Source organism: Chiroxiphia lanceolata, chromosome 3 (genome assembly GCF_009829145.1).
Source record: "Chiroxiphia lanceolata isolate bChiLan1 chromosome 3, bChiLan1.pri, whole genome shotgun sequence".
NCBI lineage: Eukaryota > Metazoa > Chordata > Aves > Passeriformes > Pipridae > Chiroxiphia > Chiroxiphia lanceolata.
In genome coordinates this window covers 19,077,683-19,144,183 of record NC_045639.1, presented here as the reverse complement: position 1 = coordinate 19,144,183, position 66,501 = coordinate 19,077,683, and the positions used below count along the sequence as shown (strand labels likewise).

General features: G+C 46.3%; 2 protein-coding genes and 2 long non-coding RNA genes across 4 annotated transcripts; all 4 read left to right on the top strand.

The window, feature by feature from the left end:
• The first annotated feature begins 6,040 nt into the window (after positions 1-6,040).
• LOC116784189 (mitochondrial amidoxime reducing component 2-like) lies at positions 6,041-14,420 on the top strand. The gene is made up of 7 exons (XM_032682511.1): positions 6,041-6,303; positions 6,447-6,620; positions 10,030-10,192; positions 11,844-11,984; positions 13,027-13,088; positions 13,177-13,248; positions 13,784-14,420. Exons 1-7 carry the CDS (start codon positions 6,056-6,058, stop codon positions 13,911-13,913), a joined length of 990 nt encoding a protein of 329 aa, XP_032538402.1. The 5' UTR covers positions 6,041-6,055; the 3' UTR covers positions 13,914-14,420.
• A 576-nt stretch (positions 14,421-14,996) lies between these two features.
• LOC116784190 lies at positions 14,997-21,670 on the top strand. Its single transcript, XR_004355990.1, has 3 exons — positions 14,997-19,622; positions 20,814-20,897; positions 21,605-21,670. It is a non-coding gene; the product is annotated as an uncharacterized LOC116784190 (long non-coding RNA).
• A 41-nt stretch (positions 21,671-21,711) lies between these two features.
• LOC116784188 lies at positions 21,712-39,666 on the top strand. Its single transcript, XR_004355989.1, has 2 exons — positions 21,712-21,747; positions 38,978-39,666. It is a non-coding gene; the product is annotated as an uncharacterized LOC116784188 (long non-coding RNA).
• A 16,157-nt stretch (positions 39,667-55,823) lies between these two features.
• On the top strand, positions 55,824-59,281 carry HLX (H2.0 like homeobox). The gene is made up of 4 exons (XM_032681257.1): positions 55,824-56,702; positions 57,309-57,488; positions 57,964-58,148; positions 58,937-59,281. Exons 1-4 carry the CDS (start codon positions 56,132-56,134, stop codon positions 59,279-59,281), a joined length of 1,281 nt encoding a protein of 426 aa, XP_032537148.1. The 5' UTR covers positions 55,824-56,131.
• Positions 59,282-66,501: the final 7,220 nt, after the last annotated feature.

The window sequence follows — 66,501 nt, the reverse complement described above, 5'->3', positions numbered from 1 at the left end:
AGGCTAGGAAGTGCCTGTCCATGGAGGGTCTCAAGGCATGATGTTCAAAGTGGAAGACAATCCAGTGTGAATGCAGTGTTGACTCTGCTGTGAGCAGAGGCTGGAGGAGAAACCTCCTGGGATCCTTCCAGTCTGGATGAGGCTGTGACTGGAATCCTGCCATGGTGAGCAGAAAGCTTATAAATTTACCTACTGTATGGAAATGTAAAAGACTGATATCCTCACCCTTGCTAGGAGCACTGACGCTAAGAATAAAGCTTTGCTTCTGGTGACAAGGAGCGACTGGCGAAGGTGGCAGCGCAGGCTGCCCGAGGAGCTGTTTGGCTCCTCCAAAGTTTCCACTTCACTGCGCTACGCCGGCTGTAAGGCAATTGTCCTTTACTGCCATCTCCTGGGAGAGAAACAGATTTCCAGCCTTGTCTGCCTGCCTCGTTGTTCTGCCTCATCTCCTGCAGGGATTTCCTGCCTTCCCCTAGGCTGGCCTCCCGGTTTGTCCAGATCCATCCTCAGGATGTTGGGTCCCAGAAGTGTAACGTGCGTCTCTGTATACCAGTGTTTCCTAGCCAGTGGAATCCTGAGCCTCCTGTGTGCGAGTGTTTCAAATGTGTAGCCAAAGGAACATTGTTTTTGTGTGGGTTTTTTTGGTTGGTTGGTTGGTTTTTTTCCTGTGACACCTCAAAATGTGTAACACTTTGCCCTGAAGTTCTTGCTGTGCCTTAAAAAAAAAAAAAAATCATTAAGGATGCTTCACTGGAGGTGAGGGGATGAGCCACAGCCACTTCTTGTTTCTGAATCTCATCTTCTGCTGGAAAGATGACAGCTGCCTATGACAGGATGTGTGATTTTGAACAGAGGGCAGCAGCCTGGAGTGCCACACTCCCCCCAGGAGTTGCCTTGGATTCCAGCTCCAGCAGGCCATGTATGCTTTCCTCCTCATGCTTTCTGTTTCTGCTCCCATAAAAGAATCCTTGCTCCTTCCTTTCCCTGGACACTAAACTAGCATCAGATTGTTTTTTCAGCTGTGCCTGAATTAGAAAGGAGACTTTCCTGTCCTTGGTGAATCCCATCCGTCCCTCTACACCGCAGCTGCAGAAGTATGTTAGTCCTTGTGCTGCAGAACAAATGCCCTGCTCCCCAGTAAAGCCTCTCCTTTGGTCCTTGCCTGCTCTCCCAGATGACATGCAGCTCTACCCTGACTATTCGGACCCCTAAAGCTACCTGATGGATACTTTATTCACCTGGACAATAGCATTTACAGAACACGGGGAGAACTTCAAATGTCATTAGCCTGTGCTAGTTAATACTGGGCCAAACATTTGCCTGGAACAATCACTTCTGTATTGCCCTGGTGTATTCGGGCAGACTGAAGCTTAGCATTTGACTGGAAGAAAAAGATGAATGTTCAATTCATCTTCTTATTGGCTGGACAGTGACCAAAGTAGCCTATCAACCTGTCTGGGTTTTAGGTATATATGATTCTCTGTATAGGAAAAACCTCATCATAAAAAAAGATCCTTTTATCTCACTGCTCTGTCTCCATTAAATGGCATTTATCATTAATGATTCTATTTATAACTCTATCATCGCCAATTACTCGCCTGAGGTTTTTTCCATACATGAATTTCACTGAGCTCCTTTCTAGTGCATGACTCACTGAACTCTGATTTCCTTCAAGATTTTAAGAGGAAACAGCAATGCTTTTATCCTCCCCTCCTCTTTGTAAAGGAATCTTTTGAATTTATTGGTTTTTGTAACTCTGGAAAAAGGATATAATTTGTCTGTGTGTGGGTGTAATCTGACTTTTATCATATCTTGTTGAAATCATCCTATGATCGCATACGTGGCATGTCATCCCCTCAACCCTGCCTTTTGCTGAATTATCAGAGAGTCACTGAAAAAATAACTGCCATATCCATGGCATGGCCATTTAATTCCTTCACCGAGACAAGTCCAGCCTACATTTAGCTCCATCCTAACACTCTGTCACCTAACTGAGGCCAGCATTTTGCTTTTTTTGTCACTGTGGATTTTTCCATAACATCCATCCAAACCTACCCTTCAGTGCAGCACATTATGCCTTTCCAAAGTACAGCACTCTGCACATATTGAAAACCCAGAAGATCCCCAGTCACTTGTCTTTTTTTTAATGGAAACAAGTAAAATTCTTCAGCTCTTTCCTCCTCATTCATCTTAGACATCTGATTGAGCTGCTGCTACAAGGGAGTCTAGGTTTGCCTGTGGAAGAATTATCTCAAATCACCCTTCAGGCAGATATGTCATTACTTTTTCTGTAAAATTTATTCCACCTGAAAATTTGTTCTGTGCTTCTGAGTTAACACAATGCCTTTTCAAGATAGGTCATCACTGCTCATTTTCATGACTGAGAGAGCCTGGCCCCAGTTTGCTGCAAGACTGAAACTGTGAATCCTTCATCTGATCAGACACCTTTCAAGGAAACTAAGGCAAGAACTTGGTGCAGGGAATTTCAGCCCAACTGTCCTGAAGTTTGATGAAGTTAGAAGGAATTGAAAACACAGTCATTTCCTTTTAAGTGCAGGAATACTGTGCCTGCTCTGGCTACGACAAATACAATTCCATTGCACTAGATGCTGTATTTGGATTGCAACAAAACCAGTACCTACACTTTGTCAGAGTGGCTCAATTCACATTGCTTAACAGCAGAAGGAGCTGGTGGCTCCTAGGTAAGCACAGGAATGCCTGGGATGGAGGATTAAACAAACCTGCTGGTCAAGCTATTTACTGGAGGCTGTTGCAGAGGTGCCTGGTGCATGAGTGAAGAGGGCTTTTCTCAACGCCTGCAGTCTGAGACCTGAAAAGTTCAGCCACAACCATGCTCTCTGGAGCTATTTCTGATTTTATATTCCTTGTATCACAGCAAGAAACAAGAGATTATACAGATGTTGCTGCCTTCTGTTATTTCTTTAAGCTCCTCACCATATTCTCCAAGACTTAGGGCTGAATGTAACAGCAGCTGTTTGGGGCTGGTCTGAACAAAATCTCCTCAGACTCCAGGTCAGTCAACCTAGGAAATGAAAGTTTAAGGTCCTTCTTGGATTTAGAAATAATTTTTTCTTTTAAGTAATATCCAATTGTTGGCAAAGGTGAGTTATTTCTGAATTTAGTTAACAAGTCCTTCAAACTAAAAGAATCTGGTTTTGTACACCACCGTGCTGCCTCATTGCAGTCTTCAATATCCTCACAAGGGGAAGTGGAGGGGTAGGTACAGAGCTCTTCTTCACTCTTGTGACCAGTGACAGGACTTGAGGAAACAGTATGAAGCTGGGTCAGGGGAGCTTTAGGTTATGCACCAGGAAAAGATTTTTCATCCAAAGGGGATTGGGCACTACAACAGGCTCCCCAGGGACGTGATCACAGCACCAAGCCTGACAGAGTTCAAGAAGCGTTTGGACAATGCTCTCAGGCATCAAGTGTGATTCTTGGGGTGTCCTGTGCAGGGCCAGGAGTTGGACTTGATGATCCTGATGGGTTACTTCCAACTCAGCATGTTCTATGATCCTATGGTAGCGTGTAACTACGGAGAAGCTGTAGCTTCTCACAACTATGCAGGTCCCTACTTCTCCCTACTTAATGCTGGTAAAGTATGTATACACATCAAACCTATTTTCTCTGGCACCCAGATAAAGCAAGCAAGTAGTGAATTATGACACCTAAAAGATACTACAAGGACACAGTGTAGCTCTGCTTTAGCTCATCCATCTGAATTCCGAAAAAACCGTTTATTACACGTGATTGCTACAATTTATCATACTTGGCAGAGGGATATACAGACTACAGGGTGAGGGGAATGCACGGAACTTTTTATCACATAGCTACACATTTTTCAAACTATTCAAACTCTTCAAGAACCAGATTGCAACATACTTGTTAACTGACCAATATATAGTCCATAAATGTGCACCAGTTCTGTCTCATTTCAGACTGTCCTTTTAGAGATACAAGAGGGAGCAGGAGGGGAAGGCTGTACTGGCGAATGGAGGGGGAAATCTGCAGTGTTTGACAGAACCCCACATCCTCTTGGGGGGCCCTGAGGAGCTTACAGGGACCTGTGATCTCGAGGCCAGGCAGTGCGACTGAGCAGGATAGAAAGGAAGCAACCCTCAGAAGATCCTCATGCCACAGATGCAAGACAGGTAACTTGTCTCATTAAAAAAAAAAAAAAAAAAAAAAAAAAAAAAAAAAAAAAAGAAATTCTCTCGGTAAAGTAGCATAAGAAGGGGTTTCAAGTGATGTGGAAGGTAAGCAGGTGGCAGACTGTCTCTGCACATGCCCCTCCTGCCCAGTCCAACAGCAGCAGCACAAGGCTCTGCTGATCAATAGTTAATCTCCAGAATAAACTGGGCTTGCTCCAGAAATAAATTCAAAATAAACACAAGTCTTGCTTATCCTTAATGTCGTGGTCTACCTGAGAAGGAGAAAGGTCTCAAAACCCATGACTGGCATTAGGGCATGATTTAAACTGCAAAGTGTTGAACAAGAGGGCAAAGGGATTGCCCTCCCTCCTCCCTTTTCCCAAAGCTAATGTTACTAGAGACCTTCACACCAAGATCAGTCAGTAGAATGCAAATAACAGGGAGGAACCACCCAAGATGGCTGGGAAATCGCTCAAGTAACACTGAGCATCCTGATGAGGAACGTACATGCTACTCTCTTTTGTACCACAGATGGTCAGGTGGGCTGTCAGTGTCCCAGCACTGCTGCCTGCCCAGCACCCCTCATCTGAAAGAAGCAAGCAAAGACATCTACAACAAAAGTAGATTGATTTCCCTTCTCTATGCTCAGGCAGATGTCTGATTCTTTGGCACTTTTTGTGTCATGCTTTTATGTCCACAGTCATATCCTAGTCCTTTTAATTGAGGACTCCTCTGTGAACTCCCTTCTTGCCCATAGGGAAGATTAGGGTTTCTGGGGGTCTTGCCAATAGATATAGATCTACTGTCACTCCCTTTGCTTCTGACATCCATCACTTTGTCTTCATCCACCAGCAGGTTGTCACAAATAACTTTTTGCCAGCTACAGTGATTCCATTTAGCAGGAATATTTTCTGATCCTGGCCTGTGATCAAGCCCACTTCTTGAGAAAAGACGGCTGCGAGGAGCACTCCTGGCTTAGCTGCCCACACACCCCTGTTGTCAGAGAGGCCCATGACAGCCACATCTCCAAGATTCCTGTCCGCCAAGATACTCTTGATGTAGTACGTAAATGCAGGATGGCTGAGCTGTCTGCATCTTTCAGAAATGCCCAACACGAAGCTTCCCCACTTTCCGCCTGCTGGGGCTTTAGTCTCAGCACACTGATTTCAATTTGGGAGTTTGGTCTCCAGATCCTGGCAAGCCTGAATGAGGGAGCTGGGGTAAAACAGCAGCCAAGGCTCTTGCTTTGCCTATGAGGAGAGGCATGTGGTGACAGCAGCGTTCCCCACTCCAGCCTATATTTTATGTCGTATTTGCCTTGTAGCTGGGTATCCCACAAAATCACTTCCCTGGGACCCTGCCAACAGGAGGAAAGCTCTTGGAAAGGGTCTCACGAGTTTAGTACCAAGCAGCTGGGACAGTGGTGAATATATCCCAAATATATCCCAAAGCAGCTGAACGCCTCGGGACATCCTTTCCACATCAGGTGCCCACCACATTAGGCTGCTCGTCGCACCAGTTCCTCGCCTCCATCCGTCCACCCGTTCAGCGCTTCTCCGAGTCAAACCAAACGCGCCAGTTCGACGCGCTCCGTGCTTTTCCACACAGCCCGCACTTTCCCTGTGGCACCGCTTCTAATAAAAGCCCGGATATCGGCGCTTTGCCGAGCCGGACGCTCAGCCCTTTATTTTCCGCGCTGTGACCGCCCTCCTTCCCTCAGCGAAGGTCGCGGCCCCGCTGCCCCCTCAGCGCGGGGCCGATGCCAGCCCCGTCACGCCAGGCGGGGCCGGGGGCGGTGCAGGGGGCGGTGCGGGGGCCGCTCCGGGGCCGCTCCGCCCACGGCCCTTTCGGTCGCGGCGGGGCCGCGGCGAGGCCCAGTCGCCATGAGCGGCCTGCGGGGCTCCCTGGGGGCGGCCCGGCCGGGCTGGGTGTGGGGGGCGGCGGCGCTGCTGGCGCTGGGCGCCCTGCTCGGAGCCTGGCGCTGGGCCGGGCGGCGCCGCCGCCGCCGCCTGCAGCGGGTCGGGACGGTGCTGAGGCTCTTCGTGTACCCGGTGAAGTCGTGCAAGGGGGTGTCGGTGCGGCGGGCGCAGGTGACGCCCATGGGGCTGCGCAGCGGGGACATGCGGGACAGGTACGGCGGGACGGGGCGCGGGGTTCCCTGTTTGTCCGGTGCTTTCCTCGGGACCTGGGGAGAGGCACCTGCTGCTCCGCGGCTGCTGCCGTGCCCGCCATTAACGCCGTCGGACGCGTTTCTGTCCCCCCGGCCCGCCGCAGGTTCTGGCTGGTGATCACGGAGGATGGGCACATGGTCACGGCTCGCCAGGAGCCGCGGCTCGTCCTCGTTTCTGTCGGCTGTGACGACGGGCACTCGACCTTCGAAGCCCCAGACATGGAGAAGCTGTGCTTGCCTGTGAATGTCCCCAGGAAAAACCCCGTCCACAACTGCAGGTACTGAAAAAGGTATTTTTGGCCCCCTCCCCTCTCTCTAAATACAGTCTTTCTCATATACTTTGCTTTTCAAGATTGTGTGAGGCTTTGCATTTTCTAATGCAGAAACTGGAGGGTGAAAGTTGGGTGCTTTTGCATCTTTCTGTGGGGGTGTGTCTCGCCATCTGGATAATGGAGAGAGACTTCAGACCGGGGCCTGTACTGACAAGATAAGGGGTAGTGGTGTTGAAATAAAAGAGAGTAGATTTAGATTAGATAAAAGGAAGATGTTTTTTGCAGTGAGGCTAGTGAGGCACTGGAACATGTTGTCCAGAGAAAATGTGGCTGCCCCATCCCTGGCAGTGTTCAAGCCCAGGCTGGATGTGGCTCTGAGCAACCTGGTCTAGTGGGAGTTGTCCTTGCCCATGTCAAGGAGGTTGTCCTAGGTGATCTTTAAAGGTTCTTTCTAATCCAAACTGTTCTGTGATTCTGTGAAATTCTCTCCTGTGTGTTACATAGGAGGCCAGGATTGATTTGGTTTTAATCTGCTGAACACTAGTGAAAACAAATCTTAGGAAATGATGACACAGTATCAAGGACCATGCATTATACACTAGCCAAATGAACTGTGATCTTGCATCTTCATAGAATGTTATGTTTGCTCATTTATTTTTACTTCTAGTGTTTTCGCTTATGCTTGGGTGAGCAGTTGCATCTCAGAGCCTCAGTCATGCCCTTTGGTATTTCTTGATCACAGCTAAAATCTGTATCAGCATTTTTGGATGCACGCTGGCCATTCAGAGCTGGTGAGATGTCGGAGTTTAGATTCCCTCACCCCTGTCTGTAGGCATTTAACTGAGGTGCCTCTTTTAAAAACTTGGTTGCCCAAGGCTCACCCTGTGGTCACAGGAAAGACAGGCATCCCTGGAGACCAAGGCATTCTCTGTAGTTGCTACCTCAAAGGAGTTTCAGGTGGATGGGTTACAAAGAGTGATTTAGCTGTGTGCTTAGAGTTTTGTTGTATGATTCCAAGCCTAATTGTTTTATCTGTGTATTGGAATCCATGCTGGAAAACTACCAGGGGGAGCTGGAAAATCTTTTCTCTGCTACAATGTCAATTAATATGTAAGAGTATTTAATAACTGTAAATGGTGTTAGCCCCTACAAAGATACTGGTCAGTGTTTGTCCTTTGAATAGCAGAGATGGTTAATGCACCAGCTGCTATAATTAAAACTAAAAGTGCTGACAAGGAGCTGCATTTACTTGCTTTTAGCATAAATCTGTTGCTGTGGAAACCCTTGATCAGCAAAGCTCAGTATCTCTGTTTATACAAGGCAGGTGCAAGTTACAAACGGTAGAGAAATGGAACAGTCTTTTAAAAAGGTGTGTACATTGCCTATATGTGCCAGTGAGGCATGCACTGCAAAACCATGCAGTTTTCAAGGTGTTATTTTTCTAAACTTTGTTGTACCGTTAGAAAAGTATTTAAATAGCCTAATAGATTTCAGTAATGAAAAATTATCTTGGATTTTCCAATTTTAGAGCTTGATGATTTGTTCTTCTGATTTTGTTTTTCTTTCTTTGTCTTAATAAACCTGCACTCTCTGCCTTTAAAACTGCTAGAATTTAAGAATCCAAATGATCAAAAGTTAAATGCATGTAAATGGACTTTAAGAATTACGAAGTTGTCTGGCATTGTAGGTGGTGTCATAGGATGTGAAATTAGCAACACCCATAGTTGGAACATTGCCTTGTACTTCTCAGGAAGGATCCTAAGGGTTTGTATGACTCTTGCTGTGCTTAAACAATTTGCCATTTGTCAGATCAAGGCTGACTCTTTCCGATCCATCTGTAAGAATGAGGTTTGAGAGTAATACTGTGTTCAGAAAAATTAAGATTTGGGTTTTGCTCCCAGATTCTTCCCTTCCAGCATGTGAGTGTGAGTAGCTATCTTGCTGCACAGTGTGCTCTGCTGGCCCTGCACAGACTTGTGTGTATTCCACCTCTGGGCCAGCACGATGCCTTCACATGGGTGCTGGCTCGTGCCACATGGTTTGGAGCCAAGGCAGTGCAATAGTGCCCCTAGCTGCATAGGGCTGTGCAGATGCCAGTCTTGAAATCTGCTAACTCCAGTTGCAAATTTCATGTGGATAATTAAAATCCTGTCTTTGGGAGAGTCAAATGTAAGCCTGAAGCCAGTGCATAGGCACATCTTCTGTTTGTGCAAATGTTAGAGGGTTTCTATAGCACTCTGATTAAGAAACCTTGTGCTCTTCCTTTGTGCCCAATGTCTGTAACACTTCAGTTGCATGATCCGTTCCTATGGGATCCCTAAACCACTGAGTGCTTGGGATAGATCTGCTTCGTGACTGGAAAACAGTAGTGTTGGAAGCTGTAAGAAAGATTGCTGTCTGGGGCAATGGCATTTAATCCCAGCCTGTGTTGCAGAGTAGATACAGGAATTCCAGCAAATGGAGCAGAGATATTGCTGCCGGCACCCTAATGGTTCATCTCTCCCCTCAATGAGTAGAGGAGGGCTCCTAGGGGCTAACTCTGGATGAAATGTGTGGGCATCTCTGTGCTTTAAACTGTCCAGGATATGATTGCAGACGTATAGGAAACTGCAGTGTGTTTGGGTCAAAATGGCTCCTTTGAAGAATGTAACAAAACTATTCATGACTGTTGTTGAAGTTTATTGAAAGGTTGAGTTGAGGTCTGCCTTTTCTTGCCAGGAAAGTGTTCCTTGTGTAAACTTGTTTGTATTCTGGTGCCATTGGCCTTTTGTGCGCCATGGACTTTGTTTCGATTATAAATTTTTAACTTCTCGTAAGATACTGATCTATTTTATATGTGAAGTTTTAGCTTAAGTTTTGCTCAACTCTAGCTAAATTTTAACAGCACTAAAATTTGAAAGAAAGTTTCCATCACAGTTAGGGACACTTACAATAAATAACACTTGTACATCAGTTACGGCAACTAATTGTGCCCTTTCAAACTATCGTTTATTTTCTGAAGTTAATTACCTTGTTAATTACCTTAGTTGATTTCTTGGTAGAAATCTTTTGGTGTTGCAGTCACATGGAAATGCAAGAGTAGACCTGGCAAACAGGTGGGTTTGTTACTGGTCATCGATGTGACAGTCAGCTCTGGGCACCTTAAGGCTATTTCAAGGCTTATTTCACCAGCTGGTATTGTCCAACCATGTCCATCTTACTTAGCTTTCCAAAACATGGTGGCCACAAGGAGATTGAACACTGGGATTGATCCTTGTGCCAGATTTTGAAACCAACCTCCAGCTTGTTATAATTCAGGGGATTTGTTTTCTCTATATTGCTACTACTATTAAAACATGTTGTTTGCCTTCAAATAATAAGCATCATTGAGCCTTCATCTTTCCAGCTGACTTGCTGATGTGTTGTTACTCTTCAGGGTGTTTGGACAGGATATCCAAGGCAGGGACTGTGGTGATGAAGTGGCTCAGTGGATCACCACTTTCCTGAAATCACAGCCCTATCGACTGGTGCACTTTGAGCCCTCCATGGTGCCAAGAAAGTCAAAGAATGCAATAAACCTTTTCCGAAACACTGATGAGGTAAATAAATGTTCTTTTTCTCAGAAGTACTTCCTTTTAACCACTTCCCACCCACGCACCAAAACTTACCTGTTCCACCATTGGTGATTGAACCCAGTTTAGCAAGGTGTGTAATCATGTACTTGAACCATGTGAGTATTCTCCTCTTCTGTGGTGAGGTGACTTGCTTAAATTTTACTTCTAAGCTGTTGACCATTTGCAGCTGAAGAGTCTGAAACTCATATTTGAAGAGGAACCTTTAGTGTCTCAGCGAATAGAAAAAAAGTTACATTTTTAAAGGTGTTTCCATGGTGTAATCTCTGTTGCATAGAAAGCCTCCATTCCCTATCCCTTGTTAGGTGTGAGAGTGTACTGATACAAGTTGTTACTTCATATTTTGTTTAAAGGAATGATGCTTAACCCAGGGCCTTATAACTGTGGGCCTAGGAGTTAAAATCCAAAGAAGGTTACAGAAGTTTCATCTCTTTCTGTGGGAAGAGGCTTGAAGGTGTGATATTAGAGAAATTTAATGCAGGTATGGGAAGGAGGTGTTGTGCTCGGATATCCTCATTTCATTTGAGTCACTGATGCCCTTCTTTTTGTTTGAATAACTCTCTCAAGTGAAGGTGATTTGAACTGTCCTTGGTGAACGTAAGGTTTTTAAACAAATTAAAACTCTGAGTACCTTGTCTTACTGATGTTATTATTTGTATGGCATCAGTGTCTTGCTTGTTGTTGCACAAAGAGAAGAAGGTATATTCAATTACAGACTTATAGATATGCTTTTGTTATGTAAGGGCCCTGAGATCAATACAGAAAACTAGGTTTCAGCAAAAGGGATGTGAGATTAGGAGGGGTGACATGCAGGAATCCTAGCATGAAAAAAGGGCAGAATTTTTTGTATAATTATTTTAGCAGTCGTCATGTGATGGTTGAAAGGCATGTACAAGGATAGGAGGAAGAATAATATAAAAGAAAGACAGGAGTGCTATACACTAAAATTCTTGCCAAAAATTATCTTCTTTTTTTTTTTTTTTTTCTTGTGTAAGTCCACTTTTAGGATTTTTGTGGGTTTTTCTGAATACTCTTCTTTGGCCTTGTTTGCTAATATGGCAGCCCTTCCACTGTCAAGCAAATTTAGACTGACAAATGGACAGTTGTAATTGAGTATTGCTGTTCTGGGTGTGGAACTCCCTCTTGGTGTTGTGATAAGGCAGATTCATTAGTTAGAAAAATCCAGTTAGTTCATTATAGACAACTGGATCAGTTCAGCAGGTCTATAAATGTCTTGGGTATCTTTCATAACTTACCATAACATGTTTTACTGAAATGCTTGATTCTGTCTGTAACACCTGGAATAAGCATCTGGGACATGCATATGGTATTACTTTGTAAGGAGTTGTGGTAGCTTATATAATTTTGGTTTAATTCTGTAGGGAGAAGTTTAATTTTACAATTTGAGCAAATGAAACTCGCCACGGTTACTGAAATAGGAAAGAGCATGTTGTTTCCCTTGTTAACCTAATTCCAGGAAAATGAAAACCTCAATGGAGCAGCCTAACAGGCTAATATGTGGCCACTGGTTCCAACACACCTGTCCTTTTGCTATTCCATAACTTTTCTCCTGTGCTTTTGCAGCAACCTTAGGATTTGTTTGTGTTTGTTTGTGTAGGTTGCCTATCCTGACTGCAGCCCAGTCTTGCTCCTCTCTGAAGCTTCAATGGATGATTTAAATACAAGGCTGGAAAAGAAAGCTAAGATACAGAACTTCAGGCCAAATATTCTTGTGGCAGATTGCAGTGCTTTTGAGGAGGTAAAATTACTGTCTTAAATGTCTTTTGAAGACTTGGTTATGTTTCTTTGTAGCTCAGTTTCCTTGTGTGGTGGTGCTTTGAAGGTGAAGAAAGCTGCTATTCTGTGATTTTTACAACTGAATTCCAGAGAGATAAAACTTCTGCTCACATCAGTGCACATGAAACACTGAGGGAGGAGGCAGGTCTGTGAACTATTATTTAGCTTAGCAAAGGATAAAATAAATGTGTTTAAATGACAGGCTTGCCACTGAAAGTTTGTCTTTAGGTGTAAAGTAGGCAAAACTGTGCATTCTGTAATCAATCAATTAATGATACAAATGAACAATTTGTAAATTGTCAGTGTCATATTTTTTAAATAGCTTTTGGCACAAGAGTAGAAGTAACCCTTGCAATACTGCAGTCCATCACTGCATCTCTGACAATGTTCTGGTAGTTCAAAAAAACACTATTTAGGAAGGTATCAGGTGATGAAATGAACTGGTAATGGTGGCGTTTGTGTGTTTTTATGTCATGTTGCCATTTTAAAAAAAAATTTCCTCTGGATAGATCTGATAATTTCTCGAATCTAAAAAGGTCCTGAAGTGGGAATAGATCTCTGTCTCCCAAGAGGGATTGCATTAGGAAGCTTGTGTAGATGAGAAGCGAAAAGTTACTTCCACTGAAAATTTCCTTTCTGTAAAAATGGTGACTTGCCAGAGGCCACAGATGAGATTATCACCCACACAGTAAGAATAAAATTGGTTTAGGTTCAGTGCTTTAGAGAAGGGCACATTGCAGAACAAGATTCATTATTTGTGTATCGTTCTTTTCAGATGTAATTATTAGTTGGTCCTGAATTGGGATAAATACCCTGAAATGGGATAAATGCAGTGACCATAAAATTTTCATTAAAATAGTGCTGTAATATAACTGCGTATTTTGAAGGTACAAGTAAAGGTGAGCATCTCAAATGATGCAGCTTTATGAATGATTGTGCTGCTCCTGGAAAAGTGACTGCATGTGAGCATGTCTAACCTGTGCCCAATGTTTACGTTCCCTCAGGACACCTGGGAGGATATTCTTATTGGTGATGTGGAGATGAAAGGGACCGTGTGTTGTGGCAGGTAAATCTTTGAGAACTTTAGTTTATACAGATGCAAAGAGGTTTATGATAAGAAGCTGTTACTGACTTGGCACTGTGTGTCTTTGCAGGTGTATTTTAACAACTGTTAACCCAGACACTGGAGTCATGGACAGGAAGGAGCCTTTGGAGACATTGAAAAGGTTATAAAAATAGCAGTGTTTCTTAGGTTGTGGGAGAGGATTTAGGCTAGATCCCAACACGTTAGACTAGTATTTTAGAACTGATTTGAAGTGTGTGTGGGACAGAATCATGCAGTGTAAGGGTCTGTGTATATTGGCTTCCAGTCTACTTTTTGCAATTCTATATGCTAAGAAAATTCAAGTTCTCTCTTCCTTCTTGTAAACTTTACATTTCATATCTCTTCCATCTCTGCTAGGGTGAATGCTTGGGGTAACAGGTATTTGAGATATTTAAAGGTCTAACTTTGCTACTTTGACTTTTATTTTTACAAAAATTTTTCTATATGTATTAAACATAGATGCATGAATGCAGTCAAGCTTTTTTTTCCTCCATTTGAACTGTTTGATTCTCATAACTACAATATTTATTTAGTTTTTTAGTCTAGTATGGTGACCAAAACAGGGCATCATTATTCATATCCTCTCTTTCATCACTGATATTTTGATGTTTAGGTTTTGCTACCACTGATTCTAAAGAAGGGCTTTCTCTCTGCAGTTACCGCCTTTGTGATCCATCCGAGCGACACATCTACAAAACCAGCCCTCTCTTTGGGAAATACTTTGCTGTTGACAAAACTGGAACGATTCAAGTTGGAGACCCTGTGTACAAGATGATCTGGGAATGAAAGAGACTTTGATCAGAAGATGCTTTTTCAGCTTTGTACACAAATTGTTTTCCCATGAACACAGTCACCAACGTAACCTTTTCTTATTCCTTGCAATATTTTTAGTGCCATGTCCCTTTGTAAGGTGCAGAGGGGTCTATGAGGCTATGAAATGCCAGTCATTTCAGATCATGTAATCTACTAGCATTCCTGTAGCAACCACATCTTTAGTTTTTCTGGAGGCTGTGAGAGAAAAAAAGCTGATCCAAGACAGACTTCACAGCACTACTGTGAGCATCACACCTCCTAAAATTTCATGTCAACCTTAATATCGGAATCTGAAATTATGTACAAGGGTTTGCATCGTGTATTAGATACATTTAGTGCCTATAAAGAACCACAAAAACAGTCATGCCAAGCACAAAGTATGTTGGTCACAGAGCTGCCTTTACAAGAGAACATGGAGTGGAAATGGCAGGACTCTGTCTTGGATTCCACCCTTCTTTGGTCCTAATCATCTTACCCATCTATGTGTGTGTCCGGAGGTACTTTTTTGCGTTTCTAAACCTGTGGTTGTTTCCTGAAGATGGCTGCTGTCTTTTGAGATTAGAGCAATAGCAGAAGGAGAAGGATTGTGAGCTGACTGGGAACACTGGCTAATGATGGCTGTGGGTTTGTTTGGTTTATGACCTCTGCTTGAGGTTTATGACCTTTTCTCCTGTGAAAGGAGATATACCCCCATACTGTAACACTGAGGCTGTAGAGTAGTGATGCATTTGGTAACATATCCCGTTTGACTAAAAGAATTGGATGTTCACTCTGTCAGAGACTTTAGGCACAGTGGAGGGGAAGAAAAGCCATCAGGAGTGATCTGATGCTGAGCTTTCCCTGTTCAAACAGATGTCCAGGCAATGTTGTAGGGCTCTGTGTTCGTGTGTAGCTCCTTTGTGACTCAGTGAATCTCTTACTACAGAAAGTTAGGCTGCTAAGCAGAAGTTTGGGAAGCTGCATCTTAAGACTGAACATGTTAACATCCTTACTGGTTCTGCATTTATATCTCTGGTTACCAGCCCTATTTCAGTCTAAACAAAATGTCAGCCATTTGTAGGAATCTGATAATTGTATTTTCTACTGCATAAAACAAATAGAGAAGGAAAATATTTGGATTATGGCAGTATTATCTTTTCTTTAATTGTTATGTGATTCTTTTCTTTTAAAAAAGGAACTCCAAGATAAAAGCCAGCCATCTTTCAAATGCTTGTTACTTGTTTCAAAAGCTTGTTGCTTTGTTATGAACTACTAGATCTAGAAAGAGTGTTCCCCTAGCCAAAAGGAGGAATCTAATTAAGTGTGGAGAAGGGCAAATATGACCTAATTTGGTGTTTAGATTCTTTCTTTTCTGTTGTAAGTATGAACCTGAAATTTTAATGCATGTTCACAACTTAGAGCTGAAAAATGAAGAGTCACTGGGCTTTGAACAAGTTCAAGTGGATGTGTGTGACAAGCCTGAAGCAGAAATATAGGGAAGGTATTATTTGTGAACTCAGAGTTGCTCTGAGTTTCATTTTTTTAGCAGAGTGCTCGATAAGGATTTAGTTTTCCTGGGACAGACAAGTGCCCCATTTGGACTGCACATTGCATATTTGTGTATTGTTATGCCTCATACAGCAAATAGTGGGATATGAGAGAAAAAGCATCTTTTGAAAACAAAGAATTCTGAGGGTCACTTTTAAAAAGCACGTGTTGAAGGTTCTTAATGTTAGAAGCTGAAAACTTGTGGAATTCCTAATGGTATTATTAAGCACAGGCAGCCTGCTGGCCTGCCAAAGCAATTAGTTAAGTGTGTGTCTCTTCGTTAAGTCAAAGAAGCGGAAGGAAAGAGAGCTGATTTTTTGCCTCTAGCAAAACGTATTTTTTTCCATTGTTGTTTTAGCAGCACATCAGCATTTACATAACAAATTGTGTGATATAGATTCTGTTGCCTCTTGTTAGGCTGTTGTCAACTGGGCTAATTTGGAAATGGGGCTGTCTTTGCAATGAGAAACAGCCATCTGCTTTCTTACTAAGAAGAGGCCTTAGATCTAACCCCCTGATTTACTCCTGTAAAGCCTCTTAGAAGAATATTTCTAGAATACTAGAACAAGTATGCACCTGAGTACAACACATTTCACAAATGACACTTAAATCAGTTATGTCGTCAAAGAGAGCTGTTTTGGGAAGTCAAGAGCATAACTTAGAACATTACGCTATAAATATCTTCATGTAACTGTTGAATTGCTGCAACTGTATGAATTGTATTTGATTTTGTAAAACTGCTTAGGAAATTGACTGAAAACATGGCAATCATAAACCACTGTTTTTAAATTGTGTACTTAAAAAGTTAGTTCTTTTTTTAACTCCAGAAGAAGAAAACAAAAGTATAAACTTTAGTTAAATCAAACTCTCGTAAGGTGTAGCATTTGTGAATCTTTCTTTCCTTTTCCTTTTTTCTCTCTTTTCTGTTTCCAGGATCTCACATGTAGTTAATACTGATTATTTGGGGTTTTTTAATCCTACTTCTAAGTTCAAGAATATATGCAGTTAACCAGAGGATGTGCATAAGAGAGCAGAACCGTCAGATAAGTTGGTATCAGACTCAGTTTTACAACCCTTTTGAAGAAGAAAATGTTTACAGACTAACTCATTTTTTACAAATATATGAAAATAGGAAAAAATGGGTTTGAAAGTAGGAAAGTTTAGTACACTCAAGTCAATGCAAGGTCATGCTTCCTATTTCATGTCTCATAGGATAAAACCAAATTTTTTTTTTACAGGACTTATTACACCAATAATTCTTGCAGAAGGCCATGTAAGAGAAAGACAGTCATTGCAGGCAGAAATTTCTGGGTTGCTTAAGATTTAAGGTGGGTGTGTTTTCAGCCAAATCTGCCTGCCCCCCCAAAGCCCAAGGAAGGTCATGCTTCTGCTTCTTAAGGAGGAGAACAGCCTTCCAAAGGCATCACTCTGCTGCTCTGTAAGAAGTAAAGTGATTCCTGGTCCTTGCCTCTACAAATGGCAAAAGTTTCTAGAAGGGCTGCCACAGGGTGTTAATTTCTGGTCTATCCCAGCACCTTAAATTGCCTTTTCCTCATTCAAGATCCATAAGAAATTCCCTGTGCTGGGTAGCTATGGGGCTGAGGTCTACACATACAAAGTCCTTGTTTCTTTTGGACAGAATATTCTTAATGCAGGCATAAAGCCCACACGTGTATCAGTCTTCGGTCGAAAGAGAGGCAGCATTCATACCTCAGAAAGGTTCATACTTTTAAATAATCTACGTTGTGTTAATGCTAACAATCTCAGCTTAGAGAGTCACGGTTACTAGTGACTATTTTTGCATTTTACCTGTGTGGCTGCATGTTCTCAAGGCATTTCGGTGCAGACAGATTGAGAATGAGCCTTTAGTTACCAAGTAACCTCAATTTCCAGTATTCAACCATAGCCTGGCTTGAGGAATGCCACTCTCCTCGGACCACAGCTCGTCACACTGGCTGCAGGAAATCCCAGAATCAGAATGGGTAAAGTTGGAAAGGACCACAGTGGGTCATCTGGTCCAACCTGCCTGCTCAAGCAGAGTCTCCTGAAGCATATGGCACAGGATTGTGTCCGGATGTTTCTTGAATATCTCCAGTGAGACGGACTCCACAACCTCTCTGGGCAACATGTTTCAGTGCATGGTCACTTGCATAGTAAAGAAGTTATTGCTCATATTCAGGTGGAACTTCCTGTACATCAGTTTCCGCCCGTTGCCTCTTGTCCTATTGGTTGGTACCACCAAGAAGAGCCTGGCTCCATCCCCTTTTGGGGATACTTACTGAAAGTATCAGGAATACTTCCGGATACTTACTGATAAAATCAAATTACAAGTAACTGTAACCTGAGCTAAACAGCAGGTAGAGGTAGAGATTATCCTCCACCTGTGAAGACCAAAGACATGGAGTAGCTTGTGGTACATCACTGTGAAGAGTTTGGGTGGGAACCTCTCATTTTCTGGAACTATGTAAAGAAAAAGTATCTCCCCTTTGCCCCTGGACCATTATTCAGAAATCATCTAGCTGGCTGAAACTTCACTTTCCTCCAGGAGCAATATTGTAGAGAATTGTATCTTCTTTAGTGTACAAAATTGCTCTGACAGCTTATCACTGCTTGTTTAACAGCTGACTGTTCTCACTTTCTTTAGGAGCTAGATAATAAGCACAGTGAAACAATTATTGTGCTCCATTGATGCGCTAACCCTCAAAGCCTCTTTGCTGTTGAGTTCCAAAAACCAGCTTCATTCACTCTTAATTGAGGTTTGTCTTCCAGAGCTTCTGCAGGATGATGATTCTTCAATCATAGCAGCCACAATTATATTCACTGAGTCATGGACAGTTATTTTCAACAGACCTACCTGTAACGCTTTGGCGTAAGTTAAAGGTGATGGCTGAATCTCTTCATTTTATCAAAATTTTGCGCATAGAAGTGTAGGACTGGAAAAAACAAAACAAAACTGCTGGATCAGAGTGCAGTCTTCTCTAACTGCAGAAAACAAAGCAATAGACATTAATTTCAGGATTAGAGAATACCTCCTTCATCTCTCTCCACATACCAAGGCCCACAGGGCCAACTTCCTGTCAAGATTTGAAAACTTTAAAATTTTGGTAAAAGATGAAAAGCTACAGTGATAGTTGGACTACAAGAACATCATAAGAGAGATCAAGAGTACCACCAATGTCTTAGATACTTTCAAAGATAAAGACTGAACTCCTCGAAAAATAATCTTCCACTGTGTTTACAGTTGTGGGGTTTGGTGGTCCATATTAATTCTCTATTCCTTGGGTTTATTTAAGGTAAAGCAGAATGTCAACCTCTTTTCAGTTACCTCAAGAAACAGATAACATGAAGTTTCATTTCCCTCGGGTCTCCTTTAATTCTGTTTAATAGACCTAAAGCTGTCCAACAATGGTTTGCCATATCCTGGGCTGCATCGTTTTTAGCAGAACTCTCTTCCAGCTCATGTTTGTGAGCTCAAAAATGTAAGTCACAGACATCCTAACTGAGGATGCAGGTTGCTCTGTAATTAATCCTGGAAGGGGCACCAGGAAGCCAAATAGAATCCATCAATCTAAATTTAGTTGTTAAAAGTCTGGAAAAATACCTCATACTTTTAGAGTTCCATGAGAATTATCTGCTCAGCCCTGGAAGTAGTTCTAGGAAAAGGCTGAGTTTACTTGAAATGCAACTCAAACACACTTGAATCCTTCAACAGCCACTTCAAAACAGAGAAGGCTCTTGGCACTGTGTCTGATGGAGCAGAAGGTCTGTGCTGAACCTCGCTTGTAGGCAACTCTGTGTACTACTGCTCTCTACTTGTGGGAGCTGCACTCTGTTGTGCAACCAAAACACCTGCCTAAGTGGTCAGCTGGATCTTCCTCATTCCAAGACTCTTCTCTGCTACATGGGGTGGCAGTGTTGGCTATGCTTTCTGGGAGGACCTATTTTGGGAACAGCCATACTCCAGGAAGCCGCTGGGACTTACCAGCCCCTGGGAGGATGCTGAGAGCAGATAAAATTGAAACAGCTTGCAAGGAGTTCTGTGGCACTGCTGAGAACCTGGCTCAGATTATCACCTGGACTCAGCTTGGCCTTGTGGAATCTATCTTTGGAAGCAGTGGCGGCAGTGCTGGAGTCAGTGTTGTGCAGCTACGAAGGGTAAGCAACGTGTGTGTTTATTTTAAGATTGCCAACAAGAGCAGAGTCCATCTGACTTCTTTAATTGAAACATGCAGCTGGACCCAAGGGAAGTCAGGCACTGCAGCAGACAATGGAAAGCTGCTAGGGGAAAAAAACCCCAAAACATTAGGGTGCTTTTCCACTTTTTTATTCTATTAGAATTATAGAATGGCTTGGGTTGGAAGGGACATTAAAGATTACAGTCCAACCCCCCTGCCATGGGCAGGGGCACCTTCACCAGGTGTCCAGGTTGCTCAGAGCTCCATCCAGCCTGGCCTTGAACACTTCCAGGGCTGCAGCACCCACAACTTCTTTGGGCAACCTGTGCCTCAGTACCCTCACAGTCAGTATTGTGCTTACCAACTGCAAACATGGATGGCATGGCTAGATAATCTTCTTACCTGGGAGCAGAAGAGATTAACCTGGGGAGTTTAGCGGTAGCAGTGTGTCTGAAGCCTTAGTTACATGGCTTGACTACCTAATCCATTACTGTTAAAACTTTTTTTGGTTAGTTTGTTTGCTTTTCAGCAGAAATGTATCACTTTATTTACACAGGTATGTTAAAATATTATTTTGTTTAATTTAAAACAAACAAACCCAAAAATACTTCCCCTCGCAAAAAAAAAAAAAACCAACCAAAAACCTCCAAACCCTAAAACTAAAAATCCCTGGGTTTTTTCAGTTGCTTGTTATGAAAAAGATTCCCAACAGCACAGCTTCAAGCAATAGAAAAGTCATATTGCCAATCAACAAGCAATGCATGTAATCATTATGGAACCATCTACCAGCATCTCTTTCCTAAAAAGCCCTGTCAAATTTAGCATTCTTACAAGAGCCTTGGAACACCAGTGCTTGTCTTGTGTTCTGCTGACCTTTCTTCAATCCAAAAATAGCTGTTCTTACCCCACTGAACTTTCTACAAACAGAAAGACATTTGATGCCAATTACATTTGAAGAAAATAAACTATATTTAAAGTTATTAGTCAGTGTCACAGATAGTTCCTGCTGTCCCCCATACCCCTGGGATTGTTTGCCCTTTTTAAATGGAATAGGTTTGGGTAGAGTATGTTTCTCTGGCATGGTTGTTCTGAAGGGGCCTCCCACAGATGCTATTTAACATATCCTCTGTTAATTCAAGGGCAGGTCAGTGTATTTTATCTGTTCATCTAGATGGAGCTGTCAAAGTGGATTTGGAGCTGGATTTGAAGATCGGTTTAAATTTGTAAATTTAAAAGTGGAGAAGTATGCCCACAGGTGAGTCTGAAAGCAACCACTCTTATAACAAGCTCATTTATCCTTTTTTAAAAATAAAATTTGATTGTGCATTTTTTATAATAGACTTTAGATAATGCTTTTGGTTTTGTTTAGGGTTTATGTGTGGAGTGTCAATGTTTAGTCTGCATGTTCTCCCCAAAATTACAAAACCCTGAAATTCTCCCCCAAAAATCATACAACACAAATGTGATTTTGAAAAGCAATTCAATTCCTTCTGTCCTCTCTCCCTTTTTTTTATTGGGTAATGCAATATGGACATTGTTTCCTTCCATCTTAAACCCTTAAAGTAGTCACATGTTTGTAGTGTGTCTGTGCATATATATGCATACTTACATATTTATAATTGAATGTGCAAGAAATCAACCTTGGGTTCAAAATGATGTGCTTTGCATTTATACTCAAATACTTTGTTTTGTCAGGTTCCCCAAGGTTGCCCCAAACAAATGTCTGAGGGCATCTCAAAGTTGGCAAGATAATCAGCTCTGACCAGTTTATTTCCATTCCTGATTACTTACTTTTTCCCATGAGAAAATCCTTTTGGATAGCATGTTTAACTTGTGGAAGGGAATGGAAGCTCCGTTCCTGCAAAATGTGAAGGTTCCCTGACTTGCTATTCTTGTTTCATGCCCACTACAACCTATTATAGATGCATGTATGTGGTTTTTTTTTGTTTTCTTTCCTGGCAGGTTTCCAATAAAAAAAATGGAGACATCACTTTTGGTACATCCTCTGGACTTTAAAACTTCATTGGCTTGTGGGGTTTGTTCCTTTTTTCTTTCTTTGTCCATCTTTAGTGACTGGGAAATGACCTAGTGTAAGGCACCTTAAAGTAAGTTTTTTCTAAATTTCCAGCTTCAGTGCTTTCTGCTGCACTTTAAGTCCTTCTCTGACATACAAATGGTGCATTCCTCAGTGTATCTGAGTGCTTAGTCCCTTTTTCTGCAAGTTGAACATCTTTCCTAGAGTGGCTCTTAGTCCATTTGCTCATGGAAGCCATTCAGGGTGTAGTGCAGCCAGACAGGATGGCACTGGGACTCTCTGTTCACCTTAGTGTGTAGTGAGGTCAGGGAAAGGAAAGGAGGAAGAACAGCTATCACAATGCATTAAAATGGTAAATAGTTTGGGGTTTCTGTTTGCCAAAGCCCAATGAAAAATGTGTTTCTACTGGATAAAGACAAGCTCTGTTGAGATCATAGGACCCTCACTGTTGCTCCCAGGGTTCTGTGTTTTACCCCAGCATGTCTGGCAGGTTCCTAGAGAGCGTATGGCCATAAATGCAGGCCCATTCTAAAAATGCCAACACCTCATGTGTGTTGGGGTGCACCTGACTGTGTGTATATGCACCTTTGAGGGTGTCTGTGTTGTTGAGGTGAGCCAGGGTTTCCCCCAGCCATCCCAGTGACATCTCTGGGGACACTGAGCACAAAGATGGGGAACTGCCCCTGCAGCCTCCCCCTGTGCCGCAGAGCTGAGTGGCAGCTCCAATGTGTGCACACCTATAGAGCCTTGTAAAAGAAGACTCTGTGTGCTGGATGGTGTCAGGTGGCATCTCCAGAGGTACCCAGTGGAACTGGAAAGTAGCCTTGTGTGTATTAATGACCAGCTGCAGCGTGTAGTCTGCTTTAGCTTTGGCTGTGACTGGATGTACTCTCTACTGGGGGCTGCCTTCTCTGGAGAATGATGTTGCTTATCTTGGTTTTGCAACTTCAGTAAATCTTTTGCTGTCTTTTGTACTATGCTGGGACATGTGGGGTTTTCCGGTGTGATACACTTTCGTGTATCACAAACAAACAGTGTTTGTTCTCAGAGAACTGCAAGAGAAGTGTAGGGAACAAAACAAAGGTCTGTATGTGATCTTTGTTGATCTCACCAAGGCTTTCGATACCGTGAGCAGAAAAGGTCTATGGCAGATTTTGGAACGCTTATGTTGTCCCCGCAAGTTCCTTAAGATGATCATCTCACTCCATGAGGATCAACATGGCCAAGTCAGATATGGCAATCGGGAGATCTGGAGACACTATCTATAACGCTGCTGATGCTTTTGAGAAAGCACACAGGATCACTCTCGAGGAGAAAAGACAATGCAGAAAGAATCGTGCCTTGCAGAATTTACCACCTAAGGAGTCTTTCTGCTGTGCCTTTTGCAACTGGACATGCCTGTCTCGTATTGGCCTTTTTAACCACCAGCGCACTTGTGACAAATGTGGGTAGAGCCCTCCCCAAATCTTTGTTCACGAAGCCCAGCCGTGATGATGATACTTTCGTGCATGTTGGTTGCGCCTGTACTGTCGCAGAAATTTTTGATTAATGTATCATGCATATGCCAAATATCTACCTCTTGAAGACGATATACTGAGAAGGAAAGATGCAAAATCAATTTGGGATATAGGACGTCCCAGGCTTATTTGCTTAGAGTGAATTTATTTATGTCTAATCCCACTGGTGTCAGAAGTTCTGCTTTCAGTCTTCAGCCCATACTGAAACTAAAAGCCTTTGCACTCGTCAGTGCCAAGAAATAAATAACTGACCGAGGTTCTCTCTTCAAACCTGTCCCAAGTGAAGTTTTTTGAATGATTATTTTTGTTTTATTTGTATCTGTGACTGGAACCAGTTCCTGCCAGTGTCATGGCTGAATAGCAGCCTGTGCTTCAGGGAGTCTTCCATAAATTGCATGGGACAAGTTCAAGCCAGGAGTCACAAGGGTAACAATAATCACATGAAGGTTTCACTGAGATCAACTTCTTGCAAATGCTGTACACCCTATCACTCTCTGAGAAGGAATGACTATGTTAAGCAAAATCTTTCAATCTACTTCTCTGCTTTAAGATGCCCTGGCAAATTCTGCAACAGGGATCAAACAAGTGGGGAAAACAATCACCTGGAAAGGAAATCTCTGGGAACTCCTTTTAAGGCAGGCATAGGTGACATCACAAAAATGATGTTTCTTTCAACAAAGCAGTACTTTCAGGGAGTCTTTTCTAAAGTCAGGGCAGGATTAATCTCTGATAACCCACAATCGCTGAATTGATGTGTGAATAGTCGAAATAACAACATGTGGGCGTGTAATGTCTGGGTGGCACACCCTGAGTGAAGGTGCTGCAATAATGGTGTTCCTGGGCTGTGCATTACTGGAGAGAAGGGGAGAAATGGCTCCTTGTTTTCTGAGCACGGCTTCTTGGTAATGGTTTTCCTTCTCATAAAGCCTTCCTTTTGACTAGAATTTGGATAGTTTTAGCATCATTCTTTTAATGTGCTTTTGATGGGTAAGAACAAAGGGAAGAAAGCACTCTTCATGTGCTACAAAAAAATCAGGTGCATTTCCACTGCATTTTAGAAGAGCACCAGGGAAGCTCCTCTTCAAAGCACTAGTGTGCTGTGGTTCAGCCCTTGCACCAGCCTGCTCCACATTGCTATTCAGCAGTGTCCCATCAGCTGTGTGCAACTCTCTTTCATTGGATGTTGCTTCTGCAGCCAACAGGAGGAGCAGGAAATCGCTTCTGAATTAAAGCCAGGAGTCACTTGTAAAATACTCCTTTGGCCACCTCATGAAGGGCTTGCAGCACCTCGGGGGTGTTAATTCAGCACCTGGAAAGCTTTGGACTTCTTACAAAACCAAAGGAGAATGGATAATCATCCTCTCTTTCTCTGAGAAGAGTGGAGTGAAACACGAGAGGTGAAATGTTCTGATAATGACAGTCAGGCCCTGCCAGCACTTCACAGTCAGAAAGTAGTGGCTCCTGGAGGGCTGCCAGGCATTTCTCAGTGACAGGCAGGAGCCTGTGTGTGCTGTGTGGGGCATGCACAGTGAGCTGGCAGCATCCAGGAGCCTTCGGTGTGCCAGCAGGCACACTGCACGTGAGCTGGGCCTGGAAACCCCATGGTGGCACAGGCCAAGGAACTTCAAAGCAGCAGTGAGTGAAGGCTGCCAACCAGGGCTTTGATAGGTTGCACCCAGAATGCAGATAACACGTGAATCCTGCTTGAGGACTGTCTCTGCTTGATGCTCAACTGTGCTGTGAGGAGCTTGGGTTGATGTGGCAGAGGGTATTTGTCTTGTCTTTGGATTTGCAGGGTAGAAACACCTTTATCTCCTCCTTCCTTGAAGTATAGGTTGTAGTTGTCTCCCTTTCTGAAGCAAAGGCTGGTGATAATCATGTGTTACCATCATGGGTAGTCAGCGTTGATCCACAGCTGCAGCAGAGGCAAAACTGCATTTTATTCTTTTGAGAGGAAGAGAAAAGGCTCACTCAGGATTTGATGTTGCCTACTAGGACAGGAATTGGAATGGTTTCCCTGTGAGGTATCCCATCTTAACTTTACTGCAGCCCAAACAGTCTGCCCTCATAAACAGGCAGGATTTAAGAGACATATATGAACAGTAGCCCTCGATTTGTGTATAGCTGAGCAGCAAGCTCATCCAGGTTAGGCATCAGGAGAACCTTTCTGAGTGGCCAAGAGGGGGAATCACAGAATCATTTAGGTTGGAAAAGACCTCTCAGATCAATGAGTCCAATCTTTGACTGATACCACCTTGTCAACTAGACCATGGCACTAAGAGCCACATCCAGTCATTGCTTGAACACCTCCAGGGATGGTGACTCCACCACTGCCCTGGGCAGTCCATTCCAATGTTTAACGACCTTTTCAGTGAAGAAATTCCTCCTGATGTCCAACCTTAACATATCCTGGAGCAGCTTGAGGCTATGCCCTATACCCTCTTGTCCTATCACTAGTTGCCTGGGACAAGAGGACGACCTCCACCTGGCTACAACCTCCTTTCAGGCAGTCGTAGAGAATGATAAGGTCACATCTGAGCCTCCTTTTCAAGAAAAAGAGAATCCATACAGGGCTTACAGGTACTGGGAGGGGCTTTGCTGTTGAAGATTTTCAAGGACAAGTTGGACAAACCTTGCCCAGAAAGTTGGGGGGTTTTTTTGTTGTTGTTTGGGGTCTTTTGTCTGTTTGGGGGGGGGGGTGGGGTGGTGTTGTTGTGGGTTTTTTTGGTTGTTTGCTTTTTGAGTTTGGGGGTTTTTTGCATTGCATTGCTGCTTTAGTCTGTAAATTCTCACTAGAAGTGTAAGTGCAGAGAGGTGTTTAAAACATTGTAGCCCATGGGTTCAGTCTCTTCGATCTGGCATTTTAAGTCGTTAGCAACAAATGCTAATTTCTGCCTATTGCTGCAATGGATAACTTTGGATAGAAAAGTCTGTACAAAGAATAGACAGGCTAAAAGAGATTTAAATTGCTATTAAACTCTCCTTGCACCTTCTGGAATAAACAAAGCAAACTAACAATCACAAATAAAAAACCAATCCAGGACATCTGTAATCTGTGCACACAATTAAAAGCTGAATTGGGCTCACATATCCATAGAACACAACAAACTTGTGTTGCTTCAGTTATCATTTATACTTTTCAAAATTCACAGTGCAATATGGTACATTTTCACCCTCGATTTCTACTGGAAATTGCTTTTAGAGTGACTTATTCCTTATTTGTTCTTTTTTATGATTCCTGACATTCCACATTTCAGTAGCTCTTAATTTTAATATGCATAACCTTAATCACTGGCCTTTCTAGTCATCATGTCTGAACTGTTAAAGTTAAGGGTTTGTAAGCCCTAAGAAGCTATACATCCAGCATCTCTAAGAATAAGACATGAAACTGAAGAATTGTTTCACCTGAATAAGGTGAGATCTCAGTGTGCTACAGAATATCTTCGTCTTTCCCTTTCTTCAAGATGTTTTTATGAAGCAATACTTCAGGGATTTGTGCTGCATCCTTCAGAGCTCTGCTTTTCTTGTCTGAACTGATTAGCCTGATAAACTCACCACACAGGAGTGTCACTGTTTGTGTTGCCATGTTAATTGTACACAAAAATGCAGCACTGGAAACATAGCACTTCTACTGTGAGACCTGGTCCAGCTGAAGCCTACATCCAAGAAGTCCTGATGTGGTTTACGTGGTCTGCTGCCATGTACGTGATCACTAGGATGGCTGTGTGGGTGTGGGTACATGAGAATTTGTCTATAAAGGACTTATATGTAAATAAAATGAACTCTGCCTACTTTTTACCATCTTATAAAACTCATAAACAGATAAAAGAATTCAACATGAGCCTGTCTTAGGACTGTGCATGAACTTTAAGCTCCTGTAAATATAACAAAGTGTAGGTTTCTAGGAAAGGGAATCATTAATTTGAGGGACTGATGTTCTTCGCATCCTGAAGGACAAATCCAGTTGAGGATCCCTCGCTCGTGCCTGAAGGAGTTTTGCATTTGGCAACGCTGAGTCCTAAATCTGTCCTAGCTCTACACTTGTCAGCAAACTATTTTCTTACCTCTATCCTTTTCCAGATGTTCAAGAAGCAAAGATGTATTTTACTTCTACTGTCAGCTGTTTGACAGTGCTGCTGCTTTTTAAATAAACACAAAATTTAAGATCTTAAATCATAGATAAAGCATAAATACACTTTGAAACCACATTTGAGTAGAGTCACTATTGCTCACCTGTTAGGGCTCTGTTGCTATTACTGGAGCTCAGATCACTCCTGGCTGAGTGTTTCAGGGAGCTTTGCTCCCCTTGCTATTTAGGTGGTTTGGTATTACTGGAAATGCAACTCTTTTGGCTGGAATCTTGGGAGAGATCTCTCTCTCTCCCATGTGCTGCTTGGGGCAGGTGTGCCAGTGCACCAATGGTTGTTCTACTGCTGAATTGCCTTGCTCTGTGTATCAGTGGAAGTTTTGCCGTTGTTTTCAATAGAACGAAAATCAGGCCTTTAATAGTTTAAGATTTTATGTGCTTTTCTTATTTTAGAGCATTTCAATTGACTTAGTGAATTCTAGGGAAAAATGTATAATAAAACTGGTGAAAGAGGCCACTCACAACTGTGATAACCTGTGGCCTTACAAATTCCCCCAGATACACCTCTGTGTCCCTTGCAAAGCCAGGAAGCACTGAGTTCTTTTGGTACCAGTTGAGAGGTTTCTAATGATGTGCTGGGAATAGCCATAAACAAGAACTGCAGACGCCTTATACTGGGATACATTTTACCCTCTTTTGTTGCTGGGGGAAGAAAAGTGCCAGTTCCAAACTGTGCTTTAGAAACAGTGTTTCTGCTTTTCTGATGGTGAGTTTAACTTTTAGCGGTACTTGAAGCACAACTTAAATGAACCATATCTGAATCATCTTAACAAACTGTTTTCACTCTTACTGAGGGTCTTTCTTAAAGTGCCAGCTGCTTGGAGATGCTTTTCAGCATGAACATGCCTTCCAGAAAACTTCCCATGTAGCTGCAGGGTCCAGCAGAGAAGTCTGTATTTAGCAGACTAGAGGGCCAAGCCACCCCGATGAGATGGCTCTGTCATTCCCCTTATATGAAGAAAACAAAGACAATCTCATGCACAGAGTTGAGTGGGTGGAATTCAGGCTCCCACAGAGAAACTGAGGAAGACAATATATTTTCTCTTGCAGCTATCTACAAATATTTTTTATGAAACTGTATTTCTGCAACAGCTACCATATTTCTTTCTGTGTTTTCATCACATTGACCTCTGAAAAAATACTACCCATATACAGATCCTATGACTTGTCAAACTTTATTTATTCTTTCCTCTCATGTCACCAGATGATACGTTTGGTCTTCAGGTTTTCTTTACAACGTAAGCTTACTCCTTCTAATGGAACAACAGTCCTGAAATGAATATGAATTATACTTTAGTCCATATGATTTACCTTTTTGACAGAATAATGAAGCAGAAGGAATATGACAGGGAATGCAGATCTTGTTTACTATGCTTTTTCTAGCAGACCAATGTAACTAGAACACAGGCTAGTTGAGATGGATGGGATGATTTTGCTTTCTTTTCTGTGCAGTTACAGCTTGGACAATGATCTGAAAAATTAATCTCAAGAAGAAAGATTGCCATAAGACAGCTGTGGCAAGTCACTTAGTCATGAGCATCAATATCTGCATTGAAATAGTCTTTATTCATTTGCTTTCCTCACCACCTATCTGCTCTCCCTGTGCTGATCTGTCATTGTGGTTTTACTTTGTCTTTGCTCAATGGTGCTTATGTGGTTGCTCCTGGTTCTCTTTCCTAATAAAACGCATGGACCACGTACCTGGTGATGGATAATCCCTCTTCAGGCTCCCACTGACTTGAACAAGGCCTTGTTTTCACCTGCTTTTGTTAAAGACACGGATGATGCAGCAAGTGCCAATGTGATGGAGAGCAAGTGCCACAGCACTGGGCCCTGCTGCCCTCTCAGCAGTGCTGAGCAGATCCTCAGACCCAGCGAACAGTGAGCTGGAGCTTGCTGCACCTCTGTGCAAGTGCCAAAAGGAGATGTGCCTCCTCATCGCTGCCTGTTTATAAAACCCTAAAGCAGCAAAGGTGAGCACAAACTGTGTGCAGGAGAAAGGAGGGAAGAGGCAGTGTGATTTAGCAATAGGATTTTTAAGCAAGCAATACTGCATCAGCATTTGAAATCTAATTATTCTGCTTCTGTGATTGTAGGATGTGCTTTTTTCAGAAAGGGCCTGGAAACTGTTCTGAGAAGGAAATCCAAAATTAGGCTTTGCACCGAGGCCACAGATTTAGGATCTCCCAGAGTCAGGAACATGCACACAGCATGGCAGTGGGGGCAGTGACGCATCAGAGCTGGTTTCCAAAAGAAGAGTATGTCGAGGCAGCAGCTGTTTGCTGCTGTATCACTGATGTGCCATGTACAGTCAGCCCTTTCTTGAACTGGGCTGCTGGAAAAGGCAATCAGAGTACCACAGAAATCTTAATCATCTGTGGCAAACAGGTATGGGAAGGTGAAAGAAATCAAAAGATGGGGATTTCATTTACATTAAGTTAGCAGCTTGGGGCAAAGAGAGTGAAGACATAACTCTACCTTCACACCAGTGTAGCTGCATTAGAGTAACATTGTTTTTTTCCATTAACTGATTAGAATTGTATAGAAATAATATTGTCCTGACATTATTACTATTGAAAATTAATTAATATATGGGATCAATTTTCCAACTAACTGCATAAAAGGATATACTATTTGTTGCAGTATCAGCTATTCAAATTCTCATTTTTCGCATTCTCACATTTTATACTTTTTAATGACTGCTTCATTCTTTGATTTGAATAAGCAGCTCAGACCTTGTGCAAATGAATAGTGTATCCAGTAATTGTATATTTCTGATGTATTTTGGGTATAGGAGCTCAAATCAACTGAAATACAAAGAAGTTTGTTTAAATTAGATTTTTTTTAATGGTATCTGCATATACATTACTTAATGTTGTAGATTTTAATTTTGATCAGCTCCTGGCCTTTATGTTGTATGTGTTCTCTCTAACTCCATCCCTCAATTCATGTGTGCAGCCACAGAAAAAGAACTCCAGACAAACCAAACCCCAATTCTCAGCCAACAATCACACACCTTAAAAAAAAGGTGGTTTTTTTAAAAGGTATGTCTATCAAAAGCAACATTAAGTAAATACCTTTTATACAGACTTTTATATTAAATGGTTAAGTAGCTTGAGAACAAGCCCATGGTGATAGAGATAAATGTATTGGAAGGGTGGTGATGTACATTTTATCCCCTATTTTCTTGCATTAGCAGCATGATGGAAATCAAGATTTCCCTGTTCTCCTGAATTTCCTCTTCATAGTGACTAATGCAGAAAAGCCAGTACTCTTTTGCTGTTTGTTTTGTTATTGGTTATCTCTTCATTTGTCTCTTAGTGAAAGTAGACAGATGGTATTTTGCCTACAGACAGCCTATAGCTCACAGGACTGGCTTAATAATTTAAAGGAGAGCAGTGGAGTGAAATGGGTGAGACTTTTGTTTAGACAGGGATTCTGTTCCTAGCTCTGTCTGAAGTGACCCTGCACAACCTTTCTGAGCCTCCAGTATTTTATCTCTGACATAAGTGGACTGATACTTGCTTTCCCCATAAAGTAGGAAGATGAAGATGTGCTTAGCAATAAACTATCTGAAGTGTCAGTATCATTAGGCATAATCAGGGGAAGAAGTAAAAGCAGGACTCCTGGGTCTCCTCCAAGCTTTCCCTGGCTAGCGAGTCACTCCAGCAATCCCAGCTGCTTTTCCCGTAAATGCTGGGGTTTGCCAGTTCTATTCAGTTGTTTTTATAAACAATGGAGGAGGGACAGTTCTGTTCAAGAAACATGCACAGGATGGGTAAGTAAATTCTCTCTGAAAATGGTAAAAAAGCATTTGAAAAGTGAGACCCTTCCTTCTTCAGCAAGTGGATCTCACAACCGGGGCACACCACCTCTCAAATCCTTCTTGCCAAAATCTGGATTCTTCCTACAAACCCTAGAAACATAACAGGCTTGCTAAAGAATCATCGAATCATTTAGGTTGGAAAAGATCTTTAAGATCGAGTCCAGCCATAAGTTATGCTGTTAAACAGTGTAGTTTTTACTGCCCCTATTTCTAGAAGTAAATGCAGGCCAGTGTAAAGGGTGACATGTTTCCTAAAATATGCACACATTTTTTGTATTTAATCTGAAAAAGAACACAGAATTAAACTGAGGCTGACTGATCAGGGTGAATGTCAGAAGGCTGAGGTAGGGGGGTTGTTTTGCTAGCAATTTCAAAAAACCAAAGTCTCCAACTCCATAGTCACCTCTTTTTTGGTATCACAGATGGTATCTTGAAAATTCAGCCTGAACACAATGGGAAAGTCAGTATTGAAGATTTTACTATTTCAGGTTTTTCCTCAGTTTTGTTTCATCTAAAATATTCATGGAGTTCAGATAAAATCCTGTGGACTCCCATGTATAAACATTTTTCTGCTGTCTACATTTATCCTAAGCTTTAGTGTTCCTTATCAGCTTCAGTATATGGAAGAAACTGTGTAAACAAAAAAAAATAAGTTTTACTTCCACTCACATCAGCTCTTTTTATGAGCTTGCTTTGCATTTCTTCACACTGTGACTATGTCCAGATTTTATGTCCAGATTTTCTCAGTTCCTTTTGTAGGGCAGTTTTTCCTGGTTTGGATGGGTCTTTCATACCAAAAAAGGCAAAAAGAACATAGATTAAAGAGAATTGAAGGTGTGGTATTTAAACCTCTTTAAATCATGTTCATTTGTGGCTGAAAACATTTCAACCTAACAACATTTTTTAGGGTCTGGGGCAAACAATAACTAAGAAATGAGAAAAATGTAATTTAATCAGAGCAGATGAATTATGCATATTAATACAAAAAATGTGTATATGTATGTTCAATACTCCATGCACAGGAAAACTTAGTTGGGATTTCATGTACTGCATTTGGAGCAAGAGATAGATTTTGGCTGCTTGAATATCCTCTCCCCTGCCCTGTTCTTCCATCTCATCATCAACCCAAGACTGTATCTTTGATATTTTGACACCTGCAGGGCCTCAGGTTGAACCCAGCTAATGAGTCCATGTATTGTTGTTTATTTCAATAAAAATACCATATTACTTACAAAGAAATTAAGCAATCTTTTCAGCCTCTGAGCGCAGCCTCATGGGACAGCCAAAGACAGCTGTAAAGTTCTTCTTTTTAAGAAGTTCTGGTTAATGTCGGCTGAGAAAGCTCTCAGTAAACAAATGAATAATTGATTGCTCAGCTTTCACATAGCTACTGCGTTTCTGGGCTCACATGACTCATTTGTGAACCATTCCTGTCGTCCTAATGCCATAACATTGGAGAAATGATGATTGTTTCTTGGAGGATTCTTCTGTGGACATAGTTGCCAAGACCAAAGCTGTAATGGTTTGTTATTATGACCTTTGTTATTCCATTAGGCTCAATAGCTTTAAAAAAATGATGTGTGCATACTTTAGGAAAGTTTTTACCCTTTACATTGACCTGACATCATAGTTTATGCTACAAAATGTATTAATGACAAAGTAGTGTTTTCATGTCAGGAGGACAAATTTTAACAACTATAATCTGCCCTTAGACATCATAAATACAAATGTATTGGTAAAACAGACCTTGTTAATGCAGCCAAGACAAATGCTAGGCCATATTTTAAATGAATTGAAGCACTAGTCTATACACTCAACAATTTTTTTTTGTAGCTTCAAATACATTATTGTCAAAGCGCTGTTAACATGCGTTTTCCAGGGGGTATTGTAGAACAATAATGGCCCAGCAGATTCAAACAACCTAGGCCATTTTTCTTGATTACTTGAAGATGTGTAAATGTCTTTGAGGGTATGGGAGGGCATAGGGAGCATTCAATTAATATTATTTTGATGGTTTTTTAATACTTGAAAAATCAGTGCTTGTCAGTACTTGGAAATTGCCTTGTACAGTAAACAGTTTAATTTGCAATAAATTCTGTACATTATAGTTAACTGAAGTACACCCTATCCAGTACCCACTGCTCACTGCAGTGATGATATAAAGTAGCCCTGCTATTTTCAGTTGCTCTAGCACTTCAAGGCCAATATGCTGTCCACAAATGCTCCTTTCTGGTTCTGTTTCCATAAATTAATTAACTATATGCAAAACGTTTGCTTTCTTCTGTGGCTTACACCCTTTCCTGGACACACGGGTCTCTCAGGGCAGAATGGGACTCTAAGAGACGCTATGAAGCAGAAAGGCTCCCTACTTTCTTCCAGCTCCTTTTCATATTTCCTAGCTGGCATTTGAAGAGCTCTTGTTATGTGGATAGACCTATCCTAAGAGCTCCTGAGCAAATGTGGAAAAAACTCTTGGTCTTTGTTTTTCCAACGCTTTTCTGGAGGGTAACCTGGTGTTCTCTGACACCCCCATGCTACCAACATGATGGAATCTTTCCTTGTGGAGACTCTGCTGTGAGGCTTTCATGCAGAGATAGGAAATAAAAAATTTTCAAAACTCCATAGATTTACAAGGAAGTAGAATTGGATCAAATCTGGGTATTTGTGTGGACGGTTCAGGCAAAAGGAAGTTTTTTCACACTGCTTGTGTTTACAGGAGAAATGCACCAGAAGGTCTCCCTTGCTGTTAACTCCTATTAATATTGGTACTGCAGAAATGTTTCTTTCACTTAAAATTACACTGCAGTAAGGCAAGTTTGCAAATACTTGTCCTATCCAGAATGTAAGCTGAGGAATAGGTATTTACTGCCTCAGAAAGTGATGAAGAATTCTTAATGTCAGGGAACAAGAAGAAACTTAGCTCAGCATCTCTCTGCCGGGAGGAAACATCCATTGCATATTATCCCGTGCATATGGATAGGTACATATTTAAAGATTCATCTTTCTGGTTTTAGACCTAAATCCTTGTGGAAAACAATATGTAACTCAGGAATCCTGGATACAAAATTATCATGCTTCTGCTCAGTGCTGTTTAACTGCTGAATTAATCAAGTACAATTGCTTAAGCCCTGGAGGGAAGGATGTAATAAATCTTGGGAGTATTTGTTCTGGTTTATGGCTGGGAGAAACTGCGTAACACTAAATCAGATGTTATAAACATTTGCAATGGCACATTTTCCTTACTCGGGGCATTGTGGCATGAGTCTTGAGAAAATAAAGAGGGTATGTCCTGAAGGCTGGATGCGTTTATTCTTATGGTTTTTGTAGTTGACAGCGTTGCTTTGCAAGGGGTGGGAAAGGGCCGACTGCTGAGCGAGCCGCACTTGTATATCCCACACTTTCGGGTAGAGGGCAGTCGGGTACCGCGGACCGTGCAGGGAGCCCAGCTCCGGGCTGAGCCTGCTGCCCTAGCCTGGGGGAAACAGCACTCCCCCCCCCCCCCCCCCCCCCCAAAAAACCCCCAAACTTCCACTGATCTGGAGAAAGAGATAGATTCGATAGATTCGTTGTACCTGGACTCTGATGTTCCCCTGGAGCTGGACAATTTACTGATGGTACATGGAGCTGGGAGCAGGAGCTGCACAGGCATGCGACAACCAGTTGAAAAAACTATCCTGCCTGAAATACTAATCTTCCTGAAGTTAAAATGGAGCTACCTTGAGTTGTTTTCCTCCCTGCAGTGAGGGACAGTTCCAACACACTGTGCCGAGCAGAACGTGTGCTGTTCTCATGCACCGCACGTCCTGCCCTCTGGGACTTCCATCACTGGAAGCAAAGCAAGAAGGCAGATTCTCTTTCCCCAGAAAGGACACGTGCCTGGTAATCCAGCAAAGGGAGCTTTGTCTTCACTTCAGGGGACCTAAATGTCCTGAGACAATTGTGGGATTTTTTTCTCCTAATTTACAAGTACCCGAACAGGCCAGTTGCACTGTGCTTGTTCACTGCAAGCTTTGCTCTGAACCCTTCAAAGCTGCTTAGGACCTTTGGAAAGTCTAAATGATGTCAACCTGGATGAGAAGCCAAAGCGGTACACCTCTTTTTTGAGGGAGGGAAGGGTGAGCTGAAGTTTCTGGTCTGAACCCTGAAGAAGAGCCATCCATGCTCCTTGTTTCAGCCAGGGATGGGTGAGAAGCTGCTGCTTCTGGCCCCAGTGTCCTGGCCTTCCTCAGCAAGAGCTGCTTGCTGACATGCTGGGTGAAGCAGGCAGAAGGGCTGTGATTATTTCATGGGCCCAGTAGTCTATGGCCCTAGACTGCGGACAAGAGCTGATGGTAGTTGGTGCTCCAATGTCAGCACCAGAACTGTGAAGGCCTGGGCTGTTCCTCAGGGAATAACAAGCCCCTGTGGTACCAGGTCTTCTTCTTGCTCAGGTATTTGGGAGTCTCTGGATAATGGGAGGATGCAGCTGCTTAAGTTGCTGAAAAGGGTCTCTTGGGAAATGGCTCCAGAAGCTGCAAGGCAGAATTTGAGCTTTTGTCATTCCAGTGGTCTAAAGGAAGGCAGAAGACATAAGGCAAGCAGGCTCTCATGGTAGACAAGAATGTTGTGATCCTAGTATAAGTCAGTGTGTTGTCATAAGTCCAAGCCTGCAGCTAGACTGAAACAAGAAGTGAGCAACCCTGTTTCCGTCAGGGCTGTTCAAAAACTGTCAGTGCTCTCTGTTGGCTTACTGCTGTTGTGTTTAGGTATTTCATGGCCACATTGTTGGTCAGTAGTTGGATGGTGGACTAGGTGGCCAGGGACAAGTGTCTGCTGCCAAGGCCGAGCAGGTATCGTTCACTCATCTCCTTGGATGTAAAAGCCCACCAGGGACCAGTAGGATCACCTTGCTTGCACCAATACTGAGTCTGGTCCCAGTGCTCCTATGTGTGCTGGCCCATGTCACTCGGCTTCTGTGGGCTTCTCAGACCTTCCCAGTAGGAGCTGCACAGTCACTGAGTGATGTCTCAACAGCGAAACCAGCCCTGCTTTAAAAATGCAGCTGAAAGCAAACATTATGCAGGATGGAACTGTGTCTAGGGAGGGGGCTGGGGATCTTCTGTTTCACATCGTGCAGTAGCTGCAGTGTAAAGCACATCCCCAGAGCTGCACAGGGCAGGAGCCACCTGCCACAACAGCCTTGCAGACACCCTGGCCATCCGGCTCCTTCCCAGCTGCTGTTGGAAGTCTGCTGAGGGGCTTTTACCCATCACAGTGATATTTTCGTTGTTTCCTATTGGGTTAATGAAAGTTCAACTTGCAAACAACAGAATATGCTTGGGCAGGGAGGGACCTTCTTCTCTTCAGTAATGGTGGTTGGGTGGGAGGTGCAATGATGAAATGTCTTAGGATTTGCCTGTCACAACCTCACTCAAATCCAAAAATTCCCAGCTCATGTTCTGGCAGTGTTGGAGATGTTGCTGCTACTGGTTCCCATGGGCACAGCTTCAGCCAGTGCCTCCATTTCTCTGCTCTCCAGCACCTGCCCTCTGGGCTGCCGGGACCACGTGTGTACATCTCACATGCGGTGCCACTGTCCCAACAGCTCAACATCACACCAGTTTTGTTTGCAACATTTGCGGAGAGCAGCAAAGCCACACCATGAAGTATAATAATTATTTATTCAAACAATTTCCTGGGATGCTTTTTTTAATTTTATTTTTTGGGGGGGAGAGTGGAAGGGGGGTGTTTTGTTTTGTTTTTCTCTTCCTCCTTTCACTATGTAACTTTAGGTTTTAAGAGGGGAAGGAAAATAAAAAACAGAGAAAACAGATTGGTGTCTTAAGACAAAGGGGCATTCAATGAAATTAGAAGGTGGTAAATTCAAAACAGATAAGAGGAAGTATTTTTATATGTGATGGGTCCAGACTAAGGAGCTTGTCACTGCAGGAGATGGTGAAGGACAGCAATGTGGTGGGTTTTGAAAGGGGCTGACATTTGGATGGGCAGTGGGAATGCTGAGAATTACCAAAGTCAGAAGAGGGCACACAGTATTAATTGGGTAGAGATATTAAGCTTTCAGGCAGAACATGACCTCTGTTTATTGGAAGCTAGGATCTGAAGTGGGACTGGTTACTTCAGCACTTGGTGGTACTCCAGGATCAGATTTGAACAAACTAGTGATGCGGAGAAGATCATTCAGGGAGCCTGCAGCAGCACCAAAATATGAACACAGGTCCTGTGAGTGGCAGCCATGGGGCCATCCTTCCTCTCACAGCCAGGCTTGGGCTTCCAGGGCTGTTCTTCATGTGAACAAGGTGAGCAAGGCTTGGTCACAAACACTCTGGACTTGCCTCTAGTGAGAAATCATAATTGCAAGTGTCAGGAAACTTGGGGTTTATTCCTTTGCATTAATGTTGTTATAAAAATAAATCTCTTTAGAGATACTCATGAAAGTTAATGGAAGGCTTGAATAGAGTTTTTTTCCCCCTACCAACATAATAAAATTTATTGCTTTTTCTCCAAAGTACTTTTATACTAGCAGGCAGTGGCTGCTGCTGGAGGAGAACTGTTCTAATGCTATAGAATGACTCCAGATGGAGACCCTCTCACTGTTCACTGACTTCAGGCTCAAGCAAAGCTGAAACGTAATGCTTGTCCTGATGATCACCATCCTTGGCCAGGAAATACAGGAATGTGTTTGGCTCGGGGAACAGCAGTGATCTCCCCTTACGATGTTTGATTTATCAGATGTCTGCTAAAACAATAGTTTCGGAATGATTTTGAGATTTACTTTAAGAAAAGGAAGAAAATGAAGATGAATTAAATGGGACTGGCGCTCTGGGCTTGACGGGCATAGCAAAGAAATGGATCCCCACGGATTTGGCATTAACAGTCATACTGAATGTCTGGATCCAGTGGTCATGACAGATCATTTTCCCATCTGCTTGGAAAGTTACGGCTGCTCTCTCCCAACAGCTGAGGGAGATGCAGCCAAAGCTTCTTCCTGGTAGGCTGGGCTGGCAAGGGCTGTCGATGCCTACCACAATCAGGACACAATGCCGTCAAAAAAATTAAAAATATAAAACTTGTGTGGCACCCACTGTGCAGGGAAGGAAAAGAAACCTTTTCCAAGTGTGCAGAGGTACATTACTGCTGTGGTGGCAGTGAGGTGAGGGGCTGAACATACCCAGGGTGAGCTTGGCCCTGCTTGGGACATCTCCACAGAGCATCTCCTGTCCAAATGTGCTGCTGTAGCCAGCACCAGGAGGGCGTCCAGGCTGGAAAGATGACACCACTGTCAGAACATGCAGCAGCAGTAATGAAATAAGGACTTTATGTGCCTTTAGTGCTGAAATTCTTCAGAATTTACCTATCAAGGTCTCAAATCCAAGCAAAGAAGTCCTGGCTCTGGTGAACAGATGCTCCCTCTTGTTCCTTCTGTTCTGTAGAAGACAAAGGAAGTTACCCACTAGCTCATCCAAGCTAAGGCTTATATTACAAAGAGAGCTTCATCCCCCATTTTTGCTCTTGCAGAGAACCCACCCTTTCTCACCTACCAGATATTTTGTGCATATTGCATGTTTTCTTTGGAAATGACTTGCATTAAGCTAATGGGTTTTTTCTCTGTAGTCTGCCAGATTTTCTGCTCTTTTCTAAGTGACCCACATTTAAACAGCTTGTCCTGGCTGCTGTGCTATTGTTCTGCACACATGTGCTATCACCACTATTACTGCTGGACTGTTTGTCTTTTGATTGCATGTGGCTTGAAGATTAAGCCTCAATGAGCCGGTACCATTAGGTTCTCATGAGTTTTCCTCTCCTCCAGCAGCTCAGCCTGGCAGGTGACTTTGGCATTGTTTTGCTGTGTGGGGCTACGTACGAACGTAGGAAGTTCACAGGGGAGATTTTTCAAGTTTTCCTTTCCTGGAGAGTGATCTGTAAACATGCTGTCAAAGCCAAGCATTTGATTTTTCTGTTGTCCTCACGGCAACACGCTGAGGATCAGCTGTGTGCCATGGCCTTCCCCCCTTCAGAAAACTTGGAGATTTCAAGGAGGGAATTGTAATCCATTGTTGGATACCAGTTCTGTCGGGTTTCCTTCTCTGCTGAAAACAGCCGACAGGAAAGTAATTACAGAAGCAGATGTGACTTGTGACGTAAATGTTACTTCTGGCCATTTTTTGCCTTTTTTTTTTAACTAATCCAACAGGGTGATTCCAAAGCAAAAGTCAACTGGTACACGAGACACATGGGCCTATGGTGGTAATTTCAAGCTTTTCCTTGGCTCAGTCAGATCCAGGGACAATTTGCAATACCTTACCAATCATTTTTTCAAATTAAATTAGTCAGTAAGAGAAATTTTCAGAGTAGCTTCAATATGTGCATCCTATGTAACTGCCTGCAATGAATCCCACCACTCTGTCCACTAACTTACTGATGTCTCTGTCCTGAGCAAGATATTGAAGTGTTGCTGGTAATTCCTTTGGAGTAATAAATCAGTAAGTATTTTCCATCTCATGTTTCTTTCCAAGACAAGTTAATTCCATAGCCTAAAGACTTTAAGTAAAGCTGAATTTAACTATTTAGGTCTTTTAAATCACCTCATTTTCAGGATATCATGTGATTTCTGCTGCATCAGATGGAGCTGTAGCAAAGCATTTTTAAGCTGTCTAGATGCTCACTTGTCTTGGTGTTTTGTAAGGATGAGCCCAGTGAGCCACGGAGTTTGATCTCCCTCTGTGTCCATGTTGAGGCCAGCAGTCTGAATGACCACTGGTCCCTTGGCACAGCCCCTCACCCGAGCAGTCTTGTATCAGTGATCCACCTGGGGCTGTGAACTGTACCCCCAGACAGCTGAAGCCCAAGACCTTGTATCTTCCTGCACCAACAATTGGATGTGTCCCTGAGCTTCCCTGATGCCAATGCAGCAGTGCTTCGATGCTGGCCTTCAGCTACACACCAGCCTTGGAGTCTCAGAGAGAGCAATAAACACAGCTGTTGGAGCCCCAGTAGTCAGACCCTGAGGATGCTCATCTCTTCATGCACAAGACTTTAATTCTTCCCAAACTCACCTGGCAATGTCTGCCCAAAGCTCACGTGTCAGCTGGAAACTGGATGCACAGGCTATTACTGACTGACCGACCACCAGCTGGTGGCAGAGCCAGGTATGTGTCTGGTACAATAGGTACATATGTCATGTGTGAGCTGGCAGCAGTGCATGTCCCAGCAGGCAGAGAGCACGGCTGCTGTTTGCCTTGCTGCTGCCCAGCACTGCAGGGTCCCTGTCCCTGCCCACGGCCCTGAGCACTACAGCCATTCAGAGACAGCAGAGGGAGTAGTGGACATTATGCCTCCATGTGAATTAGGGCATGGCAAAGCTTAGTTTATTTCCTACTCTTCATTGGCAAAGGTTTTGCTTTCATGTACTGGAGGGATGGCTGAGGAATGGAAGTTGGCAGCCAGAGCTGGCAGGAGTGGCCACCAGCATGCTACAGCTCCGAATGGCACCTGTTAATACAAGGGCTGACTTCATCTCATGTAAAGTTATTCAAACGCTCATATTTCTGACCATAAAAAAAATTTCTTCCAAAATGTGCCCTGCCTCATTAACAGTCCCCACCCAGGGACCTCCTTTTAACTTCTCCAAGCTTCCCAGCACCTCACCACAGGGACCCGTCAGGGACACAATAGCTCCGGCCTGTTTATTTCATTTCACTTTTCCTCTCCTCTTGGCCAGCAGAGATGTTCTTCGCAAAGATAATAGTTTCAACTTAATCATTCACCTCTTATGTGTCTAAAAGGAGTTAAGGAGACTGGACGTTTCCAAGAAAAATAAATGAACAGAACTCTTTCAAGGGGGCCTCTTTAAGGCTGTTTTATTGATTAAAAAAAAAATAAAAAAAGCAAAAGCAGCAAGCTGTTCCTGCACATCACCCCTGCCCTATTTATTTTTTAAATGCATGTTTAAATTTGGAGGGACAGTCATGAATAGAAGGATTATGAAATGTTTCTCTTTGTGAAGGGATTTGCAGCATGTTTAGAGAGATGATTCCAACATGATATTCTAGTTGTGTACATTCTGGGAGTTGTAAAGTTGGATCTGGACCTCTAGGGACTCCTTCCTAGGCCTGCCTGTGGATGGACAGGGAAAAATTCACCCATTTATTTGGGTTTGTTTGTTTGTTTGTTTTTAAGGGGATTGTGATTCTGTCTGGTTCCTTTTGGGGTTGTTAATTTTGTCATGCCCTGAAGGTCCAATGTTTCAGAAAGTTGGAGGATCCAGTCCCTTGATGATGGATCCCATTGGGTTGCCTCTAGTTAAGCAGCCGCTATCACCAGCTCCTTTTGGAAATAAGACCTTTATTTAAGCCACAGAAAAAACATCTTCCTTCCACTTGGTCTGGCTGAGGGACAGTGACTAAAACCCATATCTTTCTCACTCACATATCCTGTCCATGGATCTATTGAGAAAACGTATGTCCTTGGGAGCTGTTGATAAAAATAAAAGGTTTGTCTTTCTATAGGATTTAAAAAGGGCATTTTTGTTTTACTGAAAACCTGAAAAATTTGATGGTTTTGGTAAAGAAGCAAGAGAAATCCCTGTTCACTTTTAGATGGGTGTGGATTAAGCCACGATCAGTAAGCCTGAACCTGAAGAGTGAGCTCCTAAATCATAAAACTACGGGGGAATCCATGTTTTCATTTAACCATCAAACCAAGAGCAACATTATTGTGGGTGCTAAACCATAGTCAGAAAAAAAATGCCATCTGGAAAGGCTGGAAGGACCTGGCAGGCTGCTCTGGGCTCAGCTCCCTGAAATGAGGTAGTTGGTGGTTTCTCCATAGCACCCCGAGAGGAGAAATTGCTCCTATCATTGCTGTCATATCAGCCAGAGAGGGGAGAGACAGAGCCTTCTGCTGGCAGAGCAATGGCAAGAGAACAGCACACAATCAACAGCGGGGATCTACCAGAATCCAGTTGAACCAGCAACACAGACAGATCCCTCCTCCCCTGCTGTGTCACTCTGTGTTTTTCTCTACCTTCAAAGAAATCTTCTTTGTGGAAAAAAGTGAAATATCTGAATCCACAGCAAAGTGACTGTGTGGTGCTTTGAGCTCTCTCTTGTGGTGCTGCCCTTTGCTCATGCTTGAGTATGTGTATATGAATGTATACATACTTAGTACCTTCTCCCTGCAGGTAAGGAGGGTCTCTGCCTGATCCTGCCTTTAGAAAGCAGGATTTCTTATGAGTGTAGATTGTAGGACTCATGTAAATATCCATGAAATAGTGGAAAAGGGAATAAAGTTACAACTGTCATCTGCTATTCAGAAAAATTCCTGCAGTGCAGACACCCATTTTCCAGACTTTGACAATTTGGGGAAAAATTATCTTGCTAGGTGGAGTGGGATTTCTAGTTCTTCTCTTCAGCAAATGCAGGGTTGAATTTAACAAGTTTGGAGTGAGATGGAAGTAAAACATCCCTTCTTCTCCTCTCACTTTTTTTCCCTCTCTCCCTGGGCATGCAGCACTCCCCCTTCTTAGAAAACACATCTTCACAGACCTGTTAATTTTCCTAAGGCTGTGATGAAGCTCTGGTCTTGGCATGTGCTTCCCTTCCCCCTCCCTGAGCACTCCAGTAACCACACATAACCCAAGCCCAGCACTTTCTGCATGACTCAGATTTTTTTTAAGAACTAGAATCCAATGGACGTTTTCTTCGTTGATACCACTGGGACTAGAGGTCTTTTTTTTCCCACCAACCTTAAAAACATGCTGATATACTGCAATTTTTTTTTCCTTTCCAATATTTTGTTGTTATTAAAACAGCACCAAGTCCCACAGCACCAAAGGATGGGATCTCTCTTGCTCTTTTCTCCCTTCCTCAACAGCTAATAAAAAAATGAAAAAGGGTAATTATCCATAAAAGAAAACATTGAAGAACACTTGTACTATCCCCGATGGCTGGATTGAACTGGGGCACTGCCAGTGCAGGATGGAAACAGGGCACAAATTCCCTGCAGCTGGACTACCCCCACCCTGGAGCATAAATGAGAGAAGGGGGAACAGCTGCCATCCTGACAATGGGTCATGCTGGAAAAAACCTGCAATTTTCTTAGACCTGAGGAGACATCCAGCTGAGGCTGGGCACATGTCAGCAGTGCCAGGCGAAGAGCAGAAAATGTCTTTGTGAAGGCAAAGTAGTCCCTCTATCATCCAGGACCTTGGTCCCAAATACAAACAAAAGTGCTTCAGGAAAGGTTAGGCTGAAGAGTAAGGCAGTGAGCTCCCACTCAGAGCCGTATGAAGACAAGGAAGTTTTGGAAGGGCTGTCACCAGCTTTGGTTGCAACGTAATGTGGCACATACAATCTGCATGATCTCCTGTGCTGGAAATGTAGTTCTACACTGGGTATCTAGGAGAGTGCATGCTCCTGCTGGCTTGACAGCAGGAATGGTCCAGCCCTGATCTTCCACTGAAACCACAAGCAACATGTGGAGTCAATGTGTGTTTTCTCATGTGAATCCTGATGAGTTCAAATGAACAGGTTTGGGGCCACGGTTCCCATCTGACGTTGCCTGCTTGACGTGATTATTCAACCCCGAATTCCTCCAGTTGACAGCCGTGCTATTTCCAGTCTCTTAGTCAGCATATACCACTCCGTTTCCCAGTCTGATGAGACCTGTTTTTTCCCACACTCCTCCTTAAACGGAAACACATTGTTCATCTTCATTTTATTTATTTATTTGGTATAAAAAAACAAGATAATGCTATAACTTTGAAGTGCTAGCTCTACAATGGTTGGTTCCTTTTTGGAGCAATGGGTTTTCCTAAAAGCCACTCTCAGCAAGATCCTTATCAAACTTTCCTTAGCGGGAGACAATGAACATTTCACAGCATGAAGAGGAAAAAAATAAAAAGGTTAGTGAGAAGACAAATGCTCTATGTGAAGAGATAGCCAGGGTGTAGATGAGATCCCCCAGCCTTGTAGACAGATTATTTTCTGTCTAACAGTTTCTGAACATTTCACTTGTTGAGTCAGTTCCAGAGTTTATTGAGGGGTAAAAACAGGGACCTGGGCATTGTCTGGACACTTCTGTTTGGGACCTATAAACTTCACCCGATCTGTCCAAATACCTCACTGCCAGTAGCTGCCAGGGGTGGTAATTAGGATGAGATCTGGAGCAGGGACATAGGTACCTCTGCAAGACGTCAGGGGTGACTTTCCAGGTCACACTGGGACCAGTCTGTTTTCTATTGGGCTGTGAAACTAGTGGCTGACCTGCATGGTGGCACTTGGGACTGTAGAGAGAGAAGCCTCCTGTGGGAGCCCAGCTGCCAGGCCTCGTGGTGAAGGGGCAACATCATCTCCCACGGCCTCCCCTAAACTTCTCACATGTTAAGTGGATGTCAAAGGATGCTCTGAGCAGGGACAACCCGGGGTGAGTTTCAGACCTGACCTCTCCTAAAAATACCAGCGCCACAGGACAACAGATCTGGGAGATAAGCAAATACAGTAAGGGATCATCCTAGCCAATGTCCTGCTAAATTTGAACTGTACCTGCCAGCTCAGCTCCATGAGAACCTCCAGGGGAGCAGGCACTGGGGGTGGCCAATGCCCCGGATTGAGGTAGGGGCCCAGGTGTTGGTTTTGCTGGAGGCAATCACTGCTTTGCTCTGGCTGGGTCAAAAAAGTTCCATCCAGGCAGGTGGCAGCTTTGTGTGGAGGAAACATGTCGGCTGGCGTCTGCCATGGGTTTTTTTTCCTTTTAGTCTAATTGTATCTTTAAATATTTGGCAGATGGTTTAGAGCCAAGACTATGCAATCAGTCAATGTTTGTTGGTTAAAATAGAAGTAAATGCTAGGTTATATAAACAAAGGAGTGCTCTGGTTTATTGCCCAGGGATAACGCCGGCATTGTTGCGTGGATCCTCATCTGAAGGCTTTGAAGATTGCTTGTTCTATTTATTTTTCTAAATGTGGATAACTTTGTTCTATTTGCTCAGCTTCTTTAGGGCTTGAATAGACAAGAGGTAAAGGGCAGTAAAGGTGGGTCTGGCTCCGAAGAGGCCTGGAGGGAAAATGTGGTTTTGGTTTCTGATCTCATCCAAAAAATGTCCTGCATTTCAATACCCTTAGATAGCTTACACATTGAAAATGCCAAGGAACCGGAAACTTTCACTCCAAAGTCAACTCTGCTTTCATTAATAATTATTTTAAGACAGCATTCAGAGAACAAAACTGTACTATTTGGAGCAGAAAGAAACCCGTGGGGAATTCGGGGCTGAGCAAGAGTTCAGTCCACCATCCCCATTCTCACACTGGATGTCAAGTATTAGCATCCTGAGATGCAGGCAAGGTGTTCGTGCGAGGTGATGGTGAAGGGACATGAGGAAGGGGAGAAAAGCAAACAATAGCGGCAATGGCAGAGCCCAGCCACTGCTGGGGAGAGGCAGGTGGTGGGATGGGCAGGGCTGTGCACCTGGGGCCAAGGAGGGGCTGAGTCTGCCTCAGATGACCTCCAGCGCCCACAAAAGCAACATCCAGGGAGCACGTGTCCTCTTAATTCCTTCATGTGATAGAGGTGAGTACTTGACCCCGTTTTACAGATGGGAAAACTGAGCCACAGAATATGAAGACACACATTTTCCTGCCAAACCTGGGACTTGAATTCTTGCTTTGGACCTGATCTAGTATCATCCCTACCCTCTTTTCTTGTCATAAAGTTGCTGTCTGTGCCTGTGATCTGCTTCTACAAGTACTGAGGATAATTTCAAATAGTGTTAGATTTATCACTTCTGTACATAAAGTGCCAATCCAGCACGTTGTGAAAGCACAACAGCAACAAGAAGCATATGTTCTGAGAGTCAAGTTAGTGGGATTTTTTTTTCACTGCCAAGGACAATAATTTTTTCTCCTTTTTTTTTTTTTTTTTTCAAAATAAACATCATGCTGGAATGTGCTGCAGCAAATGGCTTGGGCTCTATTATATTTCATGCAGCTTTCTAAACAATTTTCAACCCTGCTGGCCTGGTGTCAAACAGAAGGCAACCAACAATAGCAAAATCCCATTAAAGCTGAGAAGGTTCCTTCCTGAGGTGAACACAGCCAGAAATAGTAATCTTGGCTCTCTTTTCAATTTGGCGTTGGGGACTAATAATGCCTGTTCTCCTAATGGAAATTATCTAATTTCATCCAAGTGCAGCTCCAGAGAGAGCTGGGCTGACGCACAAACAGTCAATATAACAACATTCTTCTTGAAGAGCTGAACAATGGAGCTTTGGTGGGACCGTGATTAACAACGTCAAACTAAGAACAAACAGAAGGTGTAAAAATAGGCATCTGAGGAGTTGACACAACAGACTATTTTTCATCTGTAAGGCCAGAGGAGAATAGCTTGTAAAATTGTATGCTTGGAGCACTTCATCAGATGTTGTGTGGAAGGACAAAAAAAAAAGTCCATTTCCCATCAGGGTCTAAATGTACTGAGGAACTGCACATGCTTTATTAATATAAATCACACTAGGAGTATAACTCCCATTAGCATTAAAGAACCATTTTTCAATGAAATACTCTTGCACCAGGAACACCTAATGGGAAATAATGGTGTTTGCTTCATTTGAAGAGAATAGTAAAATACAGTGTGGAGACAGAGAAGGTAGAGAACCATTTCTTCCCTCCAATGCTACGGGTTTTTGTGTCTGCCACAAGATATTCCCTTCCCAGCCTAGCAGAGCTGTATCCAGCAGCAGTGCAGAGGCCCCCAGAGCTGGTAGGGAATGAGGATGGGGGGAAAGAGCTGCTCCAGAAAACTGGAGCATTTCTTGGGCCAGGGGTTAAAGCGCTGCTTTCCTGTTTCTCGCAGGCCCCACCCAGGCTGGGTGAGAGAAGGGGTCCAACCTCCCTCCATCCACCCCTGCTTCCTCCCCAGAGCATCCTCACATTAGGAGAGTGCTGGGATGGCTTCAGGCCACCTCCACCCCCTTACCCACATGGTTCAACCTCACTCTGGAACTCCTTGTCATCAGTCTAAAAATAACACTCCCCCAAAACCAAATCACCATCCCGGACATTATTTATCACGTCTAGAGAAAAAGCATCGGTTCCCACATTTCCCTTTAATGCTGAAGCCACAGCTGGACTCACAGTGTGCCCAGTACATTAAAAAGCAGAAGCATTAGAAGGTGGTGAAACTGCCACACAACTCATAGGTCTGGTGTTTTGCCTGCTTTCCCCAGGGCTCTGGCTCAGGTATTTGCCCTGTAAGGAGCTGCATGTGCCTGGGGTGAAAGCCAACCCCTGTGTTTGTGCGGGCACACACACTGGCTCCCAAACCTTAGCCTCACCTTGGTTTGACACTGAAGGATTTACTCTCCCCCCTGGCTTAAGCGCTGCAGCTCTCGTCTAGCTCTTAATGAAAGGAAGGTGTAGCCTTGAAATGTTGGACAAAATTTCCAACTCTGGTTAAGCAGGTTTGGTTTCTTTTAATTTTTACAAAATCTCAAGTAGCCATTTACTCAGTGTTATTTTTAGAGTGTGAGAGGGGAGGTCTATGTTTTCATAAAATCCCCATATGTGTGCTCAGGCAACGGGATTTTGTGTGGGACACGACACAGTTAACTTGCCTCCTTGTTGTGGCCGATGGCATCCAGGAATGACCCCGCTCCCCCTCGCTCACCCCGCAGGTCACCCCCTGCTCAGGGTCTGCCAAAATTGTGTCATTTTCTTGTTCTCCTTCCTCCTAACAACAATAAAACTGATGAAACGTATGGAAATTGCTAATAATGAAAGAAAAGTGTACCAGAAGTAATACAACACCATGTTGCCCTCAGCCTCAGCTTTCACACCCGGTTAGTCCCCAGTTCTTCCAGAAACCAGTGGCTTTCTCCATGTGAAAGTGCCGGTCCCCCCTCCACACCCAGCCCTGCTTCCCCCAGCCCAACCTCAGGCTCAGCCCTCTCCCTGCACCAGTTGTCCCCTTTTCACCTTCCCTCTTGCCCCTGGTCCTTTCAAACCAGGCAGGATACCTCTCACATCTCAAAACACCCAAGATGTGAGTCACACTCCTGTCAAGGAATATTTCTTGCCTCCACTTTGGTGGGCAGAAGCATTCCATAGAAATGAAACTAGCATGGCACAATTGCCATCCATGCCACCTGCCTGCAGGCAGTGCTGCCGCCTGGGTCTGCCAGAGTCCTGGGCAACACTCTGCATCTGACTGGTACCCAAAGCATCCATGGGGGGCCTAGGTAGAAAATCAGAAATTTTCAGAGACCAGAAGGCTAAAGTTTTGTGGCTGAGCCCATTCCCAGTGGTCCCAGGGGTGATGCACCAAAACCGAATTTGACCCAGAAAGATGGTTGTGATTGAGGATTTTATTGTCAGCTTGCACTAGAGGGTGCTGCTTCGTTAGGGTTTGAGAAAGATTGTAGAAATGAGACCATCTCCAATGTCTTTATTCCTTGCAAAGTTAGCCTGAGACCTGAAACATGTTGAGATTCATATTACCATTCAGTGTGGCCTCAAAATGAAACAGATTGCTTAGCTGGGAAAAAGAGAATGTCTTGGCTTGGAAAAGAGTTTATACATCTGGGGGATCAGGGTAAACACTTGGATTAGACATGGTGACAAATGAAAGGAAAAACTGGTCAGCATTGGCCTTTTTCTCTCCATTTCACAATTCCAGGATGAATGGATGCCTCAAGGAGCTGAGAAATTATGAAAAAAAATTAAGGACACGGGGGATAATGAGACTTTGGAATTTACTGCTGCAGGACAGATAATCAAAATCTCATGATAAAGTTTTCTAGAAGAAGTAAAACCAAAATACATTTTATGACCACTGCAGTCTTTTGGCTAAGATAAAGGTAACCAGATCCCAGGCATCAAGATACAAAATGATGTGTTAGAGGTATCAGCAGAAAATGACTTCCCCTCTGTGCTGCGTTGCTCTGTTGACTGCGCCTCCTCTATTTTTGTTTCCATTTGCTGAAGGCATGGAGGAATGGCTATTGCTGTAGGCAGCATCCCAGATCCACAGCTGGGAAGGGGATACCTTACACCACTCTGCTTGGCTCCAAGAGCATCTTCCCATCCTCCTGGGTGTCTCACAGGGAGGGGACTTGGGTCTTTCAAGAGCTGGTAGAGCCTGGCACAGGGAATCTCTGAGCTGTCCAAGTCATGGTTGGACTTTATTTAGGGCAGATTCAGTTCCAGGAGGGGAACTTCTAGGAGGAAAGCAGGTCTGGAGGGTACTATGTAAATGCTATACAGTCTGGCATACTTGTTTATAGGCACATAAAATTCCCCTGGCTGGCACTCCCATTTGGCATCCACCAGAAAGCATCTCCCTTGGGGAAAAAAAGGTTAAAATAGGACTTTTTTGAAGGACTTTGATGACATTATTCTTCTGGGGGTTTATATGCGCTAGTAGCAAGGAAAGAGCTGGTTTTGAAGTTGGTCTGGTGTGTACCTACTGCATTTAAATCCACTTTGAACATGAAAGGAGTGGTGGAAGAAAAACAATAACTATTTTCAAATCCAGATGAGTTTTACAGAGTAATTTTCTTCTAGAAACTTGACTTCCTTATGGGGTTGGTTTTGCCTTTTATGTGTCTGCATTCTGGTATCTTTATTTCCAGCTTCCCCACATCTTTGACCACTGTTGGCAAGAAGGAGGAAACTGTTTCTTACTAAAACTTTTATTAGGCAGTTATTAGTATTTCCTTCTTCAATATTGAACAGCTTTTCTGTGTAGTGACTTTAATGTACTGCTGCTGGAGGGGCAAAGGGACTAAGGCATCAACTAAGCTTTGTGGAACTTGATGAGATTGCTCTGACAAAATCATAGGGGTGATGATCTACTATGGGAATAAAAGACCTTCCGTTCAGTTTCCAGCTGTACTTGCACCTAAATATGCAACTTAAACTGAGATATACCAACCTTGTCCTCAACAGCAGCAATTTGCCTCATTTAAGGAGCTGCTCCTTTGGCTCTCAGCTGAAAACAGATGTAATTACACTCTCCCATCAGATTTAGGAAATACCTGTGGATGGCCTTTCTGCACTGAGTCCAATCACCTTCATTTTACACAATGACTCTTGTTTTCAGTCACTGTGCACAGTGGGCATGTTAATGCTTCTCTCATCGGCGGTTGCACATTAGAGCAGGGGGTCAGCACTTCTGCACGTCATGTCACCTTTAATCAGCTACCAGAGGGTTAATTGCAGACCAGCTCTCTGTAGACCTCTCTGTTGGGGTGGCCTGGAAAATCGCAACCTAGCCCGTGATAAGTCCCTCTGCAAGCAGGTTGTGGTCCAACCGCAGTGTAAAGGTGGAGTAACCTATGAAATCAGGATGATTGGACAGTAGATATGATATGATATATGATATGATGGAAATTAAAACAAACTCAGGGTCTCTTCATGCAAGAAGGACCCATTTTAAACTGCAAAAAGCAGTTCCAAGAAGCAGTCTTTCTGGACCTGATGACCTGATGAGAGTTTAGAGCAGACTAGAAAGAGGGTCATAGAGGTCCTGCCAGCCTGTCCCTCAAATGCATGTTTCCCCCTGCACCCTCACCCTGGCTGGCCACACGATGAAGAAGCTAGTTTTGGGAACTATGATAGTAAAAAAACTTTTCTTAGTGGCAGAGTTAATTTGGCATCCCCAAGGACAGCAACACACAGACCAGCATGCAGCGGGAGTGGGAAACTGGCACTTCCAAGTTCAAGCAGTTTAAGCCTTTATGGCATTGCAGACTTACAGTGCCCAGCTCCAGGCACAACATCAGATGCCTAAAAATGAGATTCACATCAACAGTACCCACCAATACAGTGGGCAGAACTTGCCTGCTCTAACTCACAGAAAACTCCAAGAAAGGGACTGTCCTGGTCTTGCTGCTCCTCAGAATGCAGCCTCCTTTCCCAGGGGCTGTGGAGAGGCACTTCTCTCCAACTGCTATTTATTACTCTGACCCTTCTTTAAGATTTATGAATCTGCAGCTTTTCATGAAAAAAAAAAGGAGGGGGGGAGGAGGAAGGCAAGGTAACCCCTTTCCCTGTAAGGTAACCCCTTTCCCTGTATGCATGGCTGTGGAAAGATGTAGTGCCCTCCCACATCCCAGATCCATGAGCCAGGCACTCAGGGGCTGAGGTGAATCAGTATTTTCAGGTCCTCTCTCTCTCAGTCTGAAGACACTTGAGGGACTATGCAGCATTTGGAAGAATGCAAAAAGTCTCCATTTAAAATGCCTCATGTATTTCATCAGACCAGCAGCTGAAAGAAAGATACAGTGTGCAACCGTGCCAGTGTGTGGACAAGTCTCCAACTCAGTGGCCGGTGTGCTGTCCCCGGAGCTGGAAGCTTCCAGCTTTGATCTGCTTTCACATATGGACCCATTCAGTTGGACCTATTATGCTGGAACATATGGACAATTCTCACATGTAGAAAACCCCGAGGAGTATTCAGACAACTACAATATAGACATTTCAGAGGAATTTTGCTTCAGAGCAATTTTAGCATGCCCTGTGGACTCAATTCCCATCAAGGATTCCTGTGTGTGCACCTCAAGATCTTTCCATGATGCAAAGCTGCAAGTGATGAGGATCAAGTGCTTCTCTCCAAAAGCATACTCTGACTCAAACACAAACACTAGTGAAAATACACCCGCAGGAGGCTTGAAATCCTGCCCTACCTCACGGAAAGCCAGATTCTGCCTGCTTTCAGGCGCCTTCCACGTATGCTCAGCAGATGACATAACATTAGTCGTGACTTACTGACACAGGTATTCAACTAAATAACGCGTAAAACAATGGAAAGGAAGCGTCAAGGGGTTGACCAGCTCAGTCAACGGGTTCGCTTGCGATCCTGGGCAGTTCTTGCCCCACAGCGCCTGCGTTGCTGTTGAGTTTCCAGATAACGGGCTGTGCCCAGCCGGGGGAATCCCCTGCGCTCGGGGGGGGACTCTACCCGCGGTCATGGAGGGCAGTCCCGGTGTAGCGCTCCCCGTATCCCACGGCGGTGCCGGGGGAGCACCGGCAGCACCGCCGGGACCCCCCTGCCATCTGCAGCACACCCTTGCCTGCCCTGCAGTCTGGGGCGGGTGCGGCGGGAGGGGCTCCCCAAATGTTGCTCGCAGGGACCCGGGAGTGAGGGGGTTTTGGGAGCGGGAGGGTGAGGGAAGCCCCGTCCCGGGGGCTCGGCAGGTGGCGACAGAGCACGGGTTTAGTGGGGTGCTTGGCGCTGCTCAGCGCGGGCGGGGAGCGACTCCGAGGGACTCCCGGGGAAGGGGGTCTAACGCCGTCCGAGCGAACCGTCTTCCTGGAGGACTCGTCATGAGGCTTAAACAATTATTTTTACAAGTACTCCTACAGAGAGATAGAATACGATTTAAAAAATATTTTTCTTTATTTTTAAATATATTGCACATGTGCGTTTCTTCTATATAAAAACAGAGGAATAAACAGAGCACATATAGAAGCCTAAAAGCCAATAGGCAAGGCGCAGGCCGCGAGAGGAGGAGGAGAAGGGCTGGAGGCCGCTCCGGCAGCATCCTGGGCCAGCTCCGAGGGGAAAACTCGGCTCACCGTATTCCCCCCCATTCCGCCTCCGGAGAGCGCGGCAGGGCCGCCGAGCGCTGCCTGGGCTGACGGGAGCTCCGAACTGTTCACCCAGTGGGGTGAACAGTCTGCGTCGGGCTCAGGCACTCGAGCTGCCAAAATCCCACAGGGGTCTGTGGGATCTACCTGCCGCCCGCAACTCGCCGGGAAGCTGGACGGGGCAGAGAAGGCCGAAAGAGCGGCCCGTCGTCCCCGTGGGGCGCTGGCAGGCAGCGCCCGGTCCTTTCCGGGATGCTCCCGGCCCCGTGCCTGCGAGTAGGGACGGGGAGCTGCAGCGCCTCGGGGTTAGCCCTTCTGTTTCCCCTAGTAAGAACTCCAATAACTCTTTTTCCACCTCCTAGGGGAAGGAAAAAAAAAAAAAAAAGTCCTTCGAGACTCCATTCCTAAAAAAAAAAAAAAAAAAAAGCCGCACCATCGCTCCTGCCGCACAGTTCATTCGCCTCCTTCTCGAGTCCCTCGGAAAGCAAGATTAAAGGGGAAAGTCGCAGCTGTATATTTATGTTTTCATTGCTAGAAGGGAATTGATTTCCTTGCATTTATTTTTGTAGTTGCAATACACAAGGGCGGATTTGCGTCACCAAAGCAACTTGCTGGTCGAGATAAAGTTGCACAAATATTGAAAAGGGAAGTGCTCGCACTCATTATGAAGTTTTTCACCGGAAGAAATAAGGATTTCTGCTGTATCCTAAAATACTAAAGCCGCTTCTATTTTGGGACAAATCTCGCAGGCACATCCGCTCATTTAGTCGGAGTTGGAATCTCTCAAAAAACAGGAGATGACCTGGACTGCAGCGAGCCTCGGGTTTCCTGCAGCCTTCTCCCTCCTTGCGCGGGGAGGAGGGGCTGCCGCCTCCCCGGACTAGCGCGGTCGCGCAGCCCTGCGCGTCCCCGGCCGCCGGGCCGGAGGGTGCGCGGGCAGGAAGGCCTTCAGAGGGCTTTGGGGAGAGAGGACATCCTTGTCCCCGGGGAGAGGGAGCAGCCGGGGGGTGAGGCAGGTGCTTCTCCTTTCGCCTGCGGAGGGTGCGCGGGGGCGCAACGCGACCGAGCCCCGGGAAAGCACCTGCCCCCGCAGCCTGGACACCCCAGCTCCCTCGCCCTCCCGAGTCCCAGTCCAGGGGTGAAGTGCTTCAGTGCAAGGTGTTCAGAGTTTCCTTCGGGATTATTTCAGTCCCCGCGGGATGACAGCGCTTCTCCGGGCGCGGGGCACCGGCAGCACCGCGGCCGTGCCCGGGCCGAGCCTGCCCGGGGCTCCCGCAAACGGCGGCGGGCGCTTCCCTCCGGTGAGGCTCATGGCCGGACTCCGCTCGGCAGCGAGGCGAGCGGAGTTTTGAAATCAGCTCTTAAAAAAAACCCAACCCCCCACCCCCCCCCAACACCAAAAACATAGAAAGAAAGAAAGAAAGAAAGAAAGAAAGAAAGAAAAACACCGTGTTGGGTTTTGTTTGGGTTTTTTTTCCCCCTGACTGACTGGTGAGCAGCCACGAGCTGGTACAACGATACGGGGTATCAGTGGCAATTGCAGCAGTAATTTAACGAAGCGGTTTGCGGCCGGGATGCAGCGCTCAGGGCACACATCGTTGCCCGTCCCTCGGGAGGGCTGGCAGGGCGGCTCTGCCCGGCAATGGGGACCCCAGTGGAACCGGAGTCGTTCGATCCGGTTTGAGAGCAAGAGGCAGGCGCTGGTCAGCTGGCGGGGGGATAAAGGCGGGGTGAGGGTGGGGGGCACGGGTGGGAGATGCAAGGAAAAGGAGCTTTCCGCTGTTGAGTCAGGAAAAGTTCAAACCTAATCAACCTTTTCTTTCTCCGACTTCGGTTTTCGTAGACATCTTGGCAAGCCAGCCCGTCTTCATTTTTCGGTTTTACCTCGTTAATAAGAACCAAAGCAAAGCAAAGCGGTGCTTGGCTTTTCCCAGAGAACCAGCCTCACCTTTACCCGTGCACAAGGTTATGGCTAAGGAACGCGTTCGCTCTTGCTCGCAGGTGGTTTCAATATTCACACAGAAGCTACATCTTCATACCTGGAGAAAGAAAAATAGTTTGCCTTTCTGGCGGTTCCCCAAAAATCTTCTGAATGTGGGAAACCCTTTGGAAAAAAATAATATGATATTTTTGAAACAAAATCAAAACAAACTTTCAATCGTCCGACCCAGCAGCCTACTCAAAACGGCAGCGACTCCTTTATTTGTACGAAAACTAAAAATGAAGAAACAGTTGATTTTCAGAGTCAGGTCAGGACAAATGTGATTTTAGATATGAGGGGGGGAAAGCAACAAAGACGCTTTGATAAATCTGTCCCTAAATCATTGCAGCTAATACATCTTATGGTTGTGTTCCATAAAAAAAACGGGGGTAATTCTGTTGTTAAGGGTTCGAGAAATTACAAAGTCTTTTTTAAGGTGTAATTGTTGTGGAAGTAGATGCAGCCACCGGGATGGAGAACATGATAAAAAATCTATAAAATTGCACTATCGTCAAAATACGATTAGTTAATTAGTCGCTGCTAATGCAGGATGCAAAACTCCCGGGCCCAGAATATCTGGGAGCTCTCATAAATACATTTGTTGTGTGCATCAGCACAGACTCCTTCTCTTGCAGACTCTCCCAGGCTCATTTATCCGTGAAGGAAACACATTTCCTTGAGAATAGTTTTCAAGAGGACAGACCTGTCTCCAGTCTCCGAGAATTTTCCTGCGCGTTTCTTTCAAATGTTCGGAAATCGCAACAGCAGCAAGTGACCTTGCGTTATATTTTTTTTTCTTTTTTTTTTTGGGGGGGGGGGGGGGAGGGGAGAGCGTTTAAAGTCGAGGGCGGAATTTAGAGGAGAGGGGGGATAGGTGTGTGTTGGGGTGTACTTTGTGGGGCAACCGCACCAGGTCGCGGGTAGGGGCCACGCAGTTCGCGCTGTCGGCGCGGTGGCCCGTACCCGCGACGCGGCCCTGCGTGGGCGTGTCGGCGGGCGGTGCTGCCCGGCCCCGCGGATCGCGGATTGGGCGTGGGGAGGGAGCGAGGGCTGCTCGCTGCCAGAGAAAGTTTTGGGGAGGGGTGGATATTTTTTTCGTCCCCTAGAGCGAGGAAAGGGGGTTTGGTTTGGGTTTGTTTTGTTTGCGCCGCTCCGCTCCTCGCCCACTCGCTTTCTTCGTCTGGCCGCGGCTTTTGGGGACTTTTTAATTTTCGGGTTTATTTTTTTCTTTTTTTTTTTTCATCTTTTGGTGGTTGGCTCTCCCCCCTCGCCCCTCCGGGAAGTGCTCTGCCAGCCGCCTCTCGCCCCGCCATCCCTGCCCATGCGCCGCGGGCAGCGGGCAGCTCCGCGGCTCGCACCCGGGAGCTGAGCTGCGGAGCTGCGCGTCCCCTCCCCGGGCAGGATGTACACGGCCGGGCTGGCTCCTTTCTACGCCTCCAACTTCAGCTTGTGGTCAGCCGCGTATTGCTCTGCATCGGGGCCGGCAGCCGGCGGCTGCTTCCCGCTGGACGCCGCGGCGGCGAAGAAACCGTCCTTCTGCATCGCCGACATCCTCCACGCCGGCGGCGAGGCGGCGGGAGGACCCGCCGACAGCCTGCCCGGAGGTCCCGGCACCGCGATGCCGGCGGCGCTGGGAGCCGTCCACCACGGAGGTCCCTTCCACGCTACCGCCTCGCCGCTCCGGCCCACGCCGGTCGTGGCCCCCGATGCCCCCGCCGCCACCTTCCCGCCGCGCCTCTCGCCTCTCTCCGCCGCCTACCACTCCCACCACCACCGCCCCCCGCAGCACCGGTCCCCCGCGGCGGCAGCGGCGGCGGCGGGCGGCGGAGGCGCCCCGGCCTCCGCCCGGCTGCCCGGCGGCCACACGCACGGCTCGGCACCGGCGCCCGCCAGCAAAGACCTGAAATTCGGTATCGACCGCATCTTATCGGCGGAGTTTGACCCCAAAGTTAAGGAAGGCAACACGCTGAGAGGTAGAGAAATTGGCTTGTCTGCTTTCCCTGCTAGCGCTCTCGGTGCTCTGTTACTTGCTCTGTGATTGCTTTAACGAGTTACACTCGCGATTTGAAAACTTTTCGACCTAGCCGAAAAAAGAGTTTTTTTTAAAAAAAAAAAAGTGCGTTATAAATTCGGGTTTCTAATAGCGCTCACTAAACAAGCCCTCACCCCGACCCCCGCACGGCAGAGCCGCGGCACAGGGCTTGCGCCCCTGGGAAAATAGCGATAGTGTGAAAATAGCGAGCGGAGCGCTCCGCGCTACTCGGAGCGGCCGGGGATTTCTGTCTCCGAGGGCACAGCCCGTTTAAAAGCTTTCACTGCAATCCATCTCCCCTCGCGGCCTGTAAACATCCTGACCAAAGAGAGTAAATAAATCGGAGGATGTCTGACCGCTGGGGCACGGCCGCCCCTCCCGAGGAGAGCCCCTGGGGGCGGGAGGCGGCTGCCTGGTGCCCCCTCAAGCCCCTCCGGCCGGGGATCCGCTCCGCCTGGCCCCGGCCTCGGCTCCGCTGTCCGGACCGTGCCGGGGTGTCGGTCTCGACCGCGGTATAACAGAGCTCTCCTTGTTCCTGTGCTCGCAGATCTGACCTCCTTATTAACTACCAGCCGCCAAACTGGGGTTCATCTCCCCAACTTGCAGCCTTCCGCCGGCCAGTTCTTCGCGTCTCTAGACCCCATTAACGAGGCCTCTGCTATCCTGGGTCCCTTAAACACAAACCCAAGGAGCTCAGTGCAGCACCAGTTTCAAGACACTTTTCCAGGTACATCTCGTCCCTCGTCTACCCTCTCGTGGCGCAGGGCCCTCTGTCCTGGAGCAGCCCCCTTCCTCCCGGAGGGACTCACCAGGCACTTTTGAAAGGCCAGGCCGTGTGTTTTCTAGGGAGGTTCAGATTTTGGGCGAAAACCGGGCTGCATTGGGGGGGAGGAAGAGCCGGCTAGGGCCTGATCTAGAGGACCATCCCATCGAGTACAGAAATAATACTTGGACCGAGAGAGAAGATGCGGGGAGGGGGAAGAGGAAGAAATTCGTGTTCCAGACAACTTCACCCGCGCCCAAGGAAGCATAGGCTGACAGGACACGTACCCAGCCGGCAGGCAGGGCCACGCTGGCTCAGGCCCTCCCCACACACCACAGTCCAACTCTTATTCTGATCGATTTAAGGCTCCCCTTCAGGCTGTGATATTAATAACGCTGTCTCCTTCTCCCTCCCTCTGCTTTTCTCTCTCCCTTCTCAGGTCCATATGCAGTTTTAACCAAGGACACGCTGCCCCAGACGTACAAGAGGAAACGCTCCTGGTCTAGGGCTGTTTTCTCCAACCTGCAGAGGAAAGGTTTAGAAAAACGGTTTGAAATCCAGAAGTATGTCACCAAACCGGACAGGAAGCAACTGGCGGCGATGCTGGGGCTGACAGATGCTCAAGTAAGAACGGCTTCGGTTTTATTTCAAATCTTACTTCCAATTTAGATGAATACCAGAAGGTGGGGAGGTTTCAAAGTGATTTCCTTTCCTTCGGCTTTAGCGGGAATGGCTGAGGAGCTGGACCTCACCTCGAGCATCTCTTGCGTGCAGATTCCGTGGAGTTTTTGTTTTGGCCACCGAGGAGCAGGCCGGGCAGAGAGGAAAGCGGGGCCAGGGCAGACCGGCAGAGTGTGCGCTTTACTGGAGTGCAGTTCTCTGTAGGAGGTAGTTTAGGTCAAAGGAAGTAGAAGCAAACACACTATTTTTAATGTCCCCTTTTTTTCTCTCTCTCTCTTTTTTTTTTTTTTTTTTTTTAATTCTAAATCTTTCCCCGCGTTGTGAAATCCATCGTTCTGAGGAAGTGAAAACACTTCTTCAAACGGAATCATTAAACGCCCCTCTGTAATGATTCCACTATTGAGGGCCCACAGCGTGCAGAATTGTATAACGCTGTGGTTTCTTGAGCAAGATTTGGTTTCCTGGAAGAAGAAGCAGGAGGAGAGAGGAAACAAACAAACAACACAGAGGGGAGGGTGTGTGGTATTTAAACACACAAACTAGAAGCAGAAAAAAAAAAATAAAGCCCTTTAGTCGCGTCAGGGTGTGGGTAGTGGGAGGTGAGGACGGCTCCTTCTCCTCTCCCCGCGTTACCAGTCCCCGGTGGAAGGCGTCGGGGCCGGGCGCTGCGCGGGGCGCGATGCGGGGCGCGCTGGGGCCGTGCCGCCCGTCTAAGGGCGGCGCGGCCGCAGGTGAAGGTGTGGTTCCAGAACCGGCGGATGAAGTGGCGGCACTCCAAGGAGGCGCAGGCCCAGAAGGACAAGGAACCGCCGCCGGAGCCGGAGCCGGCGGCCCAGAGAACCGGCGCAGCGCTCGCCGCCTCCGGGGAGCCCGAGCGCAGCCCCAGCCACTCCGACGGCGACAGCGACAGCAGCGACGCTGAGTCCCTCGACATGGCCCCCAGCGACACGGAACGGACTGAGGGCGCCGAGCGGAGCCTGCCCGCCACCGGGCTCGGCAAATCCTCCGGCAGTACCGGCCTCCCGTCCCCGCTGCCGCCCGCCGCCGCCAGCCCTGAGCCGCGAAACGGGCTATAGATGGAGCGGCCCCGCCGCGCCCGGGACCTATGCGCTAATTTATCTCCCTTTCCCCGCCCCGCGAGTGCGACAAGGCCGGCGCGGTCCGGCCCAGCCCGTTCCCACCTGTGGTCAGCGCCCGGCCTGGCCTGGGGCTCGTGGCCGAGGATGCGGGCGGAGCAGGGACCCCGGGGTCGGGGCGGCTGTGCGTGAGGCAGCCGCCTCTCCCTCCACGCTGCTCGCAGGAGAGCGGGATTTCTCTATTTTTTTCATTTTTTTTTTTTTAATTTTATTTTAATTCCTGTCCGAGGAAAATCTGAAGAGGGACTCCAAGAACGGTCTCTGAAAATCCCCACCTTTCCCCACCCCTGCCCACAAACAATTTAGAATGTGAAGTATTTTGCCAACGTCCTCATTGGTGCAACGTGTTGCTTCAAATAATCCGGCCAAGAAATACTGCACTGACAAAATATATAAATATATATATATATATATCTCCTGTAAATAAAATGTTTGCTATGGTTTGTAACCACGTCGGTCTGTTGACCAGGGGAGAGGGCTGGCGAGGCTGCCCCAGCTTCCTTTGCCCCGCTCGAAGGCAGCCACAGTCTCTCCTCACCTTGGAGCCCCTCCGGGCAGCCTTCTCCTTTTATTCCTTTCCTAATGAAGGCGGTGACAAGGACCGGATTTGATGATGCAAAATTGTGCCCCCGATGAGAAAGTTACCGATTACATTTGAAGCCCGGCGCGTGCCTACACGTGTGTATTTGTCGTGTAAGGTGGCTTTTACTGTCGATACCAGGCAGAACTGGGCTGTCTGACCCTCGCCACTCTCGGGCCGCTGTCAAGCGCCGGCGGGGCAGTTTCGACGTTCGGGGGGTGCGCGACGTCTTTGTTTTGCTTTGCTTGGCTTTGCTCTGGTGTCGGTTCGGTTTGCCGCGCACCTCTCCGCAAGCCCCCGCGGAGGGGTGGGGAGGTAGCGCTCTGTGACGTCACTGCTCGGGGGGGGCGCTGTGACGTCATGCAGGCGCTGTGCGCGGCGCGGGGGCGGTGCGGCGGCCGGTCGCGGGATGGGGTTAGGGTTAGGGTTAGCACCGGGGGGACACACGGCAGACTGTCCCCCTGCCTCGGTGGGTGCCTGTGGGGCAGAATGCCCTCCCTGGTGCGTGCGGCCGCCGGGTGTCCTTCGGGGCAGGTGGGGTTTGCCAGGGAGGATACGCTCCTGGGGGCCACCCTTGCTAGAAGGGAGAATCCGTCAGGAGCAAACCCCCGAGGAAAGAGAAGGAAACACCGACAGCAGTCCCTCGCCACAAGCACTGGGGAAAAAGAGCTGGGACGTATGGCAGGCAAAGAGATCGTCCTGCCGGACGAAAAATGAACGGGTGAATTCGTAGAAAATGTCTAAGCGAACGGACACAAGTTTCTCCAGAGCCACGAAGGGCAGGGTGATTTCCAGGAGGGGTGCACACAAAGTTCTGATGCACTCGTGGATGGGCGCAGCGCTCGCGCAGGGCTGTGCTCCCAAGGCACCATTCCTGTCCGATTCCTCTTGGGACAGGGAAGCGGGGTGGGGGAAGGAATGGTCTGAAAGGGGCTTGTAAATTAGTTGTGGCTTTAAAACACTACCAGAGAGTGGTGTTTCGAGGGGGTATTTCGACTTTTCGGGGCACGGTATGGGCCCCGCAGTTCGCTTCTAGCCCCAGAAAGTGGCTGTGCCCATCAGCGCGGGATTTGCGTGGTGTTTTAAGTCCCCTAAGTGCAAGAGAAGCCTCGGGACAGATGTCCAGCGAAACACAGTTGGTTTCTCCTCCGTGGTGCGGCTCACGGAACCGCAGGAATCTTGTTTGCCTCTTGAGTTTGCTTGCTGAAAACTAACCCATGCAGGAGACAGGGGTTTTGAGTGGCTCTTGTCAGATGAGAAGGGAAAAGCACGTCGGAAAGGAGGTTCTCTTTCCTTGGGTTAAAGAAATCTGCTTCTCCTCCAAGTGCAGGGCTGTCTGCGCGAGGCAAGGCTCTCCCCACCTCGGCCTCCTCAAATAACGGGAGCAATGCCCGCCTGGACGCCGGGTCGGGGAGAGAGCAGGGGCAATGCCTTCATGGCACCACTCAGATAACGCGACAAAAGAGGGTGGGACTCGGGCTACGGAGAAAGATGCTCAGATCTGACTGGAAGAGTTGGGATAAAATTCCTTCGACCCGCGGCTGCTTTTCGTGTCCCGTGCACCTCGGGTGCTGTTCGGGCCGAGGGTCCATGTGGTGGAGCCGGGAGGGTGGGCCTCTTCCTCTCCCCCTTCGACAGGGAAAATAAATAATATCAATTCCCAGTTTGCTCCCGCTGTGCACGAGCAGGTAGAGCAAAGCCAAGAAAACGATTCTGCGGAAAGATGCGTGGATGAAGGGATTTGTGCCTGTCTCGACAGGGAAGGGAGTTTTCCCGGTCCCGCGAGGCTGCAGTTACTGCTCAATTTCTGCAGAAAAAAAAATCCGGACAATGTCGTGACTTCAGGCAGCTCGAGTGCCGTTCATCGGTGAAGTCGACACGTCCGTAGTGCAGTGCAACACTCTCTTGCCAACCCCCACCCCCGAACAGGTCAAGAAAATCTTGGGGTTGCCTCCATTTTGTTTGCTTTAGTATGGCCTGGTAACGCGAAAGTCTTTTGATGCTGGTTGTGTCTGAAACGCGAAACGCCCGAGCCCGCTGTTTCTCGGCCGACACAAAAGACGTCGACGGTCTTTCGACTGGGAGTCGCAGCTTTCCTGGCGGTCTCTTCACCTTCCCTAAATCTGTTCTGACTCTCTTCAGACGAACGAAATCCCCTTGGGCTGCACCCACCCGCCGCAACGCGGCTGTGTGTCAGGGGGTGTCACAGCGCGGGCCGGGGTCCCCTCGGAGGGGCCGGGAGGAGCTTCCCGTCGCTGCCCTCGATCTCCGCGGTCCCGGGTAGGCCAGAGTCTCCGCACACACTCCCTACACCTCCCCACCCGGGTGCCAGGCAGAGATTTTTCGGGCTGATTTCAGGTGAAAAGTTATACACGACACCAAGAAGCCGGAGCGATACACACTGCCGCAAGGAGAAAAGAGGTTTTCCTGCGTCCTCCTGCGTGGCATGTGTGGGAAATCGGATTAATAGTGAAGCGGAAGGCCTCGCCGTGCCGCTCCGATATCCCAACCCCGTCTGCGAGCATCCACACCCGCAGAGATGCGCAGCCGGGCTAGATCAGTCAGGTCTTGCCGGCCTTCGTCCCGAGGAGAAGCTTACCGATAACCCCCACCTTTCCTAGGCGCTGTGTTAGGAAGTCCAAAGAGACACTTTTATTTTCGCCTGATTTCTTACCAGAAACCTCCCATCTCCAGAGACTCAATTCAACCTCAGAAATAACAGTCACATTACAAGAAAAAAAAAAAACCCCACAAACAAACCAATAATACAACAAAACAAAGGCAATATTTTTATCAAGCGAAATATGGTGCAAAAGGGCCGGGTAAGGAGTTGGCATTGGGGTCTGCCGCTGCTCCACCTGACGGGGAGGAGGTAGTTCGCCGCGGCCCCCCCGGCTCGGCACTGCTCCCCACAGAGCCCCGCGGGCGCGGAGCCGGCGGCAGCGAAACCTGAGTTCGCCTCCCTCGTTAGCTGAGCGAGACCGGCCCCCCTCCTTAGGAAAATATTTTTATTTTATTTTAATGTCGGGCTTAAGCTGATGTCTTAAAAAATAATTGTTTTCAGACCCCGGTTCGCTCGGCATCGGCGTTTCACACTCGCAGGCACACACATCTTTCCCTGCAGTTCATGCCTCGGGACTGCCTGGCGTCGGCAAGACAAACTGCAATCTCCGAAATGTCAACTTTTGCCACAATCTCGACTAAAAAAACCACCCCCTTCTTATTGCTGTTGAGCGCTCATCAGAAATAATGGCTGTTTACACAAAACCTTTATTCACTTTCTTAAATAAACACCAGTGAATTCAAATAAAGCAAAGCCTCAGCTATAATTCAGGCACAACGTTTTCTGTGTATATTCTCGGCTGCGGACCTGGAGAGACTCCTCGGAGAGAAATATGAAGTCTCTTTTCATAGTCCACCTCCATTAACTAAATATTCTAGCTCACCTCGGCCAGGTTTATACTACCTCGGCTTTCCTTTTTTCCTCTTTTTTATGTTTTCCCCCAGCTGGAGCGGAAATATTTCCTCCCTTCTCCCCAGTCCCTTTTTACAGAGGTGTGGTCCGGACGGTTTTCTTTTTAAATCAATTTGCAGAAGCCCCTTCCTCTCCCCTTTCACAGCCTTGGCTCGGGAGCGTGCTTGAGCGGGAAGCCCTATCGGGCTTCCCTATCGGGAAAGGCGCTGCGGCCACACCGCTACCCTCCGCAGCCCGCACGGCTGTGGATGCTCGTGGCTCGGCGGGCAGCGGTGGATAAGGGTAAGGGGATAGGATGTGGGTTGGTGAGGCCGGTAGGGCGATAACAAGGTCTCGTTTATTCGAAAGAACAGGCTAAAATGAAATTTTAGCAAACTCTCGAGCTCAGCCGGGCAGCGGAGAGAGCCGGCTACCCGCGTGGGGAGCGGTGGCCTCACCATCCACCGCCCCACGGGGGAACGGGGCCCGTCCCGGCGCGGGGCGCACTGCCCCCCTCTCCCCTCATCTCCCCTGCTCCCAGCCTGGGACCCGCGGCCCCAGCCCTAATGAGATCCATTAAGCGTATTATTGATGTGGAGGTTTGCTGTGAGGTCCCGGCTGGAGGGAAGCGGGGCTCTGCTGCAGATACAAGCGCTCTGATCTGCACCACCTGGCTGAAACCAGAGAGCCGCCACTTCATTAATGGGTTTAGCCTTTGCTAATTGGTGTCTTTAGGAGCCTTGCCAAATTCTGCTCCGTGATCTTTGGAGGCAGATTTTGTTTTTCCTCCTGCCGGTGACATTCGTTGACGGCAATTAGAGCCAATACCACTCCTGCACCGGGGGCCGCCAAGCAGTCCGAGAGTCCTCGACGGGACGGGCTGCGCGGCCGCTCCGGGCCCCTCCTGCCTGCTGCTTCCTCCACCACCATCGTCACCTTCATCAGAAGTGGAAACGCCGCAGGTAAACCTCGCGGTGAGGAGAGCCAAACCACCCTTCTCTCTCCTCGGTGACGGCTGCGGCAGGTGACACGAGTGGAAGTGGGGCGAAAGACGCCCTATGCCCCACGCCGCCCCTGCAGAAAGCGAGCGCAGGGGCTGGGGCGACAGTGACCGGCCGTGCCAGCCCCGTGCCCGCAGCAGCCGCGGCTCTCTCCGGCCCGGAAAGCCGGCGCCGCGGCCGAGCCCCTTTTGCCACCCGCCCTCGGGGTCAGCTTTATCCCCAGACCCGCGGGCCTGACCAGCTTCTCCGAGACTCAAACGGCCGTAGCTAATGAAATCCGCTCACCGCAAATCACAGAGCTCTGCCGTATGCTATAATCAAATTTCTACTTGCCTTAAAAAACCCGGGCCACCCTCCTCCACCCCCGTTCTCTGGGCAAACCCCAAATCAAAGGTTTCTAGCCATCACACCCCTCCAGCTATGCCTGGTCCCAGGCCATCTCTCCCGGCCTTCGTGTCACCGCCTGTTCTTCCCCCACGCCTGGTGATGACCAGTGCCTTTCCTCGGCCCCCAAAAGAGGAGGCTGCCTGGGATCACCCACGTCCACCTGGCCGGACCCAGTGGGGTAACTCCGGCTGCCTGCATGCTCAGATGGGGGTGATGGAGGGGACGGGGATTCTGGAGGGGTTGAGGGTGATGGAGGGGATGAGGATGCTGGAAGGAATAGAGAGGTTGGACGGTTTCCTTGCCCAGCAGCAGAAGAGAGGGGCCAGTGAGCAAGAGACACGCTTTCACAGCCACACACACATATCACACCAGCCTCATTTACGGGGTAATGTTGTCACCAGTCGTGTAAGTCAAGTATTCAGGGGTCAGAGACGGCTGATAAATCACGCCGAGTGGGGATTTTATCCTCCTCACGGCGCCGTTGTCGGGTTTTGCTGGCCCACTCCATGGGCCGTGTCCCAGTACCAGTCTCGGGGAGATGTCAGAGCAGATGCCAGACGAATAGGCACTCAGCCACCCACCCCGTCCCCATGCGTCTGCAGCCTCGAGGGCAGCCCAAAGCCGTGTCCCCCGAACAAACGCCGCCTGCCCTGGTCCTGCTGCCCCCGGGAGAGCGGGCGCTGCACGGTGCCCCGGGCAGGGAAGTTTATTGGGAAGGCAGGAGGAGCAGGCTGGGGCCGGAACTTTCCATTTCTCTTTTTCTTGCTTGGCTCGGATACTCTGTCCCTAATCCTTCTTTGGGCGCGCTGACTGTAGGCGGGGGAGCCCGCCTGTCCCTGCTCAATTTAAGCCGGGCTACAAAGGGCGCTGACCTGTGAGGGACAGGGACAGACCCCCCAGGTCCACCAGGATCCCCGAACCTCCAGCCTGTACCTGAAACCAACCCCGGAAAGCAGGAAGAAGAAGGATGAGATGCGGCACGGAGCCGGCCCGCCTTCCTGAAAACATCCCGGCACAATTCTGAAATGCATGAGCTCCTAAGCTGGCCCGTGTGGCTGGAGTGCTCCACGCTGCCATAGACGAGCCCAAGACCTAGCCCACAGCCTTGTCATTTTCCTTTAACACTACATAAAGAAAATGCGTAGTTGCAGACGAAAAATAACTCAAGAGGATTACAGCCTGTGTTTTACAACCAATGCTTTTGAGCTTTCTATTATCGTTATTTTAATGATAGTAAAAGCAAGTCTGAAATCTCTTTCAGCACATTCATACAGATATCCAAACATATCTATGATTTGAGTATGTGCATATACATACATATACACGTATTAATATGTAAAAGCAGTCCACTGAAAATATAAGCCATTCTATAGATGACTAGGCTGTGCAAGAGTATAAACGTCTTTTAAAGAGTTTTTCAGCAAAAATACCTGAATTATAGGCGTTTTTGAGTCCTGTCCATAATGAGATCTGGCTGGATGTCAACAGAGGCGCCTTTAGAACAGAGACTATAAGATGACTTCTTGAAACAGCACAAGCTTAATCTACAAACAAGGGCTGCTGATGAAGAGAAACGGGGTAGCTAGTAGAACAGCCCCTTCTCACTGCTACGGTCCCTGAGCCCTTGAGCATAGCTTGGGAGTGAGTATTTTTACGAGTGGTGTAACAGGGAGGATATGAAGCTCGTTTTTGTCTGGGGCTTGGCTCTGGACAGCTTCCTCTTTTGCTGTAGTTCTTC

What these genes read in the sequence shown, in the direction of transcription:
- HLX (XM_032681257.1), top strand. Translation starts at nt 56,132, where the DNA reads ATGTACACGGCCGGGCTGGCTCCTTTCTACGCCTCCAACTTCAGCTTG. An exon ending in GGAAGGCAACACGCTGAGAG is followed by an intron (nt 56,703 to 57,308) that starts GTAGAGAAATTG and finishes CTGTGCTCGCAG; the next exon opens with ATCTGACCTCCTTATTAACT. An exon ending in TGGGGCTGACAGATGCTCAA is followed by an intron (nt 58,149 to 58,936) that starts GTAAGAACGGCT and finishes GCGCGGCCGCAG; the next exon opens with GTGAAGGTGTGGTTCCAGAA.
- LOC116784189 (XM_032682511.1), top strand. Translation starts at nt 6,056, where the DNA reads ATGAGCGGCCTGCGGGGCTCCCTGGGGGCGGCCCGGCCGGGCTGGGTG. An exon ending in AGCGGGGACATGCGGGACAG is followed by an intron (nt 6,304 to 6,446) that starts GTACGGCGGGAC and finishes GGCCCGCCGCAG; the next exon opens with GTTCTGGCTGGTGATCACGG. An exon ending in CCTTTGGAGACATTGAAAAG is followed by an intron (nt 13,249 to 13,783) that starts GTTATAAAAATA and finishes TTCTCTCTGCAG; the next exon opens with TTACCGCCTTTGTGATCCAT.